General features: G+C 43.4%; 1 protein-coding gene across 3 annotated transcripts; it reads right to left on the bottom strand.

Annotated features, from left to right (window-relative positions):
- Positions 1-15,613: 15,613 nt before the first annotated feature.
- Positions 15,614-53,190, bottom strand: ldhd (lactate dehydrogenase D). 3 transcript variants are annotated; one of them, XR_006314169.2, is made up of 12 exons: positions 53,040-53,190; positions 48,194-48,306; positions 42,123-42,264; positions 36,123-36,264; positions 30,936-31,095; positions 29,143-29,342; positions 27,201-27,329; positions 23,550-23,677; positions 23,369-23,459; positions 20,524-20,635; positions 20,052-20,147; positions 16,161-16,291 (listed from the first exon to the last, which is right to left on the bottom strand). XR_006314169.2 is itself a non-coding variant. In XM_043707181.2 (11 exons), the coding sequence occupies exons 1-11, from the start codon at positions 53,133-53,135 to the stop codon at positions 16,126-16,128; spliced, it is 1,479 nt and encodes a 492-aa protein (XP_043563116.1). In that variant the 5' UTR covers positions 53,136-53,190; the 3' UTR covers positions 15,614-16,125. The 3 variants fall into 3 exon arrangements, 2 of the variants coding, with proteins under 2 accessions (XP_043563116.1, XP_043563117.2); XM_043707181.2 differs by lacking the exon at positions 20,052-20,147 and having other exon boundaries at positions 15,614-16,291; XM_043707182.2 differs by lacking the exons at positions 20,052-20,147; positions 20,524-20,635 and having other exon boundaries at positions 15,614-16,291.
- Positions 53,191-67,288: the final 14,098 nt, after the last annotated feature.

Genomic DNA, 67,288 nt, shown 5'->3' with positions numbered 1-67,288 from the left:
GTGAAGGTTAGGCCGTGCCTCACAAACCTTATTGAGTTCTTTGAGAAGTTGACCAAACAGATGGATGAGGGTAAAGCGGTTGATGTGGTGTACATGGATTTCAGTAAGGCATTTCATGAGGTTCCCCATGGTAGGCTATTGCACAAAATATGAAGGCATGGGATTGAGGGTGATTTAATGGTTTGGATCAGAAATTGGCTAGCTAAAAGAAGACAGAGGGTAGTGGTTGATGGGAAATATTCATCAGTTACTAGTGGTATACCGCAAGGATCTGTTTTGGGTCCACTGTTGTTTGCCATTTTTATAAATGACCTGGTTGAGGGCATCGAAGGATGGGTTAGTAATTTTGCAGATGACACTAAGGTCGGTAGAGTTGTGGATAGTGACGAAGGATGTTGTAGGTTACAGAGGGACACAGATAAGTTGCAGAGCTGGGCTGAGAGGTGGCAAATGGAGTTTAATGTGGAAAAGTGTGAGGTGATTCACTTTAGAAGGAGTAACAGGAATGCAGAGTACTGGGCTAATGGTAAGATTCTTGACAGTATAGATGAGCAGAGAGATCTTGGTGTCCAGGCACATAGATCCTTGAAATTTGCCACCCAGGTTGACAGGGTTGTTAAGAAGGCATATGGTTAGCTTTTATTGGTAGAGGGATTGAGTTTTAGAACCATGAAGTTGTGCTGCAGCTGTACAAAACTGTGGTGTGGCCTCCATGGAGTATTGTGTACAGTTCTGGTCACCGCATTATAGGAAGAATGTGGAAGCTTTGGATAGGGTCCAGAGGAGATTTATGAGGATGTTGCCTGGTATGGAGGGAAAGTCTTGCGAGGAAAGGCTGAGGGACTTGAGGCTGTTTTCATTAGAGAGAAGAAGGTTGAGAGGTGACTTAACTGAGACATATAAGATAATCAGAGAATTAAATAGGTTGGACAGTGAGAGCCTTTTTCCACGGATGGCAATGGCTAGCATGAGGGGACAAAGCTTTAAATTGAGGGATGATAGATATAGGACAGATGTCAGAGTTAGTTATTTTTACTCAGAGAGCAGTAGAGTCATGGAATGCACTGCCTGCAACAGAAGTAGACTCGCCAACTTTAAGGGCATTTCAATGGTCATTGGATAGGCATATGGATGAGAATGGAAGAGTGTAGGATAGATAGGTTTCAGATTGGTTCCACAGGCTGGTACAACGTCGCGGGCCGAAGGGCCTGTACTGCACTGTAATGTTCTATGTTCTAATGTTCTATGTTGTATGTAATTACATTGAAGGTTCTGTATAAAGATAAATTGTTGTTGAAAAATCCTAATATTTCTTTTTAACAACATAGAATCCTGCAATAAATGTGACAAGGTTGGATTTTGCTTGAGATTTTATCAGCACTAAGCATTGTAGTGTCCCTAGTTTATTTGTAAAGCAATGATCTGTTGAATGTCCTAGGTTGGGGAAATTGACTTAAGTTTTTGATAGCGAAGGTTGTTTTACATGTTAAAAACCATTTATTGTGTGATTGAGATCATTGTTAAAAATCCTGTGGCATTCTTAGAGAAGAACAGGGAGCCTTCTGCCAATGTGCATCTCAAAATTAATAGCAATTACAAACAACCTGATGGCTCATTCGACTTCTCACTGATGTGGGAAATTTTATGGCCTGTTAATCTACATAATAAGTGGCCGTGTTCCAAGAATAACTAATTGCTCACAGCAGTCTGAGACATTTCGACGTGAAGGGTAATGTATGTAAATACAGCAACAAAATGTTTAATTAGGTAATCTAACAATATCCCTATTAAGCAAAAAGACTGGAAAATTGGCAAGTTTGTCTGACTTGCCATGCATTAAAGGGCTAGTCATCTAGTATTTCTGAATTACAGTGATGGTGGTTCAGTGAGTGTGGTTGCAGTGATATTCTATTTTTAAAGTAAGTACTTTTATTGCTCTTGCTCTTATCTATCCAAGCACGATGTGTATTTAGAGTATTCAAATAATTCACTGATCTATGTAGGTCATTTACTGCCCAAAAGAAACCTTTACCATTTTGTCAAAACTGAAAATATCCCACTTATGTCAAAAAGTGTAGCTGCTGATGGGCCTTAAAACGTGAATCACCAGGCAAATGGTTTAAAGCTACTTAGAGGTTTTTGCAAGTTAGAAAGAGATGGTGAGGATGATCCTACGATTGAAAAGCAGAAATTCGCCAAATTCGGACGAAGGCCCACAGTGCATTTGCTGGTTCTTGTGAAATTTGGAATGGAGTTAAATTGGGTTGGATTTATTGTCACATGTACTCACACGAGTACAGTGAAAAGTTTGCAAGTTGCCACTTACGGTGCCATCTTAGATACAAAGTTAACTAGATACAAAGTCTTAGTGACAAAGCAGAAAACTGAAGATAACAAAGTTTAAAAAGTTAAACGTTATAGTCCTTCTTACTAAAAAGAAACCCAGTTAACAGTTCAACACCACAGGCCATAAGGCCCTGGCCATGTTGGGCTCACACTTCTCACTTAGTGTACTCATCCATTCTTTCCACAGAACCCAAGATTATGGGATTAATCTGTTGTGTAGTGCAATGCAGATGGCTGCACAGATTTCTTCTGATGCATTCAAGAGATGTGGGCATTGTTGGTTAGGCCACAGCTGAAAATGTGTTGCTGGAAAAGCGCAGCAGGTCAGGCAGCATCCAGGGAACAGGAGAATCGATGTTTCGGGCATAAGCCCTTCTTCAGGAATGGGCCAGAGTTTACCTCACTGACAGAGAGTTGAAGAGCATTGACCTTCTTCCAGATGGCTGAGACTACACTGACCCGGATGGTAATCTCAGACCAGGCTGGCTTAATCTGGTTGGGGGGAGGGCACTGGGTGAGGAGGACAACCTGCCTATGTGCCCATCTCCTGTCCAGCATGGCCTCCAGAGCCCTGCTTGCAAAGCAAGGTGGCAAATCTCCTGTGTGTGTCACTTCCTGGGCAAATGTCAGAAACCATGCAGAACAAGTGTATGCACTCAAGGCAGGTGTATGGATTTAGGCCAGTATCTGCCAATGTCTTATTGAATGGCAGAATAGGTTGGAGGGGCTGAATGGTTTGCTCCTGCTCTCATGTTCTGATGTAACAGCTCTGGGACGACAGTGCTTTCCTGGATGCACAACAGGCTTTTGAAAATGGTACCGGCCTAGGGAGGCCAATCCATTCTGGGATGTGCTGGCAGTGGCATGTTGTTCTGGGTCTAGAAAGAGGTAGAATGGGGCTACAATCAGAAGAGAAGGGCGCAATGGAGTGGGATTGGTAGTTAATGTGGCAAGTTTGGTAAGACACAGTGAGAAAACTCACTACACCTTGTGGAGAGAAACCCTCTATTAAACTGTCATAATCAGTGTAAGATTCTGCCTATTAACACCACAGACACTACCAGACCTGCTGAGTTTCTCCAGCACACTCTGTCTTTTTATTTCAGATTCCCAGTATCTGCAGTATTTCGCTTTGCCTCCATTGCAAGCAGGATTATCTATACAACATATCTCATCGCTTCTTCCTGCTGAACCATTGCAGAAGAGATGAGGGATTGGCATTACTGAAAGATCCACAAAGTAAACACACAGACGTCTCAAAAGCAGAGCGACATTGCACAGGAGGGAAACTTTTGTAGGTCCATCAATTTTAATTGTTGAAAAGTTGGAAGTCTCTGGAGAATTCCATCAGAGGCTGCAGAGAGGCAGGACTTGTGTGAGAATGTTGTATCAGTTCGGAAAAGAAATGTGTTACAAAAAAATGTTATGCAGCAAAATATTTTCATTGAATTCAAGAGGCTGCTGAAGGAGTTGGCACTGAGCTACCACACATAGACATGCCATATTCATCCAGAACCAGTCAAAGATAAATGAACTGGGGATCCTGGAGGCATTGCAGAAATTGGTTCTCAAGCAATGTTGTATTTTTATGGCCATCTGCATTTGCCATCATCCCCAACACTTTCTGTGAATGTGTATCCAGAAAGCTGCTTAGCAAAACTAGTCTAACTAGCCCAGAGCACAGCCACCAACTACCTAAGGTTCAGCAGTGGTGTAGTGTAGAGCAGAGCATGGAGAATTGACCTCTTTGTCAGAGAAGGTTTTAAAAAAAGGCTGAACATCGATAAACTTAACTGAAGCAGATGTCCATTTTATTTCAATATTAGCTGGGTAAATTTTGGACTATCCTTACAATGCAGATAGGAACCCAAGGAGCCCTCGTAAAACTGGAATCAATTGGTATTGGGGGCAAACTCTCTGCTAGTCAGCGTTATACCTGACATATAGGAAGATGGTTGTAGTTGTTGGGGGTCAGTCATCTCAGCTCCAGGACATTTCTGTAGGAGTTCCTCAGGATAGTGTCCTAGGCCCAACCATCTTCAACTGCTTCATCAATAAGGTCAGAAGTGGGGATGGCCGCCGATGATTGCACGATGTTCAGCACCGTTCACGACTCCTCAAATACTGAAATAGTCTGTGTCCAAGATCTGGACAATATCCAGGCTTGGGCTGACAAGTAGCAAGTAACATTCGTGCCATACAAATGTCAGGCAATGAACATCACCAATAAGAGCAGGTCAGAAGCTTGGATACTGCAGCGAGTAACTCACCTCCTGACACCCTAAAGCCTGTCCACCATCAACAAAGCACAAGTCGGGCGTGTGATGGAATACTCCCCACTTGCCTGGATAGGTGCAGCCCCAACAACACTCAAGAAGCTTGACACCATCTAGAATGAAGCAGCCTGCTTGATTGGCACCACATCCACATGCAACCACGCCCTTCTCCACCAATGCTCAGTAGCAGCAGTGTGTACTATCTACAAGATGCACTGCCGAAATTCACCAAATATCCCCAGACTGCACCTTCCAAACCCACGACCACTTCCATCTAGAAGGACAAGGGTAGGAGATATATGGGAACACCACCAACTTCAAGTTCCCCTCCAAGTCGCTCATCATTCTGACTTGGAAATATATAGAGTCATGGAGATATACAGCATGGAAACAGACCCTTCGGTCCAACCCCTCCATGCCGACCAGATATCCCAACCCAATCTAGTCCCACCAGCCGGCACCCGGCCCATATCCCTCCAAACCCTTCCTATTCATATACCCATTCAAATGCCTTTTAAATGTTGCAATTGTACCAGCCTCCACCACATCCTCTGGCAGCTCATTCCATACATGTAACACCCGCTGCGTGAAAAAGTAGCCCCTTAGGTCTCTTTTATATCTTTCCCCTCTCACCCTAAACCTATGCCCTCTAGTTCTGGATTCCCCGACCCCAGGAAAAAGACTTTGTGTATTTATCCCATCCATGCCCCTCATGATTTTATAAACCTCTATAGCGTCACCTCTCAGCCTCCAACACTCCAGGGAAAACAGCCCCAGCCTGTTCAGCCTCTCCCTATAGCTCAAATCCACCAACCCTGGCAACATCCTTGTAAATCTTTTCTGAACACTTTCAAGGTTCACAATATCTTTCCAATAGGAAGGAGACCAGAATTGCACACAGTATTCTAACAGTGGCCTAACCAATGTCCTGTACAGCCACAACATGACATCCCAGCTCCTGTACTCAATACTCTGACCAATAAAAGAAAGCATACCAAACACCTTCTTCACTATCCTATCTACCTGTGACTCCACTTTCAAGGAGCTATGAACTTGCACTCCAAGGTCTCTTTGTTCAGAAACACTCCGTAGGACCTTACCATTAAGTGTATAAGTCCTGCTAAGATTTGCTTTCCCAAAATGCAGCACCTCGCATTTATCTGAATTAAACTCCATCTGCCACTTCTCAGTCCATTGGCCCATCTGGTCCAGATCCGGTTGTAATCTTGGTATCATCTGCAAACTTACTAACTGTACCTGTTATGCTCGCATCCAAATCATTTATGTAAATGACAAAAAGTAGAGGACCCAGCACCGATCCTTGTGGCACTCCACTGGTTACAGGCCTCCAGTCTGAAAAACAGCCCTCCACCACCACCCTCTCTCTTCTATCTTTGAGCCAGTTCTGTATCCAAATGGCTAGTTCTCCCTGTATTCCATGAGATCTAAACTTGCTAATCAGTCTCCCATGGGGAACCTTGTTGAACGCCTTACTGAAGTCCATATAGATCACATCTACCACTCTGCCTTCATCAATCCTCTTTATTACTTCTTCAAAAACCTCAATCAAGTTTGTGAGACATGATTTCCCACACACAAAGCCATGTTGACTATCCGTAATCAGTCCTTACTTTTCCAAATACATGTACATCCTGTCCCTCAGGATTCCCTCCAACAACTTGCCCACCACCGATGTCAGGCTCACTGGTCTATCGTTCCCTGGCTTGTCTTTACCGCCCTTCTTAAAGAGTGGCACCACGTTTGCCAACCTCCATACTTCTGGCACCTCACCTGTGACTATCGATGATACAAATATCTCAGCAAGAGGCCCAGCAATCACTTCTCTAGCTTCCCACAGAGTTCTCGGGTACACTTGGTCAGGTCCTGGGGATTTATCCACCTTTGTGCGTTTCAAGACATCCAGCACTTCCTCCTCTGTAATCTGGACATTTTGCAAGATGTCACCATCTATTTCGCTACTTTCTATATCTTCCATATCCTTTTCCACAGTAAATTCTGATGCAAAATATTCATTTAGTATCTCCCCCATTTTCTGCAGCTCCACACAAAGGCCGCCTTGCTGATCTTTGAGGAGCCCTATTCTCTCCCTAGTTACCCTTTTGTCCTTAATGTATTTGTAATAACCCTTTGGATTCTCCTTAATTCTATTTGCCTAAGTTATTTCATGTCCTCTTTTTGCCCTCCTGATTTCCATCTTAAGTATACGTTCTTTATACTCTTCCAAGGATTCACTCGATCTATCCTGTCTATACCTGACATATGCGTCCTTCTTTTTCTTAACCAAACCCTCAATTTCTTTCATCATCCAGCATTCCCTGTACCTACCAGCCTTCCCTTTCACCCTGACAGGAATATACTTTCTGTGGATCCTCGTTATCGCCGTTTCTCCGCTGTCGCTGGGTCAAAATCCTGGAGTCCCCTCCCTAATGGCATTGTGAGTCAACCCAAAGCAGGTGGACTGCAGCGGTTCAAGAAGACAGCTCACCCCCACCTTCTCAAGGGCAGCTAGGGATGGGCAATAAATGCTGGCCAGCCAGCAACACCCACATCCCACAAATGAATAAGTTTTAAAATGTATAAAAGGAAATAGGAACTGGAGTAGGCCATTCGGCCCTTCGAGCCTGCTCTACCATTAACTATGATCAAACTGATCATCCAACCGTGATCATCCAACAATCCCCTGTTCCCATGCATTTGGTATGCTTTCCTTTGCTGGTCAGAGCATTGAGTATAGCAGTTGGGAGTCATGTTGCAGCTGTACAAGATGTTGGTTAGGCCACTGTTGGAATATTGCATGCAATTCTGGTCTCCTTCCTATCAAAAGAATGTTGTGAAACTTGAAAGGGTTCAGAAAAGATTTACAAGGATGTTGCCAGGGTTGGAGGGTTTGAGCTATATAGAAGGTTGAATAGGCTGTTTTCCCTGGAGCATCAGAGGCTGAGGGGTGACCTCATAGAGGTTTATAATATCATGAGGGGCATAGTTAGGATAAACAGACAAGCTCTTGTCTCTGGGAGGGGAGAGTCCAGAACTAGAAGGCATAGGTTTAGGGTGAGGTGGGAAAAATATAAAAGTGAACTTTTACACAGAGGATGTTGCGTGAATGGAATGAGCTGCCAGAGGAAGTGGTGGAGGCTGGTACAATTACAACATTTAAAAGGCATCTGGATGGGTATATGAATAGGAAGGGTTTGGAGGAATATAGGCTGGGTGCTAGCAGGTGGGACTAGATTGGGTTTGGATATATGGTCGGTGCTGTTTCCGCGCTGTACATCTCTATGACTCTATTTATTTTGTCTTTGTCAGTTTTCCTTCCCTTCTCTTCTCCTCTCCTGTGCTGTTGCCACCATTTACATCACCTTCTTTGTACCATGCTCCACGATTCCTCCCTCCAGCCTTACAGATAGTTCCTTCTCTTTCTATTCGCACATCTTCCAGGGTTGGCTGACTTGAGTGTTTGGTTAATGAAACAAACCAGTCTCTAACTCCTTCCAGTTCTGACCGAGAGGTCAGTCAGCTGAAAAGATTCATTTCGTCTCCAAAGCTGCTGTCTGGCCCGCTAAGCTTTTCCAACACTTTTCTCGTTGCTTTTTATCTAATCTGTGGGAACAATGATAATTTGGGACCGTACATGTTGCCATATTCATGCTATGAGCTGAGAGACTTGCTAAGAGCCCAAGCAACATTTTGCATAAATCTCCTGCTATGAATTCTTGTGCAGCAAATCCATTTGAAGCTAAGACAGCTAAGATGGGTGAAAGAGGGAGCCAAGGTAGAGAAACTCAACATAAACATTATTGGATCAAATACCAAGGAGTCCTGCATTATTCCAGTTTAACTGTACTCTGGACTATGCTTCCATTGAATCCTGTAGTTGTAAGCACATTTATCTCTCATTTGCAGCCTTTGGGACTTCAGATAAATGCTACAAAAGCATTAATGCTGATGGATGAGTCACAGCAACCTGTGTGGAGATAGCTGATATATAGAAATACAATTTCTCAACCTGAGCAAACTACCTGGGCCATCATGATAAGACTGCTGGGTCAGCAGTGGATAAAAATCTTCACCCAACATGATCTGAGGACACTTTCCCAGGCAGGTCTTTATGACATGATCAGACTGGGTGGATTTTAATGCCATTTTCAAACATTAATCCTCTCAGAACCATTACCTAATTACAATAGGACTGAAAATGTTGAATGTGCAAAAGTATGTAAAAACAAAATGTGACTACATGCCCCACCTCCAGATTAAATAAAATTTCTATGTGGCTTTTAAGAGAGCTTGTTGTTGTACTGAAGTCATGAAATTATTCCAATTGTAAATAATGGCTCTTCACCAACATGATGTCATGTTGTCCAGCAAGGTTACTTCTGCTGTGGCCATTATTCTCACTTTTCTCATCGTTGTGTAAGGATCAGTGACTCGCATTGTCCATATTCTGCAGATTCATCTTTCAGCTGTCACAAATTAGGCCGAGGACATCTCTTCAACCATGGCTGTCATCAGCATGAGAAGCTTGTAGGTTCAGGTGTCTCTCCAAAGACTGGAGTACATAACCTCGGCTGACTTCAGTGTGCAATACTGAGGGAATGTTGCATTGTTGGATTTGCCGTTATTTATCTGAGATGTTAACTGAGGGTCTGTCTTCAAGGGCATGTATAATATAGTGGGATCTTCACCAGCAGCTGGAAATGGTGATGGAAGGTACTGGGTAAGGGAACTGAGACAGGCAGCGTCCAAGGAGCAGGAGAATCGACGTTTCGGGCATGAGCCCTTCTTCGCTTTTCCAGCAACACATTTTCAGCTCTGATCTCCAGCATCTGCAGTCCTCACTTTCTCCTAAGGGAGCTGAGACCTCCACCAGCAGGTGGCAATAGTGAGGAGGGGAGTGGGGATTTACAGCTGGAGCAGTCACATGGACTTTCACTGGAAATAAGGTGTCTTTGGTGGAAGGAAGGGTGATAGACAAAGGATTCCTCAACCGAATGGTTCATTCTGTGCACGTATGGTAAATATCTTTAATTTCTCTTCATGTTTGTAATGACCTGATGCTAGTGGAATAAAGATTCTCTGTTTCATAATCTTTGGCTGTCTTTGTCTTTAAATTTCATGTTATGAAAAGATCCCCTGGCATGTGTTTTAGGATCATTGTCCTCAAATCCAACCAGATTCCTCGTTCTCCATGAGTTACTTGGAATGAGGCTGTAATGAGGTTTTCTTTAAACTCTTTAGTTATAACTTGTACATCAAGACCACACAATGAGCAAAATGACCATTCCATTCTCCCTCTACCCAGACCCTGTACTCATGTTATCATTTACTCACAGTCTAATGAATGCTAACTTGTCTTTCTACATCTCTCCCAAGTATAGTCTCAAAATACTATTAAACTAGTATTAAATGATTTGCATTCCTCTTAAATCCTAATGTCACATGATGAGCATGTCTTGTGTCTGTCTGGCTCTTTCTTCTTGATCTACCTGTCAGTATCTTTGGTTGGGTTGATGGTTGAAGCTCAGACCTGAGTGACACAGCTTGGGGTGATTGAGAGGAAGTTAGTCTCATCATCCCATTCTCTATGTCACTGGAATGAATCTTTCCTCAGCTTCTAATAGGATCAGAGCTTTTTGGTTTGACATAGTGTCTTGAGGAGATCCAAAGGTGGTTGCTGTGTTGTTGCCTGGTAACTGGACCTTTGGCCTGCTACTCACCTATCCACTCCTTTTGACTGGTAATGAATGTCGATAAAGTCTTTACTCAATATCAGCAATTATACCATCTAAGCTGTTGCTCCCTTTAGATTTCCTCCTTTCCCTTCACTCAGTTTGGATCTTCAGAGGTGATGTTGGGTCTCAGCCTATACATTCAGTTCTGCCTACTGGAAGTTCCTCTTTGCATTGAATTCCTTTTGCTCCACATTGAAGGCGCTTTAAACTGAAACAGTTCTTCCTATTCTTCATTGGTTTTGCCTGGCTTTCTCATGGGTGCTGACTCCCAGATACATGCTGGATCAACTCCTCATGAAACACACACCGGAAGTATGCTCTCTGAATTGACTTCTGCAGCTCTGCCTGCTTCACATGGTGAATGACCGATCCTTAAGTTATGTAGAAACCAGGAGGAGTAGGCCCTTCAACCTTCCGAGCCTGCTCCATCATTCATGGCTGACCTCTATCCAAATGTTGTATTCCCACTTTCTCCCCATTAATTTGTGATCCTTCAAAATCCATCTTTTTCTTCTTCAATATATTCTGTGACTTGGCCTTTACTATATTCAGTGGTCAAGATTTCCACAGATTCCTTTGAATGAAGGATTTTTTCATTATCTCAGTTCTATATGGTCCAACCTGTATCCTCAGACTGTGTCTCCTGGCTCTAGATTCCCCAACTAGGGAAAACATCCTTCCTGCATCTAGTCAGTTTAACCCAGTTAGAATTTTATACATTTCAATCTCCTGTCATCTTTCATAACTCTGGTGAATACAGGATCCTTCAACCCATTCTCTCCTGATCCCCATTATCAATGTATTTGAACCTCCATTGCACTCCCTCTATGGCATGTATATCTTTTTGTAGACAGGACACCAACACTGCATGCAATACTCTAGCTGTAGTCTCACCAATTTTAAGTCTTTAGTTTGCAAGAAATCTGATATCACCTCATTGTGCACAGCAACAACTATACAATGATGAATTGAGACATCTTTCAATCTCTGTAGCCATAACTGTTGTTAACCAGTACAAATAATTTATAAATGAATTGGTGAATTCCTCATGCTCTGCCTCTATGAATCTCACTTCTTCAATTATCACATTGTCCTTAGGACTGAAACAGGAATTAAGGGCATCCAGAATTTCACCATAAGATGCCAACAGCAAGTTGATTGCTATATTTCTTAGATTAAAACAGTGACTACACTTCAACATACAAATTGGCTTTTCTCACTTTGTAACATCTGGAGTTAATGTGGTTGCTATTAAAATGGAATTCTTTCTTTTGTGTTTCTATTCTGTTATCTTTGTTGCTCTATTTAGTCATTCTTATATTTCATTGCAATCCTTACTAATTATGATAATCATGAGGGGCATGGATAGGATAAATAGACAAAGTATTTTCCCTGCTGTTCATAATATACATTAATGATTTGAATGAGGGAATCAAGTCGAATATGTCCACGTTTACTGATGACTCATAAATGGGTGAGAATGTAAGTGATGAGGAGGATGTAGAGAGGTTTCAGGGCAACTGGACAGATTGAGCGATTGGGTAACTGCATGACAGATGCAACATAACATGAATAAATGTAAAATTGTCCACTTTGGCAGGAAAAACAGAATGGCAGTGAATAATGTGAATAGTGACAGACTGGGGAAAGTTGATATACAAAGGAACCTGGGTGTTTTCGTATACCAGTTACAGAAAGTAAACATGAAGGAGCACCAAACTGGAAGATAAATGATACTTTGGCCTTCATTGCAGGACAGTTTGAGTACAGGGGCAAGCAAGTCTCCCTGCAGCTGGGTAGGTCATTGGTGGGAAATCACCTGGACTATTCTGTACAGTTTTCATCTCCTTACCCAAGAACAAATGTACTTCCTGCAGAGATAGTGCAGCGAGGGTTCATCAGACTGATTCCTGGGATGGCAGATTGTTGCATGAGGAGAGATTGGGTGGACTGGGCCTGTACTCAGTGGAGTTGAGAAGGATAAGAAATGGTCTTATTGTAAGACATCAACCTCTCAGAAGTCTGGACAGATTGAATACAGGGATGATATTTCCTTTGGCCAGGGAATTCCAACCAAGGAAGTACCGTCTCAGATAAATGGTGGACCATTTCGGACTAAGATGAGAACTTTCTGAACGCATTAAATTCCCTACCCCAGAGGGATGTGGAGGTCAGGTCACTGAATATATTTTAAAAAACAAAAGATATCTAGAAGCTAAAGATGTCAAGGGTGATAAAGAGAGTGTGGGTGTATGGCATTGAGATAGAGAATCAACCATGTTTGAATGGTAAAGGGTTTCTGATGGGCTGAATGGCCTTCTCTTGCACCTATTTCTGTTTCTTTGGAAGACCATCCAGTTCTCACTCTTCAAGTTATCTCGGGCCATGATTTTGGAAAACCATGTACTTAACTAATCCCCTGGAATATTCTAGACAAGACGTACTGGCTAAGATTCATTCCGCAATGTTTCTATGTAGTGGAGGGATTGGCTCCACACATGGCCTTGCCAGCAGATGCCACAGAAACAAAACGCAACTCCATTAGAGTGGGCTGCATCTGTGGTTCTTTCAAAACTACCATTGCTGTTTACAAAGTATTGTTACCGCTGTTCCTTCTTTCTGTTTTCCCTTGGCAGGATCAAACTAGGAAATAACACAAAGTCAGTTTATGAAAAGTGGATGAAAAATGTGGCTCTGATTCACCGGGTAAACTAGATTGAGGTTTTGAAACGAGTCCTAGCCAATTGGATTTGAGAACTTCAAGCCATGTTGTTCAAATACTTTTCATGTTCCCTCCCTTAAAAATTTTAATCCTTCTCGATACAAATTGTTGGGAAAGTGTTTACTTTGGTCCAGACCATTGCACAATCTCCAGTTACAAAATTCCCATCCAGCCTAGTTCCTCAACACATGTTCTTGTTTGTGCCTTTTATTTCTTCTTGCACCGATGATTAGTTGTGGAATTAATTAGCCCTCCTACACTCTAGATTGAGTTGGTCTCTGGTCTTAATGGTAATGGTAAGAAGAGGATATGCCAAGCCCGACGTTACAGATTGTGATTGAACACAAGTCTGTTGCTACTAATGGCCAACAACACCTCAAGGCTGCCCAGTTTTGAGTTTCCACAAGTTTTTAAGTTTTGTTTCATTTAATGTGGTGATAGTGCCACACAATACAATGGGGTGGGCGGGAGGTTGGTGGTGGAGGCGCATGCGGTGGCATCTTTAATGTGGTGACTGGAACTTTGTTTCCACAAGGACAGTGCACTATTACTGATACTACAATGTACAGTTGTTACAGGTAAACCGGTGAAGAGAAGGACAGCTATGTTGTTGGTTCCATTTGCCACAGAGCCCGTCTAACAGGTATGTCCTTCAGGACTAGGCCGACCTGGTCAGGAGGTGATGTTATTGAGCCACTCTTGGTTGACATTGAATTCCCCCACCCAGAATACATTTTTCATCCTGTCACCCTCAGTTCTTTGTCCAAGTGTTCCTCGGTATGGAAGGTTTGAGTTATAAAGAAAGGCTGGGACTCTTTTCATTGGAGCATGGGAGGTTGAGAGGCGACCTGATAGAAGTTTATAAAATTATGAGGGGTATAAAGGATGTTAATGGTAGTTGCCTGTTCCTAGGATAGGGGAGTTCAAGACCATGGGACACATTTTTAAAGTGAGAGGAGAGAAATTTAGAAAAAACATGAGGCAAATTCTTTACAAAGAGGGTGGTTGACGTGTGGAATGTACTTCCTGAGGAAGTGGTGGATGCGAGTACAATTACAACATTTAAAAGACATTTAGGTAAGTACATGGAGTCATAAAATACCTACAATGTGGGAGCAAGCCATTCGGCCCATCAAGTTCACACTGATCCTTTTGAGAGCATCGCATCCAGACCCATCTTATCCCTGTAACCCTGCATTCCCATGGCTAATCCACCTAGCTTCCACATCCCTGGATATTACAGGGCAATTTAGCATGGCCAATCTACCTAACCTGTACATCTTTGGATTGTGGGAGGAAACCGGAGCACATGAGGAAACCCACACAGACACGGGGAGAACATGCAAACTCCACACACACAGTTGCCCGAGGCTGGAATAATACCTGGGTTCCTGGCGCTGTGAGGCAGCAGTGCCACATGAATAGGAAAGGTTTGGAAGGACATGGGCCAGGAGCAGGCAGGAAGGGACTAGTTTCGATTGGGATTATGGTCGGTGTGGATTGATTGGATGGTAAGGTCTCTTTCCATGCTGAATGACTCTATGGAAGAGTGCTGATGAGTTTGGGGAATGCTGTGGCAGTAGCGGTGGGTTTCCTGGGGCTCTAGATTACTAGTCCAGTGACATTAACACTACCTCCCTGTTGAGACGGGAGTGGAAGAAGATTCAATTCTATTTAGCCAATAATGTGCAGCATAATATTCTCAAAAGGATCAGTATTCCCGACATAACATTTTTCCCCATATTGTAGTCTGGTATTTCTTGCAGATTGTAAGGACTGGAAGTCAGAGTCGATAAAATGTGGAGCTGGAAAAGCACAGCAGGTCAGGCAGCATTGGAGGAGCAGGAAAATCAACATTGGGACCTTTCATCATGCCTGGGGAGGGAGCTTGGGAAAACCTAGGTGCTATGGTGATAGGTGGAGGCAGGTAAGGGATTATTGTGATTGGTCAGTGGGAAGGATGGAGTAGATAAGTGAGAAGAAAGATGGACAGCTTAGGAGGCGGGGGGAGGGGGAGGGCTGAACATGGGTTGAGGCTGGGGGTGGGGAGATTTTGAAGCTGGTAAACTGTATGTTAAGGCCATTTGGCTGTAAGCTCCCGAGGCAGATTATAAGATGTTGTTCCTCCAGCTGACATGTGGCTGCATTTTGATGGTGGAGGAGGCCCAGGATGGACATGTCGCCAAGGGAGTGGGAGGGGGAGTTGAAATGGCTGGTAAGTGGAAGGTGGTGGTGATTGGAGCGTGCGGAGCGCAGATGCTCTGCGAACCAGTCCCCAAGTCTGCGTTTGGTCTCTCCAATGTAGAGGAGACCACATCAGGAGCAGCAGATGCAGTAGATCAGGTTGGAAGAGAAGCAGGGGAATCTCTGCCGGATTTTGAAGGTCCTAACCAAAGTTGACTCTGCTGCTCCTTCGATACCGCCTGACCTGCTCTGCCTTTCTAGCTCCACACTTCATCGCCTTCGATATTTCTTGTTTGCATTTGCATTTGAAGAAAAGAAAGGAAGGTCCCATGTGGTGGGTAAGTAACGTTTTTATTATTCACAAATATTTAGAACATTATTAACATTACATGATAGATTAAAAATAAGCTTCCTCATTAAAGGCAGTTTTAAACTAAAAGAATCAAACAGTAACATTTGACGATTAAGCTGCTGATGACTCACTTTGGTTTGCAAAATGTTGATTAGAGCCTGGCTGGCCAGGCCTGTATTCCTTCTGAGATGCTCCATGCTACATTTTGATTCTTTTTTTTTGTATCCAAAGTATCCAATTTCTAATAAACCAAATAATTTGTAATAAATCAATTGAGGAATTACTCAAATGCTAACCCGGAGTAACTTTTAATTATCAACCATTGAACCTTCTTTAGAATCCAGTGGCCTGTAGTGTGACATCTGTAAGACTTCCCCATGTATTCCCTTCTTCAGAAGAATTTCATCGTCTGTGCATCAATCCCAATGACACTGAAATTTGCTGACTGGAGGGAAGTGGAGATCTTTGGATGGGGAAAGGGCATCCCTTGTTTTACAACACTTTGCCAGGATTCATGATGTTTTTGGGATCCAGTGCAGCTTTAATTTCCCTCATCACTTCCATACCAGCCGCACCAATTTCTTCAACCAGGAGATGCCTCTTGCCCAAGCCTATCCCGTGCTCCCCAGTACAGGTGCCATGCATGGCCAATGCTCTTCTATGAGAGAAAGCGAGAAAGAGAGAAAGCAAGAGCCCAATTAGCAAGGTAACCTGTTGCATTAAAATGTTTTTGAATATCTTATGTTCTGTAATTACAGCACTAACTCACACTGAGCTATGAGAACCTTTAGTCGGTCAACTCTATCAGTTCTTAACCGAGGACTGCAGACGTTGGAGATCAGAATCGAAGAATGTGGTGGTGGAAACACACAACAGGTCAGGCAGCGTCTGAAGAGCAGGAAAATCGATGTTTCGGGCATAAGCCCTTCATCAGGAATGAGGCTTGTGGGCCAAGGGGGCTGGAGGATAAATGGGAGGAGGGAGAGGGCTTGGGGGGAAGGTAGCTGGGAATGCAATAGGTAGATGAAGGTGGGGGTGGTGGGGGTGGGGAGGGAAGTGATAGATCGGAGAGGAGGGTGGAGCATATAGGTGGGAAGGAGATGGACAAGTAGGACCTACCTGTCCCTTGAATGATCCTATTAATCTCCCAGCCTCCTTGGCCCACAAGCCTCATTCCTGAGGAAGGGCTGAAACGTTGCCTCTCTTGCCTAACCTGCTGTGCTTTTCCAGCACCGCACTCTTCGACTCAGTTCATGGACTAAATAACATGGGAGAAATCAACACTCACTCAGATTCTATATTAAATAATGAATATGCAATGATTATCGATTCAAGTACACACTCTTGCTACCCTTCTGACTGGCATTGTAGTGAGAGTTAACCCTCCAGAGAGTTTTGTTCATGAATTTCTAGATATTGCCTTGGGATTCCTATTTGGTTTTAGGGTTAATCCATGTTGCTTCATTCTGAAAAATGCTCTTTCTTCATTTCTCTTTCAGTCAGACAAGCTGAACCTTGACAACAGAATACAATTAAACTGTTGAAAATACCTTCTATGCTCAGTAATAAGCAATTCCTTTCCCCTGAAAATACGCAGTATTACAGAATCTCCGAATCATTACAGCACTCGAGGAGGCCATTCAGCCTACAGTCTGCACACTAGCTCTCTGATTGAGCTATTCACTTAGTATCATTCCCCTTCCCATTCCCCAAAACCCTGCACATCCTTCCTTTTGGAATGACAGTCTAGTTCCCTCTGGAATTCCCTCTAGTTGAATCTGACTCCACTATACCCTCAGGCAGTACGTTCCAGACCCTAAACACTTGCTGCATGAGGAGGTTTTGTTTTCTCTCGCATGTCACTTTTACTTCCTTAGCTAATTACTTCAAATCTGTGCCCCTCAGTGTTGATCAGTTCGTGAATGGAAAGTTTCTCCTAATTCATTCTGTCCATGCCAGACCCCTCATGACACCTGTATCATTTTTCCCTTGTCTCAGAAAAACACTCCCAACTTTTCCAATCCATTTTTATTGCTGTAGATCTCCATCCCTGGAATCATTCACACACCTTTCCTCGTGAATCTATTTTCAACAGATAACCTTGTATTATCCTCGATCTACACTAAAATAGTGACCTTTACAGAACCATTTTACTGTATAAACAACAATTCAGGAGCTTTCCAGGTTTCTGTATGAGCCAGCTCAGTTGGCTGGACAGCTGGTTTGTGATGCACAGGGATGCCAACAGTGTGGGTTCAATTCCCACACCAGCTAAGGTTACCATGAGGGACTCTCCTCCCTGACCTCTCCCCTCACCTGAGCCTCCGGTTAAACCATCATCAGTCATCCCTCTCTCTAATGAGAGGGAAGCCCAACAATGCGTTAACATTAAGGTGACTGTACCTTCTCTTTAACTTATTCGGTTCTCTGTAATGTTTATGTAGGGGTCAAGTGCACTCCCAATACTGAGTCACTAAATGAGCTGAATGGGAAGGTAAGAAAGGATTGAGAATGATGTTCTGCCTACCAATGCTCATCAACATAAGGCACTCTAAGAAGCTTTAAACAGTCATGGGTTCCCTGTGACAGATGAACTTAACTGAGCCACAGATCTTCTCACAAAAATGGTAAAGTCATCCCCCCTCAGGAATCTTTCAAAGGACTGCTCTAAATGTACACTGTATCTATATTTCCGAGTACCACCAAATATACAGAGATTGCAATCGTATCCGTTAATGCTGCGAATAGATAGATAGGTAGATAGATCTGCTCTTCAGAATGACACGTTCCACCCTATACAGTGAGAAAGGCAAGGAGCTACTGCCGAGCAAGCAGCAGGATTAGCAATTCTGAGGCCACAACAGCATGGCGTCACCTACTCTCCACTGGGCCCCAATCCTTTAACCTTTCGTTTTGCTAACATGTGAACATTTGCAGGTGAGACACCATTCGCCCACTCCAGCTTTCAGGAATTAGCAAACTCTGGTGACTTTGTAGTTAAAGCCAACTTCTTGTATCGAGCACTTTGGGTTGTGGGGGGAGACCTGAAAATGCAGGCAGTCCAACAAGCTGCATCACTGGCGTGTGTAAGCCTCCTAATCCAAGCCCCCAAGGCACGTCATCTTGTCAAATTCAACTTAAAGATCATCTGGGATTGTTTTTACAAACCACTACCTTCTATCATATATCCACTGCAGAGCTGGAATAATCCATCTTGACATTAAGATCACAGCTCAGCAGATCTTCAAACACTTTGAAAAGTGCCATTTTCTTCTCTTCAGGGAAATCAAGTAATGCCAGAACAGAGATGAGATGCCTTACTGTGTACCGACTTAACAATTACCTTCTTTCCACATTCACCAGAGAATCCGATTGGATTTTCTCCTTTAATCAAGGAGCATGTTGCTATAGTAATGGCTCGACATTAACAGAAATAAACTGAACAGACGCTAGTTTTGACATCAATGAAACCGAGGTCTCTCGGAAGATTTAAAATATTGAATATAAATAAATTCTTTGGGAATGTACAACATCCATCTGCGGATGAAGTCAGCAAAGAACTGCGCAGCCTAAGGGAGGGTTACTGGAGTGTGAGAAATTGAATAATGTCTATAAGTGGGCTCAATAGTGACAGATGAAATGTAATAGGTAAATTAGTGGCTTCAATAAACTGAGGGGGGGGGGGGGGGGTTGGAAGGGGAACTCGGTGTTGTAGTCTCTCCAACTAATTAAAGGGGAATTTGAAAGCAATCTGGGCTAATTGGGTATCAGTCAACAAAGCAAAGAGGTTGTTGACTGATATTGCTGAGTGAATGTAGCATAAACACTTCAGCATTCCAATTCCCATGAATACAATGCCCCAGTTTGGACAGTGCAGAGAACCTTCAGGTGTGTCCAGATCAGCATAATAGTTCGAGAGCTCTCCCTTCGAGCAGCTCTGCAGTGCAACCTGTTGGCCTGGCTTATCCCAAGGACATTTGGGACTATACAGCCAAAGCCTGCCCAGCGACAGGTTCACCCTCCTTGGCTGCAACTTCTACATGGTTTGGGAATGGAGGTTGGAGTGTCCAGGCACTCCTGGAGCATCCTGAGAGGAAACCTCTGGTGGTTGTGTGTGTGTGTGTGTGTGTGTGTGTGTGTGTGTCTATGTGTGTGTGTGTGTCTCTGTGCGTGCGTCTGCATGTCTGTGTCTATGTGTGTGTCTCTGTGCATGTGCCTGTGTGTCTGTCTGTGTGTGTGTCCTACTCTGTCTGGGTGCCTGCAGGCACTACCCTGCTTCTGTGAGAGGAAGAGGCACCGGGAGTGAGGTTGAGCTCCCTTGTCCCCCTCTTGCTGCTGGTGCTGAGGGACAGTGCTTAAAGTCATGGACCTCTGAGAGTTCTGCTGGACCTGGCTCTCCATAGCAACCACCAACCTACCTATGGAGACAGCTAGGCGTTGCTAACATCGACGGGCTCCTTCAACGTCCGGTGCAGTTTACCGAGTGTCTCTGACCAAGCTGTTGCTGTCACTATCTGTGCATTGGTACAAAGTCAGACATTATGGGATTGTCCTGTGCCTAGGCCTGAGCAGCCCCCTGGTCTCTAGCAAGCTCTGGGTGCCCAGTGACCTAGGCCATTTCCTCCTCAGCGAGCTGGAGGGACGTGCCAGTGATGCGCTGACCAGAACTTGCTCCTGAATCAAATCAAAACCGAGTACCCACTGAGGTGAGAGGCTCTGGGTATGCAGCCAGGGATGTGTGACTGGCCAAGATGGGTGTCATGCAACCTGCACGCAATAATCAACGAGGTGAGCAGTAGAAAACTGTATGAGAAAAGTCGTTGTGAGCCCACAACAAGAAACCCTCCCTGCAATTCCCCGGCGATAAAATTCAGCCTAAAATTACTGTACCTGGCCAGTCTATTGGTGAACTCTTTATTCCTCGTCAATTCATCCTCATCTTGTGGGTCCACCATCATCAAACAGTGGAAGTTACCATCTCCTACGTGGCCTACAATAGGTCCTTGGGTTAAAGATGATAGTTGGTCACATGTTTCACATCAGATTCTCTTGTTTTTGTCAATGGTTTCATTGTAAGTTTAAAAGCATTACTCATTAAAGAGGGAACCATATTTAATCTTATCCAATAAGCTGAGGGATAAATGTTACAGAAAGGTGCTCTGCTTAAGCCATCAAATAAAAGCTAAATCCAAAACAAACATACAGAATGCTGGAGAAACTCAGCAGATCAACCAGCTGGAGAGAAGAAACAGAGGTAATGTTCCGAGTTTTGTACGACTCTTCTTGAGTTCTTCACAGATGCTGCCAAACCTTCTGCGTTTCTCCAGCATTCTCTGTTTGTTTCTGTTTAAACGTTGCCTGTCAGATCGCTGAGGATTTTTCTTCCTTTTTAAAAGACTGGCATTAGGAAGGATCTTATTAGATTGGAGAGCATGAAGAAAGATTTACAAGGCTGCTGCTGGGACTGCAGGGTTGAGTTATCAGGAGAGACTGGATAGACAGGGACTTCTGTCATTGTACCATAGCAAGTTGAGGGGTGAACTTATAGAAATATATAATATCATGAAGGGCATCGATAGGTGAATATCAAAGGTTTTTTCCTTAGGCTAGGGAAGTTTGAAAGTAGAAGACATAGTTTTAAGGTGAGAGGAGAAGATTTAGAAGGGACCTGAGGGGCAACTTTTCCAAACTGAGAGTGGTTCGTATGTGCAATAAACTGTCAGAGGAAATGGTAGGCGCAGGTACAGTTGCAATATTTAAAAGACATTTGGACAGGTACATGAACAGGAAAGACTTAGAGGGATATGGGTCAAACACAGGCAAGTGAGACTAGTTTAGTTTGGAATCTCGTTTGGCACAGACGAATTGAACCGAAAGGTCTGTGCTGTATGACTCTAATATCAGCCCCTCAAACATGCCCCTGCATTTAATTAGATCACGACCATTGTGTACATGAAGCCTGTTCACACTTTCTTTGCTCCTTTATCTATTAAATGGTGAACTAACAAAGATACTATCCATCTCAAAAGTTTCAATGATCCCAACAATGGCACCTTTATTGGAAGAGTTCCAGATTACAATGGTGCAACATATGGAAATGTATATCCTGATTTCACTCATGAACGACCATGGTTCTAAATTTAAAACTAATGTTCTTCTTCTGGATTCCCACACTAGAGGAAATAGTTCTTCCCTTTCTGCTCTAGCAAATCACCTTTACATTTAAAAGATAGGGATTTGATCAATCTTCAATCTTCTGTGATTAAAATGGATAGGGAAGTTTCTCTTTTAATCCTCTTTCCTCATGTGATTGACAGGGCCTGGTCACAAGCTACCATCAATACACAGTAAAAATAACTTCTAGAAGAGCTCATGTTCCATAGCGTTGTAACTCTGACCTCTGATCTATCTGCCCCTGCCGGAGGAACCATCTTCACTCAATCCCTTCCGGTTAATGAACAAGGAACCAGAGTAGATCAATCAGTGCCTCGAGTCTGCCCTGCCATTTAATATGGCTAATCTGATTTTAACCTCAACTCCACATTCCTGAATCTCCCCAATAACCTTTCATCCCCTTGGTCATCAAGAATCGATCTACCTCCACCTTAAAACTATTTAAAGATTCTGCATCCATTGCATTTTGAGGAAGGAAGGGAATTACAGACACTCACAACCATCTGAGAGAAAAACTGCTTCCTCATCTCGGTCATAAATAGGTGACACTTATTTTTATACCATGACCCCTCGTTCTCGATTCTCCCACAAGAGGGAACATCCTTTCAACATTCCAGGCACTAGCCAAGTGAATCTTCCCTGATCTGTTTCTAAAGCAATGACATCTTTTCTTAAAATAAGGAGACCAAAACTGTGCATAGTATACTAGGAAAGACCTCACCAGTGCTCTGTGCAACTGTAGCAACATCCATACTTCTATATTCCATTACCCTTGCAATAAGTGACAACATTACTTTTGCCTTCCTAATCGCTTGCTGTACCTGCACACTAACATTTTGTGATTCATGTACCAGAACACCCAGATGCTTTGGTGAATCCATTCAGCCGAACGCTTTGCGGGTTTCCTCGTCATACTTGCTCCCGTACCTGAAGCGGTCAGATGGTCTGTATTTCAACACCAGCACCATTCCATGAGTTTCCACATGGATTTGGGCTGAAGCCTGACCGGACTTAGCAACAATCTGAAAATAGGCAGAGTGTTCGAAAGGGACCACTGAGAGCATTTAGTCAATTTACACAACAGACCATCTATTGAAAGCAATGTATATGGACCCTGGAGGTAAAATATAACCCTGCCTGATGTAGAGTTGATGGTAGTTGTCTTTTCCCTAAGCTGAGGGATTTTAAATCTAGGGGAGAGGAGAAAGATTTAAAAAAGATATGAGAGGCATAATTTTTTTACACAGAGGGTGTTGTGTGTGTGGAATGAACATCCGGAGGAAGTGGTGGGTGTGGCTCCAATTACAGCAATTCAAAAGATATTTGGATGGATGTATGAATAGGAAAGGTTTGGAGGGACATAAGTCAGGAGCAGGCAGATGGGACTACTTTAGTTTGGGATTATGTTCAGCATGGACTGGTTGGAGCGAAGGGTCCGTTTCCGTGCTATATGACTCTATAACAGTATGTACCGACTGTGACCCACACTGATCCCAACTAAGGAAGCGAAGGGAGGCAGCAGATGTCAAGTTTTTGGAATGGCACATCCTATCCAGCTAACCTGTAAGCTTTGACCTCACCAAATCTTCTTTTGTGGTCACGATGATTTCTGGTAGCTTTGAAATTGGGACACAGACATCTGTGGAATAACCCTTGAGGAACAAAGCAGATTTTGTTTGTTAGTCGAACAGGTTTGAGGATATGGTTTGAAGTGCCTGAGACGAAAGCCAGCGCTGCCTTACCTCAGAGCCCGGGCGCATGGCACGAGCGGCGTACCACACACTGTGCCGCGCCTGCCAGAGTTTGTTCCTCGTTTCTTGATCTTTTGCCCAAACGAAATCAGAGCCACTGTTCACCTTCACTATCTCCTCTGTGAGGCAACCAGACACAAATGTGACAGGGCAGCCATTCTACACAGGCACAACTGCCAGGGTAGAGCAAGGGATCTGTTTGGCTTTATCTATCACCAGCAGGAAAAGTAAAATCTTGAATATGATCCAAACACTGATTCACAGCTTTAAATGGATTTACATCCTGTTGTTAGTGTGAATCTGAAATGGTCTCCAGTGCAAATTTGCCTCAGAAGGCTTCAAATCTCTGAAATATCAGGCCAGGGGATTTGTACTCTACAATAAAAGCCTTTTTGTTTCTGATTTCCAACATTTAATATTTTTTTTCTGTTTAGTGACTAGTGCTTGTTCTCTTTTGGCTGGGACTAAATTGAGAGGTCTCTTGCAGCTGAGTTGCCCTAAGGCAAGATGCGTGGCCTCCCTGCTATCAGAAGGTTATTATGAAACTTGAAAGGGTTCAGAAAAGATTTACAAGGATGTTGCCACGTTTGCAAGGTTTGAGCTGTAGGGAGAACCTGAATTAGCTGGGGCTGTTTTCCCTGGAGGGTAGGAGGCTGAGGGGTGACCTTAGTCAAGTTTATAAAATCATGAGGGACATGGATAAAGTGAATAGACAAGGTCTTTTCCCCATGGTAGGAGAGTCCAAAACTAGGGGGCATAGATTTAAAGTGAGAAGGGAAAGATTTCGAAGGGACCTAAGGGGCAACCTTTTCACATAGAGGGTGGTGCATGTATGAAATGAGCTGCCAGAGGAAGTGGTGGAGACAAGTACAATTCCAACATTCAAAAGGCATCTGGGAGGGTATATGAATAGGAAGGGTTTAAAGGGATATGGGCCAATTGCTGGGAAACACGACTAGATTAATTTAGGATATCTGTCTTCATGGACGAGTTAGACCATAGGTTCTGTTTCTGTGCTGTGGATCTCTATGACTTGACAATACAGATGCATAGCCACTAGGGACATGGGCACTGGACCAATGCCAAAGCAACTTTTTATTTTCCTCCATTTCTAAGCAACGACCAGATGGCAGTGCCCCGATTTAATGCCTGCTGTGTTCCCCTGTGCTGCTGCAGTCCAGCTTGCAAGGATAGGAAGTATTTACTTCAGCCAGAGGCTTCACCCCACACCACCGCCTCCCACAGTATGAACACAGAATGTAAATAAACCCACTCATCAGAGATGTCAATTCTGCAGGGCTTCGTATAATGAACGACTAAACATGTGATGAAGCCATCTGCAACGGCGCTCAAACGAAGGAACAATTGTAGAGAGAAAAAAAAATGGATTAAGTCATAATGGCTTCACATCTGCTTCACAACTCATTCACCATTTTCATTTTTATTTTGGATATGCATGCTTAAAAAATTGTGAACTCATCTGCACTGTAAATATCTTGTTTATGTGACAATGAATATAAACAAGCAATTGAAACTAAGCTTAGTAGTTTCCTGTCAATCATCATTAACTAATGCATTCTCCAAAGCAATGCCTCTACCACTTGCCAACCAATTGGCATTCTTCTTTATACAGAATAAATGTTGGTTTCCCTTCCCTCTGGTATTTCTCGAGAATTGTCCTGATCAGTGTAATACAGAAGGCTTCTACAAGATGTGCCTAGTTTTCAGCATCATTCAGAATTACATTATTATCTGAACATAGCAGAGAAAGAACCATACAACTGAGAGTAGAATTGATGGATTGAAATGCAAGCAGAATTTTGACCATAATTTATGGACCTCTAGTGATTCTGGGAGAAATAAACATGGAACTCAGAAAAGCCCAAACACAGAAATTAAAACACAGGTTTTTCTAGAATTGCACACATTTTCTTATAGACTAAGGGAAACAGTTCAGCTCAACATAATAGGAGCAGACCATTCAGCCCTTTGACCCTGTTCTGCCAATCAGTGAGATCATGGCTGATCATCTACTTCAACACCATGTTCCTGTGCTGTCCCTTGATCAAATCCCAAAAGAAAACAATTTTGACAGAATTAAGTTCTGTTTTCTGGAACAATTGCTTAAATTTTACACTGCGGCAGAGGTCCTCATTCCTGAGGAGATGTCAGTGGTGGGCCCCATCCCCCTCCTCGTTTGGTTCACGTGCCAGCTAGTAGACCACCTATTGCCCAAGGTTGGCTTTGAACCCCTAGGAATAGGACAAGCATCACCTTGCAACCAATGACTAATCTCTTGTCCCAGCACCGCTGTCGGAGGTGGTGGCCACTCCTGGAACTGCAAGTGTCCAACAGGAGGAGGCACTGTGGAGCCTAGAGCTAAATGGAAGTCTGGGGACTATCGGTCAAGGCTGACAGGCCAGAGGTTGTGGGGAGGCTCAGAATTGGCAGGATGGAAGGAAGGGATTGGGGAAAACCAGATGGGGTGGGGGCAGTGGAAGGATTACCTTGGGGAAGGGAGGCACTCGGATTGGGAGAGGGTATCTGGAAATGAGGCAATCACCCCCAAGCATCTGGTGGGTTTCAGTTGTCTGCCTGGTTTCAGTTGTCGACCTGGTTTGACTTGACACTGGCCTCCCACTATAGGTAAGACCCCAGTGATGCTGGTGAAAGGAGGCCTATCAACTGACTACTTAAGGGCCTCAACTGAAAAACGTTCAGATTCCAAAGCAGCAACAATGGACACACCCTCTAGAACAATCATTGATAGCCTTACACTTGGGTATTGCTAAAACAAAAACACATGTTGTTGAAGGTTTCTGTCTTGCACTCCTCAGCACGATTCTCAAGAATACCAATTTAAGGGAAAACCAGTATTTACACTGATGAGAAGACAGTGCTGATTGGTTGCCATGTGAACTCTGATTGGTACAGACATTACCATGGAGAATGCACCAGTGAATAATGGCGGACAGTTAACTGCCAAGTTTGATTTAAATTTTAAACAAAGGAATGTTGAATCTGATTGGTCAAGGTGCTGACAATGACAAGGGAATGGCCATCACTAACCTTATGGGATAATTACTACCCTGTTCAGGTCAATTCTTGCTGTATGTAATGCAGACTGATGAAGGGACTCGAGGCCTTGAAAATTCCCCAGATTACACCAGATATAAGTTATCTCAAATGTTTGAGCAACAGATGGAGCTAGCTGTTTCACACTGCTACTAACAGGATGCTGCAGTCAAACCAAATGTCTATCATTTGTGTGATAGACATCCTGCCTATCACACAAATGAGTAATGTGGTATATGTGCATTGATGAGTGCAAAACAGAAAAATGTCTGTATTAAAGTAATTTATAATTATTTCCCCTTCATGTTACAACATATATATATTACATATCAATATATATAAACACCTACTATATATATCTATAAATATATTTATTTAATGGTGCCTCTTATTGTGGCTGATATATTTTTTTCTGGACCTGTCAATTTATTAATGTGACAAAACAATGAAGGTAAATCATCCTGGTCAGAGTCAGGACCTGTTCTGTAAAAATAAACCACTGCATAAATGGAGTGAGTGTGAGAAAGGACTAAGAGCAGCAGGTCCCAGGTAAAACTGTGAACCCACCTGTGGCCTGAACCTGTTCCTCCACGCTCCTCTCAGTGCCGTGGAATTCCAGGAACAATGTTGATGCAACAGTATAGCGGAGATTGCTGTATTTGTTACAGGCATCGACCATCACATCGTCCAGGAACTCTGAGAAACACAAGCGTGGATGTTCAAAATGCTACATCGATGTAAGTTATTTCTGTTGCCTAATTGTGTTTTACTGATTTACATGCCAGACTCAACCCAGCATACGCAACAATCATTTTCAAACAAAATTCATCATGTAAAGATACTTACTCCTAACTATGCCTGGATTTATTTCCTGCTGATATATTTGTTCCATTTTTATACAGAGGAAAGTGATGCTGCTGCTTTGTCTTAAAGATAATTTGATATTGAAATAAAAAAGACATGGATTTCATTGAAATAAATAACACTTCATTTAAAGGGTAAATTGACATTGAACCAACTTGGTAAATTAGACAATACAGAGAGAGAGAGAGAGACACTGGAACAGAAGGTGACCCCAGTGCATATTAAAGTATGGGAAGCTCAGGCCTCCTCATCATGTTTATGGTGAACCAATATGAACTATCAATGGCTACTATCTTGAAAAACAAAGGTGGTAAATCACTGAGGGGTGAGTAAATGGAGAATGGTATCACCAGTTTGTGGAGTCCATCATACAGGGCTAACTAATATCTCGGACTCAACAGCTAAAGGCATCTAATCACATTCAATCCAAAATCCAATTTCTCAATACACAAAGTATAACAACAGCATTCCTCAGAAGCTGCTGAAATTGCCACTCATTCTGCACCTACATACAGGTCATACCACATATTAATACCATTTACAAGTTCACTGATGACACCACCATTGTCGGTCAAATCTCAGATGGCAACGAGACAGACTACAGACGGGAGGTGGAATACCTGGAAAAATGGTACACTGAGAACAACCTAACTTTCAATGCTGGTATGACGGGATGTTACTCATCCCCCCCCCCCCACACACGTTAATAGCACAGAGGTGGAACAGTGGAGAGTGTCAAGCTCCTGGGAATGGTCATCCATAACAAGCTTTCTTGGACTCTTCATGTGGACGCACTGGTTACAACGGCCCAACAATGTCTCTTCTTTCTCAGGCAGCTGAGGAAATTTGGCATGACGGCGAATACCCGTGCCAACTTTTATAGGTGTGCCATCGAGAGCATTCTGTCTGGACGTATCACTACCTGGTATGGCAACTGTACCATTCAAGATTGGAGACGGTTACAGAGAGTGGTGAACTCAGCCCGGACAATCACAAAGGCCAACCTCCCATCTATAGAATCCATCTACCGGGCCCCCTGTCAAGGAAAGACCGCCAGCATTCTCAAAGATCCATCCCACCCTGGCAATGTTTTTCTACAACCTCTACCATCGGGGAGAAGGTACAGAAGCCCGAACACACGCACCAGCCGGTTTCAAAACAGTTTCTACCCTACTGTTGTTAGAATACTGAGTGGACTCACAAACTCTTAACATTTGCCTGTGTCTGTGTTTTTGTTTTTGCTGCTGTTTACCTCTTATTTACTTACCTATGCTGCTTAACTCTGTGATCTGCCTGTACTGCTTGCAAGACAAAGCTTTTCACTGTGCCTCAGTACATGTGACAATAAATTCAATTCAATTTAACACAACTCATACAAAACTGTGTACCAGTCACACATTACCCACGTACAAAGTGACATTCCATCCATGTTTGGACCATAATGCACCCACATTTGGATTGTGCTGCACCCAAGTAGGATCCAAGATAAAATACAACACAATTCATTTGTGCTTTTATCCAGCCAAATCATCTGTTGTTTGCATTTCTGATAGCACAACCATCTCATCAGTTTGCATCTCCTGTTTCTCACTCTCTTTTATTGGTGCTTTAGGTATAAAGAGTTGATATTAAAGGGTTGCCTTACCTATCCTCGCTATGGGGATGCAACTCTGTAGTATCTGCACTGTGCAGTCCAAGGCTGCTTGCACTGTTGGAAAGGAGCAGACCGCGGAGACCATGCTTTCTGGGATGCCATAGAGACGTAGTGTCGTCTTGGTGATTATTCCCAGAGTCCCTTCAGAGCCGACAAAGAGATTGGTCAGGTTGTAACCAGCTGATGTCTTCCTGCAGCAGAGAGCATTATTGTGGTTTAGCTGTGTCATGTTCCCCCAAGCTGGACAAACATTTCCACAGACTGCTTTAGGGAGGTCAGGTGTCTGAATCCTATGGGGTACATACATGCTTCAACAAGAGGAATTTGCTTCATTCTTACATCAGCCACCAACTGAAACCAAGCACGTTAACATCTAGACTTCACCCGGCCTGCTTTAGGGCATCGCATTTGCGATGTCAGTAGATGTTTGGAAGTGCAGCCTCTCTTAAAAATAAAGGTGCCCACAGAAAGGTCATATAGACCGGAAGGAATTAATTGACTGGCTCAGTTAGTTCAATTACTGCTTGAGGGATAACATCAAGACAATGGGGGGTATGAGAGGAATGCATCCAAAGAGGAAATGTAGCCCACCACTGGAGGGTCAGTCTTGATTAGGTGTTCACATGGGGCTTGAACCTGTGACCTTCTGACTCAAGAGGTGAGCAAGAGCTCAGCCCAACCAGGGCTGATGTTTAAGAGATGCTTAGAAACAAAGACCTTCAGTATGGAGGACTATTAAGCAGTTATAGAGTCTTAGAGATGAACAGCATGGAATTAGACCCTACGGTTCAACTTACCCATGCCAACCAGATATCCTAAATTTGCCAGCATTTGGCCCATATCCCTGTCAACCCTTTCTATTCATATACCCAACCAGATGCCTTTTCAATGTTGTAATTGTACCAGCTTCCACCACATTCTCTGGAAGCTCATTTTATACAGGCCCCACCTGTCCCTTTTAAATCTTTCCCCTCTCATTCTAAACCTATGCTGGACTCATCAACCCGGGGGAAAAGACCTTGGCTAGTCACGCTATCCATGCCCCTAACAATTTTATAAACCTCTATAAAGTCACCCTCGGCCTCCGATGCTCCAGGGAAAACAGCCCCAGCCTTTTCAACCTCTCCCTGTAGCTCAACCCCTCCAATCCTGGCAACATCCTTGTAAACCTTTTCTGAATCCTTCCAAATTTCACAACATCCTCCCGATAGGAAGGAGACCAGAACTGAATGCAGTATTCCAGAAGTGACCTAACCAATGTCCTGTGCAGCTGTAGCATGACCTCCCAACTCCTGTACTCGATTCCACTACCAATAAAGGAAAGCATGCCAAACACCTTCTTCACTATCCTGTCTATCTTCGACTCCATTTTCAAGGAGCTATGAACCTGCACTCCAAAGTCTCTCTGTTCAGCAACACTCCCTAGGACTTTACCATTAAGTGTATAAGTCCTGCCCTGATTTTTGCCTTTCCAAAATGCAGACCTCACATTTATCTAAAATAAATTCCATCTGCCACTCCTCGGTCCATTGGCCCATCTGATCAAGATCCCATTGCACTCTGAGGTAATCTTCTTTGCTGTCCATCAATTTTGGTGTAATCTGCAAATTTATTAACCATAACTGTTGGAATAAAATGAACCTGATTCATATCTCTCCTGGCAATTTTCAAAGCTCTCCAAAGCTGACCGCAGAACTCTTATTTAATAATATGTCACAGAATTTACACATATTACAGAAATTCTGACAAGAACTGCTGTTTGAGGGGTTGACTGCTTTTGGTACCTAAACCTTCGTTCCTTTCCTGCTGTGTGGATTATTCTCCCATCAGCCAGCACCACCTCCAGGTTGATCACGTTCTCCCTCATTGTCCCATAGCGCACTGCGTTTGTACCCGAGGCACTGGTAGCTGCCATTCCACACAGGGAGGCGTCCGCACCTGGATCTGTAAAACAGGCAAGAGTTTACTTCAGAATCACCTGAGGAACTGTTACCTCCACCCGACCATTTTCATGTCACCCCTCCTTTTGTACGGAGCTCCAGTATTCAGACTAACAGCCCAGTCAGGAAGTGCACCTAGTCCTATTGATCCATCACCACCTCTGCACCCTTTGGCTCAGTAGCGCTGTCAAGGTTGACAATTTAGTGGCACTCAATCTTCAAGATTGTACCACTCCTGCCCTCTCTCTCCAGTCTCCACCAGCTCTATAGCCCCTGCAGATCTCTGGGTTCTTCCAATTCTGGCCTTGGGTGCATTTCTGACATTTGTTACTGCACCACTGACACTGTGCCTCTAGTCAGCCAGACCATATCTTCCCAATTCATTGGCTAAACCCATCCTCCTCTCTGACTCTCGTCTCTCCTTTATGACTCTCACTACAACCTACCCCTCTGACCATTTCGTTTGTTATAAGTCTGAATGTGATCCAATGGAAAATTCTGTTTGACATCACTCTTGGCAAGAGGTTTGGAAAGATTTTACTACTTTGCTAAAGGCATCACATAAATGCAAGTTATTGCTAGTTCCGATTAAGCAAGTTCTGCCTTAGAGTCTACAGTCAGCAAGTTAGAATTCAACGCAATGGATGCACGGTCTGCCCCAGGTTGATTATTCCCATAGTTGTAATTTCATTAATTGTAAATTTTAGGTATCACAATTACACATTAAAGCAATATGAGGTGACTCAGGTTGATTCCAGGTGGGCCCTTTTAAGCGTTGCTGATAGATTCAGCTACAGCACTGAACAAATGCAGACATTCTTGGTTTTTATATGAAACTGCATTTGGCCTAATAGACATTTTCATTAAAGCATCAAGTGAAACGCTTTCTTAGCCAGAAGACTGTGCTGAATGCTTGCTCTCAATTTATTTATTTCCTAAACAATTTGTAAATTATAATTCACTTGTTACTTTCAGAATTGAAACACAATGACCTTTCAATAATTTGCTTCCTGTTTCCGATTATGGTATTTCAAACTGTTGCACTATTTCCCAGTCTGCATTGAGTTTGACCTCTGCTTGACATTCTGTAAGCAGTCCTGAACTAAGGGTTATTTATCTGCCTGAGATTAAACAGCTGGCACAGTAGAATGCTCTTTATACTTGTATTTCTTAAAGACTTTCAAGTTTGCAGATAATTCAATACCAGTTGAAATTGATTCCATGATCAGGAAGATTTACTATCTTCCTTTTTCTTGAATTAACCTCAGCTGGCAACAATTTATGTACTATTTTGACAAATAAGATAATCTAATGTAAACTCTTAGACATTAAGCAGACCGAAGCATGTGTTGTATAAATACTGAAGACTGCAGTGTATTCAGTGATAGGACATATGTCTCACAAACTGGGTAATTTAGTAGTGTTTCCAAGAAACTCTGTCTTTGTAAACAAATGTCTTGGCTTTTAGGGTTGAGTAAGACTTGCTTTTTTGACTGTACTAATTTCTGACTATATTCATTGAGCTTTACACATTGTAAGAAGGATAATAATATGTTTTATAATGAAATAAAGATTTAGTTGATATAAAGCCTCAGGACATCCCATAGTACTTACCAGACACTAAAGAGTAGCACCCTCCCCCTTGTCACATCAGAAATAAAGCAGTCAACTTGTGCACAGCAAGTTCCCACAGGCAGGATTGTTTTAATGGGCAGGATATTTTCTTCTTTGAAACAGTGCTATGGGATCCCTTTTATTCATGTGAGATGGGAAATCAGACCTCAGTTTAACATCTCACCTGAATCCGACATTAAGCATCTCGGTCTGCTTAATGTCTAAGAGTTTACATTAGATTATCTTATTTGTCAAAATTCCAGCTCTCACTAAATTGGAATGTCAGCCCAGATTTTATTCTCAGAAAGGGGGATCCAGAATGCTACTAATTAAACCAGGGCTTACACCAGGAAAGAACAATGATGTTACATCATATAACACAACAATATTAATCTGATACTTATATATTTTGAAATCTATTAAAGACTGATCAATGGCTGTGTCCTCTTTATATTTCCTTTGAGTTGTTAAGCTGTTTCTTTTTGTGCAAAGCAAAGGATGTCTGACCCATTTTGGAATGCCTTTATGATGATTAGTAAGACTCCTGTATCAGCACTCATTGTAGAACACGACATGCCTTTTTCCCCACTGTACTATGTAGGGAAAAAAATTTTTTGAATTCATACCACACCTTTCCCAACCTCATAATGTCCCAAAGTATGGTGAAATGCATTGACCATTACAATGGACGACAATACTGCAGTAGACTTTGACACAGACACATAAATTTGGTGTAACATTGAATGTGGAAGTAATATCCCCAGCAGCAGTGTACTGAAGTGTTAATGAAGGTTTCATGCTCATATCTTGAGGTAAGTTCTCAAATTACAGCCTTCTGATTCAGAGATGAGATTGCTACCACTGAGATACAGCACTTTATGTGTATAAAGGCTAGTAGTTGCAGACACACTAGTTTCTGATAGACATATGTTAGTTACAGAGGAATGTCACGGTTTCCATTTTAGCGAGACTATATCATATACTATATATAATGTACATTATATATCATCTCTGCTATATTGTATATTGTAGCACAGGCCACAGATGGTTCTGCCACAGATAGAGATGGAAAGAGAAAGCTACATGTATAAGCTAAGCATTTATAGACATATTGAAGCACTGGAATAAAAAGCAAATAGTTATGCAACAGTGTGGAGAATTTGCTAAAGTATTCTGAATTCAAAGTGATAAACCAGTGAGCCATTGGACACTGGATGGATTATTTTACTGATGATTACAACTTGGAGCAGGATAGAATGGCGACGGTAGAGTTGTGCAGAAGGTGAACTCCATGCTGGAAGTATAGGCAAAGTTGAGGATTTCAGTGTGTGGATGTCCTGTTGTTAATGCACCTCATCCATCAGATAAGTAGTTAGTGTAAAACTGGGTGTCATCAGCTAACTCAGGCCCATGGGAAACATTATCAAAGGGTAACAAGTGAACAAGGGATAGAGCAAGGGACCCAGAGATATAACCAGGTGGAGTGGAAAAAGAAGCCATTCTGCATCTTTTGGAATGGGTCAGTGTGACCCAGGTGGAGGCAGGTAGTGCACAGACATGGTGGAAACTATGAGTTCAGATTGCCAGTTAGGAATTTCACTTAAAACAATGTATACATCACTTCCTGCAGATGGCATCAGACTGTCCAAACATCAACAAAGATGGATGTGCAGCTTAGTCAAGATTTTCACTAGTTAGTCCTGAAATAACTCCAGAGAAGCTGATATCCTGTCATCAAATCACCCTTTATGAACAGTCCTTGACTTTAGCACTGCCTCATTCGGAGTCAACTGTCAGAGTGGTGGTATCTCTGACACTCCTGTTTATCTTTTCTCTTTACTTTTTTTTTCATACTCTGCCACCTAACTGCGGTAGTGCTTATTTTTCTCCAGCACAGTATTGTGTGTGTGCGCAAGTGTGAGACACAGTGAAAGACACAAGGCGTACAAATCTTTATTCAATTTCCACCACAGGAAGCAAGGAAACACCCAAGTGGCCAGTGACAAGCAGTGCCCTTCACATCAAAGGGCAATGCTGTATGATCAAACAGTGAAGGGGAGGGCAGGGACTAAATCAAAATAGAATTGGACAGGGAAAAAATACACTCCACTCCTTGCGGCGCCCACCTCTCCCTGAACAGCTCAAGGGTGTTGGTGTACACCGCGTGCTCCTTCTCCAGAGACACCCGGGCTCTGACATAACCACAGAAAAGGGGCAGGCTGTCGGCCCTAACGACCCCCTCCATGACACTCCTGTTTATAGTTGTCAGTGGGGACTCCATGATTTGACCAGGTTAACAGCCCCAATCATGGAACTCCTATTCAATGAGGTCCAGCTAGTTGACTTTGTTACAATCAGTCCAAGTCTGTTCCCCCACTACTATAGGATTAAAAATATTTATCTACCCTTCCTCAGCAGTTAAGTCACCTTTTCTACACATTTCCCAAATGACAAAAAAGCCAGACAACAAATACATTAATTGCCTCAACACTGGTTGTGCCTTTGGGGTCATCTGAAACAGGGATGATTCTCTTTACAATGTGAAATGTCTGACAAAAAGTATTTGAATTATTTCTCCTTATTTCAGTGTTACTGCTCAGTTTATCTCTAAGTCCCACTGCATTAAACATTAATTTCTCAGACAGGACTCCAAGGGTTTTGGGCTGGTGTTGGTCTTGCAAGCCTTCCAATCCTCCATCCCTTTCTGTAACTCAGCTCACCCACAGTCTCAGTGAAATGGCACTATAACACACCCCCATGACTAACACACATACTTAATTATCTCTCAGAAATGGGTTTTTCCATGTACCTGCAACAACAACAACTTGCTTTATACAGCACCCATAATGCAATAAAATATGTCAGGACACTTCACACAGGAATTAAGAAAGCGAACCAAAAACCAAAAAACAGGTCTTAAGTGTGTAAATAGGAAAGAGAGAGAGAGAGAGAGAGGGGGGGGTGTAGGTTGGAAAGAAACAGAGAAGTTCAAGAAAGGAATTCCAAAGCTTTAGGCCAAGGCTACTAAAGACATGGCCACCAGTGGTGACAGATTGGAAGTGGGGGATGCAAAAGATGGTAGAATGGAGGAATGTGAGATCTGAACTGTTGTAGGATCCGACAAAATTACAGAGACAGGGAGAGGTCACGGAGGGATCTAAATGAAGGAGTGGGAGCTTCAATTTAAATTGTTTAAGCCATCGCAGGTCATCAAAGGATGGATGATGGATCAACAGGATTTGGTGCATAAGGTAATAGAAATGGTGGAAGATGTGAGGCTGAATGGAAGGGAATGGGCAAGTTCCTCAGTTTTCCCTGAAGGGTGTTGGTCACAACCACACCAGACAGTAAGGTCAGATGTCAAAAGCTGATTGAACTTAAGGGTGGGTCCCTTAGACCAAACAACATGAAACTTACCAACTGGAAACCACAAACCACTGTCCCGAAGGTAGTTACTGAGGCCTTTTCTTGTGACTCCCGGTTCAACTGTCACGTCAAAGTCTACCGTATTGAGCTCCACAATTCTATCCATCTTCATGAGGTTGAAGCATATGCCTCCCTGATGAGGAAACAAACAGCCACTAGGGTTCAGTCAGAAAGGAGTGACCAGATTAACTCCATTAAACTTGAGATAGCCTGGCGTCATCGCTGCAGTCAGAGCTATTTTAAGCAGCAAATGTAAATCCCTGGAGAAAAGCAACAGACCTCCTCATTCACCGAGTTTAAGTCCGCCACATGGTTTCTAAAGGGACCAGTCTTGGGTTAATGGGCAACATTGTTTGTGAGTCTCAATTAGAACATAAGGGGTTTGTATTGAGAGCCCAGTGGTTGGGTCGGTTGTGCAGGGGCCCAGAATTTTTCTGATTGTGTTTAGCCAGGACCACTCTCACCGGGTTAGGTAAAAGCCTGCCATTCACTGGATGTCACAAAAAACAGAGATGGATTGGGAATGGTTTCCATTTAGTAGCACCCAATGTTTACAAAATGCAATGAACAAACACACAGGATGAGCAACCACAAAGCCCTTCTAACATTGGAGAAACCAATCTGGGTTAAATTCCGAACTGATGCCCAAATCTGGTTACCAACCTGTCTTTGCCAATGCATGCCGATTCTGAATAGAAATGGACATTCTGTATTGGTCAATCCATTACCCAGTCAGTGTGAGTCCCAGGTTTCATTTCTAAGAAACACGGTTAAGTTGTTTAGTTTCCCTTTATGACACTGACACTAGCTTGATATTTCCGGATTTTATGACGTGAATTCTCATTTTAAAACTGGGATTTGAGCTGACATGTTGGTCAGGTCACTGGATTACAAACGCAATGGAAAATACACCAGGTTCTGAAAATCCAAAATATAGGGAGAGGCTTCGAATTACCCTGTAGGTGAGGTAGCTGGAAAAACACAGTACTTATTCTCAACATTGACCTACCTTTCGACAGCACTTCTCCATGCAAGTGCACTTTTGGGGGAGAAACAGAGGAGCAGAATATTTCTAAATGCAGGGAGATTAAAAACTGTTGATGTCAGAGATTTAAGTGTCCTTAGTCATGAGTGACTGAAAACGAACACGCAGGTATAGCAAGCAATAAGGAAGGCAAATGCTATGTTGGCCTTTATCACAAAAGATTTTGAATATTACAGTAAAGATGGCTTACTTCAATTATACAGAACCTTGGTAAACCCCACCTTGAGTACTGTGTGCAATCTTGGTTTAGGTTCCCATACCTAAGAAAAGATAGACTTGTCACGGTGGGAGTTTAGCAGGGATTCACCAAACTGATTTGTGCATTTGTCCTATTGAGGAGACTACCCTTGAATTCTCTGTCAACTGAAAATTCTTGTAGATTGACCACCCTCAGAAAAGACGTTCCTCTTCAACACAGTCCTAATTCACTCCCCCTAATTCTAAGACTGACGAAGGGCTTTTGCCAGCTGCTCAGATGCTGCCTGACCTGCTGTGCTTTCCCAGCGCCACAGTTTTCAACTCTGATCTCCAGCATCTGCAGGCCTCACTTTCTCCTAATTCTAAGACTGTATTTTCTAGTTCTGGACCTCCCCCAGTCAAAGGGAAACATTAATTTCTGAAACATCTATCAATCTCTGTTTTGAATATTGTGACTGAGATATCTAAATATCTCGGCACAGTGGTTAGCACTGCTGCCTCACAGTGCCAGGGACCCGGGTTCAATTCCCGCCTCAGGTGACTGACTGTGTGGAGTTTGCACGTTCTCCCCATGTCTGCGTGGGTTTCCTCCGGGTGCTCCGGTTTCCTCCCACAGTCCAAAGATGTGCAGGTTAGGTGAATTAGCCATGCTAAATTGCCCGTAGTGTTAGGTAAGGGGTAAATGTAGGGGTATGGGTGGGTTGCGCTTTGGCGGGTCGGTGTGGACTTGTTGGGCCGAAGGGCCTGTTTCCACACTGTAAAGTAATCTAATCTAATCTAATCTAATCTAATAAATATAAATATCTCTAGGAATATGAGGATAAGGTGATGAGGTCGATGATTAGCTACGATCTAGCAGACTGAAAGGGCTGAATGGCCTATTCTTGTTTCTACGTTTCTAAATCATTCTTTCACTTCAAACATTACTGATAAAGTACCCTGTTTGTGACTTAGCTGTTTTAATTAAATTTTATCCCTCAAACGTGTTTTTAAATGACTTATTCCAGGAAGGATTATTGGGCTGGTTTCAATGAATCCCTACAATGTGGAAGCAGGCCATTTGGTCCATCGAGTGCACACTGACCTTCTGAAAGGCATCCCACCCAGACCCACTCCCTACCCTATCCCTGTAACCTAACATTTCTCATGGCCAATCCACCAAATCTTCACATCTTTGGAGGAAACTAGCACACTCAGAGGAAACTGGGTGGGATGACATTTCTCTTGTCCAAACTGAAGCTCTGTAAAAGCAGGCAAGCCCTGAATGATCGGTGGACATCGTCTGTAAATTAGACACCAGGAAGTTTTGGAAGCTGTTACAATGAAGGAGTCTGTTTAAGATTATAGCATGTGTATGACTTCATTTGTATGAAACTTCTTGTTATTTTTCTGTTTATAAAAACTGAAGACTGCATGGAGAAAAAAGGAGTTGGGATGTCATGTTACATCTGTAGGACATTGGTGAGGCCACTTATAGAATACTGTGTACAATTCTGGTTACCCTTCTATAGGAAGGATGATGTTAAACGTGAGAGGGTGCAGGAAAGATTTACAAGGAGGGAGAGGTTAAGTAGGCTGGGGCTATTTTTTCTGGAGCGACTGAGGCAGGGAGGTGACCTTGTAGAGGTTTGTAAATTCATGAGGGCCATGGATAGGGTGAATAGCCAAGGTATTTTTCCCTGGATATGGGAGGGCATAGGTTTAACGTGAGAGGGAAAAAAGGTTTTTGGCTGTATAATTCTACAGCTTGGAATCGCTCCCTATCTGAACTCTGTTTTTGTGGCTGTGGATTTCTATAATGTGCAGACGATCAGAAATCAAGGAGTTGTTTACAAGAAAAGCTTATTGGTTGTTAGCTAACTGGGCAGGTTGGAACTGGAAACAAGTTATAAGACACAGAGAGAAAGAAAGAAATAGAGTGTGTGTGCTGTTACTCTCCTCAGCAGACGCTGCCTGTTCTCTGCAGTAAAATTCTTAGTTTAAACTTGAAAAAAACCAGTTGCATTTCCAACCACAGTTGCTAAGAGCTGTGACTTTTGAACTGATAAATCAGAGACATTGTACATTATACAAATCAGTGGAAGCTTCCAGAGAAAGACAACTAAACAGCAAAGGCATGGCAAGCCAAAAGCAGAATCGTCTCAAGGTTGGAATCAGGAAGCAAAGACCACTGAAATGATATTCAATGTTTTCTGCAGCTCCACCAAGAATCGATTTCGTTATTTGTTTGTCTGGGTGTGTGTGTGTAAGGAGGAGTTTACAAGGGGATTGGAGTTTTAGTTAAGTGTTAAATGGCAATGGTTTATTCCCATTTGCCTACAGCTATAGTTTAATAAATAGTCTTTGGTGTTTGGTATAGAGACTTGGACCATGCTAACTACCAAACTTGGTCTGAATGTCAGGTAAATTGGGATACTGTGCGTACCTCAAAAAACGTTTAACACTTGGTAAAATTTGTCTCTGGAAATAGAGGGGGCTTGATTGACAGGGTGCTACTCCAGCATAACATATTCTATTTTCAGTCAGTAGAGTCTACGTGGATAAGAGGATACATTTTATCCAGTAATTTATAGAGAAACTACACAAAGAAAGTAAGAACATTTTCTTATTTATTGAATTTAATCTAGTCAATATGAAGAACGGCAGGGATCTATTTGGACATAAATTCTATAAAGAGGGGAAAACACTGAGTGAGTTGCTATGGTTACACAGCATTCGCTAGTGCTGAGGGCAGGAAGAGAGCTGATTGCTTTGCTTCCAACTTCCACCGACAACAGGGGAAGAAGTTGATAACTTGATAATATGGATCCAGGAGATTTGGGTTTTCAGGTACACAAATCACTAAGCTGCAAGCACAAGTACAAAAAGTAATAATAAAAAAAAATGGAAAGTTGACCTCTATCTCATGGAGGTTGGAACATAAAAGTATGGCTATGATCCCATAGTTATAGAGAGCCTTAGTCAGATGTGTTTGGCGTACAGACTTGTTTTGGTCATTAAACCTGTGGAAACAGATGTTGGCCTTCAACATACTGTGTCAATTCACTGGAATGACATCAGCGTTTGTCGAGCTAAACTATGAGAAAATGTTGTATAAACTCTCTAGCAGGCTGACGGGGTGACCGAGTGAAGATGTAGTGGGACATCCAGAGCAAGTGACAACATTCAATTTTAACAATTGATCTGGATCATTCAGCAGTGAAATTAGGAACAATGTTTTCTGCTTGAAGTGGAAAACTGGAGCTTCCTCCTGAAAGCTGTAAAGAAGAGGGGTGCACCCCTTACAATGATGAGAATTTCTTTTTCTCCATAGAAGGTCATGAGTCTTTGAAACCCTCTTCCTCAAAAGATGGTGGAGGCAGAGCCTTTGAATATTATTAAGGCAGAGGCAGATAGATTTCTGATAAGCCAGATGGTGTAAGGTTAGCAGGATAGGCAGGAATGTAGAGTGACCACACGAGCTATGATCCAATTGAGCTAGGCTCAAGGGGCTGAGTGGCCAACTCCTGCTCCTAATTTGAGTGTAGTGGATTTTACAGCCAACACTTCTGTCACATATTAAACACAGCAGCCAACATTGATATGGAATGACAATCTTACACAGGACAATCAGGTAGGAGTGCAGGCTTTCCTCTCTGCAGAACAATGATCAACTAGGTGTGTTTTTAGCAATAATCTGGTAGTCAAGTGGCCACTTCTACAGATGATAGTTTTCTTTACATATTACATAGTACTGAACTGAATTCCAACTCTCAAACAGGTAAGTAGACAGGGTGGTGAAGAAGGCATTTGGCATGCTTGCCTCCATTGGTCAGAACATTGAGTATAGGAGTTGAGATGTCATGTTGCAGCTGTACAGGACATTGGTGAGACCAGTTATAGAACACTGTGTACAATTATGGTTGTCCTTCTATAGGAAGGATGCCGTTCAACTTGAGAGGGTGCAGTAAAGATTTACAAGGATGGTTTGAACTCCAGGGAGAAGCTGATTAGGCTGGGGCTATTTTCTCTGGGGCATCAAAGGCAGAGGGTGACCTTATAGAGTTTTGTAAAATCATTAGGGGCATGAAAAGGGTGAATAGCGAAGGTATATTTCCCAGGGGAGGCCATAGGTTTAAGGTGAGAGGAAACTTTTGCATGCCGAGGGTGGTACGTGTATGGAATGAGCTGCCAGAGGAAGTGCTGGAGGCTGGTACAATTCCAACATTTAAAAGACATCTGGATGGGTATATGAATAGAAAGGGTTTAAAGGGATATGGGCCAAATGCTGGCAAACGGGACTAGGTCAGATTGGGATGCCTGGTCGGCATGAAGAGTTGGACCGAAAGGTCTGTGTCCATGCTGTATATCTCTATGACTACTGGAAGGGAGGACGAGAGGGGATCTTAAGCAGAGCCTGAATTTAATACTAAGTGCCATTTTTATAAAGCAGTTGAAGTTAACACTAGGAGTAGATGCCCAGAGGATTGTTAAAGGGGCAGACTGTCACTGTGCCTGGCAGTTGACTAGCTGAATGGCAGTGATTGTTGTGTATCGGTGAGTCCTTTCTATCAGCCATATTAACTCTCAATATCCACCTGCAGCTACAGGTTAGAAGTGAACTTTTATAAGGTACCTGATAAAAACTCTATCTTAATATTTACCAATTCAAATAAAAGCACATCAAGCCTTTGAGAGCTCCTATGTACCTGTAAAAGGGGAAGGAAAAGTCTCTGTTTATTTTATAAAGAACACAAATTGCCCCCTACCTTCACTGCGAGCACTCCTCCTTCCATCCCTGTGCTTGTACCAAAAGGGATAATGGGGATATTATTCTCGAAACAGATTCGAGCCATTCTGCTGACCTGCTCCACATTCTGTGGCCACACAACTGCATCTGGAGGTTTGCAACTTCACACAAATTGGAACAATGTGGATTATTCATAGGTTTTTGAGATCAATCTTCCAAATATTTAGCACTTGAATCAACGTTATGCAGCCAATCCAATGAACTGGCAGATATTCAAAGTAAAAAGGACACATATGAATATTGCTTTGGGAAACACAAGCAGATAACATTTCCCTAGCCTGTGATAAACCCCAGGATTGATATTACAGAACCAGCTGCCTAAGCCTCAAGTTCTGAAATTCCCTTTGTAAGCCTCCTCTCTATTTCTCCTTTTCACTGTTACATAGGTTTAAAATTATTCCAATGTTTCATTTGTTTGACTGGGACTCCTTAAGATGGTTTCACCAATGTTAAAGGTACTTCATTAAAATGCAAGTTGTTGCTGCTGTAAATAACTCTTAATCCATAAGAAAGATGACTTGGAAACTTCAACAGGCGAGACAGAGTAGATGCGGGCAGGGTGTTTCTGATGGTGGGTGTGTCCAGAACCAGAAGTCAGTCTGTGGATTCAGGGTAGACCTTTTAGGACAGAGATGAGGAGACATGTCTTCACTCAAAGAGTGGTGGGGCTGTGGAATTCATTACACAGGAAGTGGTTGATGCCAAAACATTGAATGTATTCAAGAGGTGGCTAGAGATAGCACTTGGGGCAAATGGGATCAAAGGTTATGGGGAGAAAGCAGGATTCGGCTACTGAGTTGAATGACCAGCCATGATCATGATGAATGGTACAGCAGGTTTGAGGGGCCGAATGGCCTCCTCCTTCTCCTACCTTCTATGTTTCTGTGGAAATAGCAACTGGGCCTCATTGCTTCCACTCAGAAGGCACTAAGCAACGACAATGAGATCCAATTTCATGAACTAACAGTCTCCCAGAAACGATCAACTTCAAAACGGAAAAAGGCCATTTTGCAGGTATTCTGGGTGTCATTTGAAAACTGATGTTTGTGGATGAAGGTGAAGGGAAGGACTTACAATTACTTAGTGCCAATAATGATCAGAGAGTGTCCCAAAGAAATTTGTGTGAAGTAGAGTCCTCCACACAGAACTGAGATACCGTGTTAGGGAATTAGAGCTGGAGCTGGATGAACTACGGATCATTCGGGAGGCTGAGGGGGTAATTGAGAGGAGTTACCGGGAGTTGGTCATTCTTAAGGCTCAGGACAAGGATAGCTGGGTTAGGGGGAGGAAAGGGGACAGACAGACAGTGCAGAGATCCCCTGTGGACATTCCCCTCAGCAATAAGTATACCGTTTTGGATACTGCTGGGGGGGATGACCTACCAGAGGAAAGCCATAGCAGTCAGTTCTCTGGCACTGAGCCTGACACTGTGGCAAAGAAGGGAAGGGGGCAGAATAGAAAAGTACTCGTGGTAGGGGAATCGACAGGAGATTTTGTGGTGAGGATCGGGATTCCCGGAAGGTATGTTGCCTCCCTGGTGCCAGGGTCCGGGACGTCTCCGATCGGGTGTATAAGGTTCTAAAAGGGGAGGGCGAACAGCCAGAAATTGTGTTACATATTGGCACTAATGATATAGCCAGGAAAAGGATCGAGGATATAAAAAGTGATTTCAGGGAGTTAGGATGGAAGCTGCAAAGCAGGACGAACAGAGTAGTGTTCTCTAGTTTACTACCGGTGCCACGAGATAGCGAGGTGAGGAACAGGGAGTGGGCGCAGCTTAACACGTGGCTGCGCAGCTGGTGTAGGAGGGAGGGCTTCAGATATGTAGAGAATCGGGATGCCTTCTGGGGAAGGTGGGACCTGTACAAGAAGGAAGGGTTGCATCTGAACTGGAAGGGGACCAATGTCCTGGGTGGAAGGTTTGCTCGAGTAGTTCGAGAGGGTTTAAACTAGTATGGCAGGGGGGTGGGAACCTGAGCTGTATACCGGAGGTGAGAGTTGATGCAGATGAGGCAATAGCAAGAGGTAGACCAGCTAGTGCGAAGGATTTTCCTGGGAAGGAACCAAGGGATCAGTTAAAGTGTGTTTGCTTTAACGCAAGGAGTATCAGGAATAAAAGTGATGAACTTAGAGCATGGATCAGTACCTGGTGCTATGATGTTGTGGCCATAACAGAGACATGGGTTTCTCAGGGGCAGGAATGGTTGCTGGATGTTCCAGGGTTTAGAGCATTTAAAAAGAATAGGGAGGGGGGAAAAAGAGGAGGGGGTGTAGCACTACTAATCAGAGAGGGTATCACAGCTACAGAAGCTTCCATTGTCGAGGAAAATCTGCCTACCGAGTCAGTATGGGTGGAAATTAGGAACAGCAAGGGAGCAGTCACCGTGTTAGGGGTTTACTACGGCCCCCCAATAGCAGCAGGGAGATGGAAGAAAGCATAGGTCGGCAGATTTTGGAAAAGTGTGGACGTAGTAGGGTTGTTGTAATGGGTGACTTTAACTTTCCCAATATTGATTGGAACCTCTTTCGAGCAGAAGATTTGAATGGAGCTGTTTTTGTAAGGTGTGTTCAGCAGGGTTTCCGAACTCAGTATGTTGACAGACCGACGAGGGGAGAGGCCATTCTAGACTTGGTGCTTGGAAACGAGCCGGGGCAGGTATCAGATCTTGTGGTGGGAGAGCATTTTGGTGATAGTGACCACAACTGCCTCACATTCTACATAGCTATGGAGAAGGAGAGGATTAGGCAAAATGGGAGGATATTTAATTGGGGAAAAGGAAACTATGATGCGATTAGACATAGGTTAGGAAGCATGGACTGGGAGTAATTGTTCCATGGTAGAGGCACTATAGACATGTGGAGACTGTTTAAAGAACAGTTGTTGCGAGTGATGAATAAATATGTCCCTCTGAGACAGGCAAGAAGTGGTAAGATAAAGGAACCTTGGATGACGAGAGCGGTGGAGCTACTCGTCAAAAGGAAGAAGGCAGCTTACATAAGGTGGAGAGAGCTAGGGTCAAGCTCAGCTCTACAGGATTACAGGCAGGTAAGGAAGGAGCTCAAAAATGGTCTGAGGAGAGCCAGGAGGGGGCACAAGAAAGGTTTGGCAGAACGGATTAGGGAGAACACAAAGGCATTTTACACTTATGTGAGGAATAAGAGAATGGTCAAAGAAAGAGTAGGGCCGATCAGGGATAGCATAGGGAGCTTTTGTGTGGAGTCTGGGGAGGTAGGGGAAGCCCTAAATGAGCTTTTTGCTTCTGTCTTTACAAAAGGAACAAACTTTGTAGTGAATGAAACCTTTGAAGAGCAGGTGTGCATGCTGGAATGGATAGAGATAGAGGAAGCTGATGTGCTGAACATTTTGTCAAACATGAAGATTGACAAGTCGCCAGGCCGGACCAGATTTGTCCTCGGCTGCTTTGGGAAACGAGAAATGTGATTGCTTCGCCACTTGCGAAGATCTTTGCATCCTCGCTCTCCACTGGAGTCGTACCTGAGGACTGGAGAGAGGCAAATGTAATTCCTCTCTTCAAGAAAGGAAATAGGGAAATCCCTGGCAATTACAGACCAGTAAGTCTCACGTCTGTCGTCTGCAAGATGTTAGAAAGGATTCTGAGGGATAGGATGTATGACCATCTGGAAGACCATAATGCTGTCAACACAGCTTTGTGAGGGTCAGGTCATGCCTCACAAATCTTATTGAGTTCTTTGAGCATGTTACTAGACAAGTTGATGAGGGTCGAGCTGTGGATGCGATGTATATGGACTTCAGCAAAGCATTTGATAAGGTTCCCCATGGTAGGCTCATTCAGAAGGTCAGGAGGAATGGGATACAGGGGAACGTAGCTGCCTGGATACAGAATTGGCTGGCCAACAGAAGACAGCGAGTGGTAGTAGAAGGAAAATATTCTGCCTGGAAGTCAGTGGTGAGTGGTGTTCCACAGGGCTCTGTCCTTGGGCCTCTACTGTTTGTAATTTTTATTAATGACTTGGATGAGGGGATTGAAGGATGGGTCAGCAAGTTTCTAGATGACACAAAGGCTAGAGGTGTCGTTGACAGTATAGAGGACTGTTGGAGGCTGCAGCGAGACATTGACAGGATGCAGAGATGGGCTGAGAGGTGGCCGATGGAGTTCAACCTGGATAAATGCGAGGTGATGCATTTTGGAAGGTCGAATTTGAAAGCTGAGTACAGGATTAAGGATAGGATTCTTGGCAGTGTGGAGGAACAGAGGGATCTTGGTGTGCAGGTACATAGATCCCTTAAAATGGCCACCCAAATGGACAGGGTTGTTAAGAAAGCATATGGTGTTTTGGCTTTCATTAACAGGGGGATTGAGTTTAAGAGTCGTGAGATCTTGTTGCAGCTCTATAAAACTTTGGTTAGACCGCACTTGGAATACTGCGCCCAGTTCTGGTCGCCTTATTATAGGAAAGATGTGGATGCTTTGGAGAGGGTTCAGAGGAGGTTTACCATGATGCTGCCTGGACTGGAGGGCTTACCTTATGAAGAGAGGTTGAATGAGCTCGGACTTTTTTCATTGGAGAAAAGGAGAAGGAGAGGGGACCGAATTGAGGTATACAAGATAATGAGAGGCATAGATAGAGTTGATAGCCAGAGACTATTTCCCAAGGCAGAAATGGCTAACACGAGAGGTCATAGTTTTAAGCTGTTTGGAGGAAAGTATAGAGGGGATGTCAGAGGCAGGTTATTTACACAGAGAGTTGTGAGAACATGTGTCAGCAGCAGTTGTGAAAGCAAGATCATTGGGGACTTTTAAGAGACTGCTGGACATGCATATGGTCACAGAAATTTGAGGGTGCATACATGAGGATCAATGGTCGGCACAACATCGCGGGCTGAAGAGCCTGTTCTGTGCTGTAGTGTTCTATGTTCTATGAGCAGACCATCTGTATTAATGATATTGGTTGAGAGATTAAATATGGCTTAGAGAATCCAGTGTGGTCACCTGCATTAATTAAGTCTATCCAAGTTGATTCTTGCATTGCCAGTGGATAGCCTTACCACATGTCTGGTTCAAGATAAAAACAGCCTTTTTCTCTGTCAGTGTGAGCTGGGGTTTGAACAGAGGAGGGTCTATCTGCCTCACTCAAAGAACAATCCAAAGCTCAGGCTCTCATGAGCTTGATACCTTCACAGCCTGTGTGTTAAATGATTGACCCCTCAAGCCAGGCTTCATCACCTTCATGACCAGGGCAAACCCTTCTGCCTATGTCACTCGATGAACATAAACATACAGGCTGGAGACTCAGTCTACCTGACCTGTGTCAGTATTAGAGCATTATTAGTATTATTGCTATAGTCAGTATTATTGCATGTTTGGCAATGGAATAGCCATAATGGATCCAGAGACCCCATCAGAGGGAATCTAACTTCCCCTGTTAAGACTGCAAAATGCTCCCAACACAGAGGGCCATTCAGCCATTAACCCCTGTGCTGTCTCTTTCACTGAGCTAGTCCCGTTTCCCTGCTCTTTAATTTTTCCCTGATAATATTTATCCAACTTCTTTTGAAAGTTATTCTTGAATCTTTTCTCACCAACTTTTCAAGATGTGCAACCACATCTCAACAACACGCTGCTTAAAATAAAAGTCATAAAATCACCTCTGGTCCAGAACATAACTGAGAACCAACCTCTCAGTACAGTAACATTTTTGTTAAAGTGATAGGAAGATGTATGTTGAAATAATTCATTTGGTTACAATCTACATGAACCCCATAGGTTTAAGACAAACAGTACCTTTTGAAATCAAAATATATGTTGTGATTCACTGTGTATAATTCTGAGTTGACTCTGAGCTAGGAAGGGATTATCGTCTTCCTGGGATGTGCAGTGATGGACAGTGCTTACATGAGCTGATACAAGCAACCAACAGCAAGCATTATAGTGCAATGAAGCAAGGTCCAAACAAACAGCAGCCTTTCAATTTATAAGTTGTGTGAACTTGAATGTAGGGTGCCTCTAAAACCACATTATTCTCCAACATGAAAACCAAAGCTCTTACCTTTGATATGATTCATCTTTTCTATGCTGCTCCCGGACAGCAGTTGCTGTGGAAACGTTTTCAGCTCCTGCTGCTGCTTTCAGTGCCTCAATAATATCACGATGCAATCTTCTCTGAGGAGTGAAAAGAAAACATTTAGACAAATAGAATCATAGAGATGTACAGCCTAGAAACAGAGCCTTCGGTCCAACTCGTCCACACCGACCATACATCCTAACCTAATCTAGTCCCATTTGTCAGCACACAGCCCATATCCCTCTAAACCCTTCCTATTCATACACCCATCCAGATGCCTTTTAAATGTTGTAATTGTACCAGATTCCACCACTTCCTCTGGCAGCTCATTCCATACATGCACCATCCTCTGTGTGAAAATGTTGCCCCTCAGGTCCCTTTTAAATTTTTTTCCCTTTCACCCAAAACCTATGCCCTCGAGTTCAGGCCTCTCCCACCCCAGGGAAAAGACCTTGTCCACTCATCCTATTCATGCCCCTCATAATTTTGTAAACCTCTATAAGGTCACCTCAGCCTCTGACGCTCCAGGGAAAACAGCCCCAGCCTGTTCAGCCTCAAATCCACAAACCCTGGCAACATCCTTGTAAATCTTTTCTGAACCCTTTCAAGTTTCACAACATCTTTCCGATAGGAGGGAAACCAGAATTGCACGCAATATTCCAACAGTGGCCTAACCAATGTCCTGTACAGCCACAACATGACCTCCCAACTCCTATACTCAATACAGGTAGACAACCTTTATCTGAAATCCCGAAATCCAAACAGCTCCAAAGTCCGAAGCTTTTTCTTGTGAAGTATTTTCTCATTAGCAAGGTTGCTTGGTGTGCAAACAGGTAATCCAAGTTGACACCCGCTCAATGCATGTCACTCAGATGACAAGTGTGTGGGGGTGTGGCAGCACTGGCAGGCCTCAATTCTGTCTCAAGACCTGTTTTACTCAGTGAATCTGCTCCTCTGGTAAGACTTTTTAAAAATTTCACCATCAAACTGTCACTTATTCTGAAAGTCAAAAAATTCTGAATTCCGAAAATGAGCTGGTCCTGAGCATTTCGGATAAAGGATTGTGCACCTGTACTCTGACCAATAAAGGAAAGCATACCAAATGCCTTCTTCACTATCCTATCTACCTACGACTCCACTTTCAAGTAACTATGAACCTGCACTGCAAGATCTCTTTGTTCAGCAACACTCCCCAGGTCCTTACCATTAAGTGGATAAGTCCTGCTCTGATTTGCCTTCCCAAGATGCAGCACCTCACATGCATCCAGATTATGCAATCACTTTCAAAAATCACCAGTCACTACTGTTCATTTTTTCTTTCCATTTCCCAGTGTCACAGTTGGGAAATGTAATGTGCAACTGGAACGAATTTGATCCACAGATTGTCTTTGTTGATTGACAGGCAGCTGTAGGAGTGCCATAAATGAACCCTGCGCATCAAAGCGAAGAGGGAAAAACAGCCCAGTAACAGCTTTCACTCCTGTCGCCACACAGTAACTCACAAAGTATCCATCAGGGTAAGCTGTGATGCCCTCCCAAGCCAACAAGCCTGTTGGGCATCGCTGTTTTGAAATCACATGGCAAATTTCAGCCTTTTAAAGGTGTAGAAAGTCACAGACCTGCAGTACCTTTAGCACAACAATTCGTGTTGAAGCTGAAATAATACAAGAGCAGCTGTCAATTGAATAGTTTTCCCATTTCCAACTCCATACAATCTTTAAGCAACATAATAAAAATACACCCTCCCTCTTCCACTGTCTTGTCAATGTTCCCAGGTAATCACTGGAAAGGTGTCACATAAACATGTGCTGAATCTATAGCTCAGAAACTATAAGAATAAAGACTCTCTCCCAATTTACTGACTCACTGCTAAGGTGACTTCAAGATGAAAGGACATTCAGTTCTGAAGGACAATGGGATACCACTACATAAATGAACTTGGGTCAATTAATCAGAACAAGTAAATAGAGTTCAAACAGAGTTAAAAATCACAACACCGGGTTATAGTCCAATAGGTTTATTTGGAAGCACTAAGTTTCGGAGCACTGATCTTTCATCAGGTGGTTGTAGAGTATAAGATCTTAAGTCACAGAATTTATAGCAAAAGTTTACAGTGTGATGTAACTGAAATTATGTATTGAAAAAGACCTGGAGTTCAAACAGGATGGTTTTGCCTGATAGGCAGGAATCATTTGAAGATACAGAAGTGGGTGGCACAGTGATTAGCACTGCTGCCTCACAGTACCAGAGACCTGGTTCAATTCCCGCCTCAGGCGACTGACTGTGTGGAGTTTGCACATTCTCCCCATATCTGCGTGCGTTTCCTCCCACAGTCCAAAGATATGCAGGTCAGGTGAATTGGCCATGCTAAATTTAGCATGGCCAATTCACCTGACCTGCATATCTTTGGACTGTGGGAGGAAACCCACGCAGATATGGGGAGAATGTACAAACTCCACACAGTCAGTCGCCTGAGGCGGGAATTGAACCAGGTCTCTGGTACTGTGAGGGGTGAAGGGGTAAATGTAGAGGTATGGGTGGGTTGCATGTCGGTGTGGATTTGTTGGGCCGAAGGGCCTGTTTCCACACTGTAAGTAATCTAATGAACTGTTTTTTTTTTAAAATCCACGGATACCACATTTACTAAGTAAGTAATCTAATTAGTAGATGTGGTATCTGTGGATTTAAAAAAAAACAGTTCATCAGATAGTGTGTGGTAAAGATAATGACACATGTAATTAACTGGAATATGGCCATGTAGAGAGAGAGAGAGAGAGAAAGAAGCTTGAAAGGCAAGTTCCTTTAACGGGGGTGACATCACGAGTGGTGTTTCTCATCGTCTGTGTGACCCATTTTACTTTCATAAAGATAAATAACTCGTCAGGAAGTGAGGCAACAATGTCAGCTTTGCAAAAGTGACAATTGTGTACAGCAAACTATAAGAAATACTGTAGGAACAGTATAGATAGGCTAAAAGATTCTATGGCAAATGCAGCTGAAGGGATTAATATTATGAGGATGTCAAACCTTTAAAATTGATATGATATCAAACACAGTAAATAAGACCACCAGTTAGAAAAAATAGGATCCTTAGTTAATGTTCTGGATACATTATATTCAAAAGCTGAAGAGTGGTACTAAATGCAGTGTTGAAGGATCAGGTGCAGTCATGAAGTTGTTATAATTAACAAGAATAATCTGCGTTCCTCTTCACTGGAGCTAAGAGTGCTAAATACTTATTGTATAGCCCACCTACTAAATGTTGTCAAAATTGGAAAGGTCCCACAGCCTTCATTGTCATGCTTGACAAAGCAAGTACCCACTGATTCAAATTACTCTGACAGGGTTAGGTGGGGGGGGAGCTGTGTGGAGGAAGATGGTAGGGAGAGGTCAACAGCTCCCAATTAAATAAAATTAATCACAATATTAAAGAACCGTGGCACACAGGACCCGTGGAGAACCTGTGAATCTGTGACAAGGACTGCTGGGCAATGATTCAACCTCAGCACGATGGCATTGCTGAGAGAGACCAGCAAACAACAGAGATTGGCTTATGGTGGAATCAAAAGAACAAAATGTCAGAAAACAGCAACAGAGGAAATTGTAGCTCAGAAAGAATGAAGCGGAAGTGATACACATCAAAGAACTGAAAATAGATAAAAGTGAGCAAGAAATGCTGGAAAATAAACAAAAATAAACATACTTGGACACTGTAATGCATTTAAGGAAATGAAAGAAGTGAAGGTGACGAATATCTTAGTAACATATGGCAACCATGGGCTTTTGAAGATGCAAAATATTGCCATTAAATGCTGTGTTTATTATTTTGTTGGATGCATCCCAGTCCGCTCCTAGTCTATAATTTACTTAATAAATGCTTTCATGAACTGCTTATTTATGTTTCTACTATGCTGAAGTGACCACAGTGAACCTGTTTATTGTGAGGTAGTCAACCATGCTTTGGGGATGAGGGCAAGTCACTGCCGGTGAATCAAGGGATAACTACTTACACGCAGCGTAACGTTGGGGGAGGGCAGTATTTATGAGTTGCAAATACGAGATTGCAAACCGACTTGCAGCAGGCAACTGTGTTTACCCTAAAGAACCTAAAAATAGCCGAGATGAGATACCGAAGCACAGTTTCACGTTGAGACAGTGGGTGCCAGTATCGACACAAACTGACTCGGAAAACAAGCCCAACTCCATTTTGTTCCAACATTTATTCCTCCTGCCCTGTCCTCAGTCTGTTTTGTATAGTGTTTACCCGAGGGATGTGCTTACAGGTCGATGCCCACTAATCCTGTAATTAATTTGGCAGCACCGACCCATTAATATTAGCGCAGCGGAAAGCAAGCAAACATTTGATTAGATTCCCTACAGTGTGGGAACAGGCCCTTCGGCCCAACAAGTCCACACCGACCCCTCCGAAAAGTAACCCACCCTGATCCATTCCCCTACTCTATATTTACCCCTGACTCCTGCACCTAACACTATGGGTAATTTAACATGGCCAATTCACCTGAGCTGCACATCTTTGGACTAAAACCTGTGATTTTAATTATGTAAAAGGTTAGTTTTCACTTAGAGTCAAGTGAAACAATTAAGGGCGCATTCATTATAAACAGTATGTTCAAAATCTCCAGGATTTAAGCAGATTAGAAATGCTTTTGTTTAAACTGGGGGCCTCCATGTGCAGTGCTCAGACCCGGAAGAATGTAGCAACTTTGCCAAATTGTTACATTGGGTGGGGTCCGGAGACACTTGTCGCTAGCCCGCGGCTGGGCAGCGATCCTTTCCCCCCTCCCCCCACCTCTCTCTCTCTCTCTTATACCTGGGCTTGAAGCTGGTGGTTTCTCCAGCCACGGAGGCCTCTGAGAGCCGGCATGTAGCAGCAGCGCTGCCAGTACAGAGCGCGGAGGATAGCCATAGCATCAAGTCCCAGTGCCACAGCGAGACACTGTATGCAGTACACACACACACACACACTCACTGCAGGTAAGTCAAGCTGCAGCGCCTCCAGAGGCACCGCCTCCAGCAGCAGCTTGTCCTGACTTCCACTTCCCCTGGTTTAATGGGCCAACGACCCCCACTGTCTGAGAGGTATCTGCAGCGCAGGTTAAGTTAGGGCACAGCTCATGCCTATAGTGCCAATCTCCATGCCCCTTTCCTATCCAAATAACCAGCCAATGCCCCTCTTGAATGCCTCAATCGAAACTGCCTCCATCACAATGTCGATGTCTCCACCTCCTGATGCTGCCTGGCTTGTTGTGCTCTTCCAGCCTCCTGCCTGGGGACTACTTTGGATTCCAGTCTTTGTGTCTCCACCACAAGTCCAGGCAGCGTGTTCCACACTCTAACCACTGGCTGTGTGAAAAGGTTTTTTTTTCTCACATCACCCTTGCTTCCTTTAAGCATCCCTTTAAATCTATCCTCTCTCCTTTTTCTTTTACGAGCCACTCTATCCAGCCTGCTCATGATTTTGAAAACCTCTTATCGATCTCAGCCGCCTTCTCTCCAAAGAGAGCAGTCTCAATCTGTTCCATCACCCCTCATCACTGAAATGCTTCATTCCTGGAATCATTCTGGCAAATCGCTTCCGCACTCTCGACAATGCATTCACACCTTTTCCTCCAATGTTCACCCATAACTGCACACAGTAGTCCTGCTGAGATCCAACATGACTTTGAGGAGACCTGATCCACAGTGATGTCGACATGCCTCTGACCAATGTCAGGGGTTATGAAGGACATTTGGTGAGTAACCACCACTGCAGCTTGTAAACCTGCAGGTGCTCCTGGTGGAGGGACTGAATGTTGAAGGTGGTGGATGGGGTGCTGATCAAATGGACTACTTTGCCCTGGGTGGTGTCTCACTTCTTGAGTGTTGTTGGAGCTGCATATTCAGTTATCAGACCAGACCACCTCCTCCCCCCAAAATATTTTAAGAAAGTAGCCTAGACCTTAATGTTTTCTTGTTTTAAAGACGAATGTAAAGTGTTGTGTTCCAACTGGTCAAACTAGAAGATCAGATCTCAGATCAAAAATAAGGTTTATTTTCCTGACAAATGTTCCCTCTCCACACGTGGATGAGTGACGATGTCCACTTGGCAGCTGCCCAAAGTGGCGTGAGATCACTCCGTGTCAAAGCAAATACCCAAATTCTTTCAGTCCATGCTCCATTTCCAAAGGGGCCTCTAAGCCAGGAGTTGTCAGGACTTCCCAGTAATGGATATATAGCCTTGAGCACGACCCCTTACCAATGAGGAAAGTTGAGATAACGCCATTACATCAGGGGGGGCGGCACGGTGGCACAGTGGTTAGCACTGCTGCCTCACAGCGCCAGAGACCCGGGTTCAATTCCCGCCTCAGGCGACTGACTGTGTGGAGTTTGCACGTTCTCCCCGTGTCTGCGTGGGTTTCCTCCGGGTGCTCCGGTTTCCTCCCACCATCCAAAGATGTGCAGGGTCAGGTTAATTGGCCATACTAAATTGCCTGTAGTGTTAGGTAAGGGGTAAAATGTAGGGGTATGGGTGGGTTTCGCTTCGGCGGGTCGGTGTGGACTTGTTGGGCCGAAGGGCCTGTTTCCACACTGTAATCTAATCTAATCTAATCTAATCTAAAAATGCCGGAAGTACTCAGCAGGCCAGGCAGCACCTGTGATGAGAGAAAGAGTTTTAACGTTTCAAATGGAAAGCCTTCCACCATTGTGATTCTGATAAAATATCACGCAACCGTAAACATGAACAGATTCTCTCCACAACTGATGCCTGACCTGTTGAATACTTTTTATTTCGTTTTATATCCAACATTCGCTGTGTTTTGCTTTTGCATTAGGCTTGGATATATAGCCTTGAGCACGACCCCTTACCAATGAGGAAAGTTGAGATAACGCCATTACATCAGAGGTTGTTTCAGTTTGAACTAACTGGAACCAGCTGCTCTTTCTAATTAGAGAGATTAGTAAGATCCTGCCAACCGCAAAAGGTTATAGAAATGTCTGAAATGCTCTTTTCCCACAGAGTCAAACACTGGAGAGATTTCAAATGGGTCCAAATGTGCCGCTAACTCTTTCACTGAATTTACACTGCTGTGTTTGCTGCAAGATTGGATGTGCTTCATCCTAGGTGCCTTACTTTTGAAGATAACCCCTTCCAAGATCATTTTTTCATTGCCAGGTTTCTGCAATGGGCTGACAACTGACGAGTCTGCCATCCCTCAGTGGATATATTACTCTTGCCTCTAAAGTCAGAGGCTGAATTCATGTTCATGTAACACTCCAGTGACATAAGCTTGAAGACAAGGCTGATGCTTTATGGTAGTGCTGAGTGAGTGCTGTACTGTCAGCAAATGCTACCTATTGGACATTGAATCCAGGACCATCAGAGATGCTATAAACCAGAAATGCAAGTTCAAATCCCACTGCAGCACTTGAGGGATTTAAATTCAATGAATTAAATAATCCTGGAATGCGATGCCGACATCAGCAATGGTAGTCATGAAACTTGTAGACTGTTGTTAAAAATCTGACGGATTCATGAATATCCTCCAAGGAAGGAAAACCATCTTCCTTGCCCGGGTCTTGCCTTTGCGTGACTGCAATGCACAGCATTATGGGCTGACTCCTTATGACCCTTTCGATTGGCTGAGCAAACCCAACCATTTATATTAAAGATGGTGTCTTCCTCACAACATCTCAAGGGCTATTGTGGATAAGCAGTAAATATGAGCTGTGCCAATGGAACCCATGTCTTTCGCATGCAAATTAAAAACAAACTGCGGCCCATCAGATTATCTCCTTATTTAGTTTGTAAGTTTGCTCACTGAGCTGGCACATTTGTTTTCAGATGTTTAGTCACCATGCTAGGTAACATCATCTCCGGTGAAGTGCTGGTGATCTATCCCACTTTCTATTTCTGTGTCTTGGTCTCTTCAGGTGGGTGATATATCATTTCTGTTTCTTTTTCTCAGAGGTTGGTAAATGGGATCCAAATCGATGTGTTTATTGAAGGAGTTCCAAATTGAATGCCAGGCCTCTAGGAATTCCTGTGCGTGCCAAGTTTAGCCTGTCCCAGGATGGATGTGTTGTCCCAGTTGAAGTAGCATCCTTCTTCGTCTGTGTGCAAGGTTATTAGTGATAGTGGGTCATGTCTTTTGGTGGCTAGTTGGTGTTCATGTATCCTGGTGGCTAGTTTCTTGCCTGTCTGTCTGATGTAGTGGTTGTTGCAGTCCTTGCAGGGTATTTTGTAAATGACATTCATTTTGCTGGTGGTTGATACAGGATGGTTCATCAGTCGCTGTTTGTGTGTTGGTAGGTTTGTGGGCTACCATGATGGATCTATACCAACGACCAGCAAAACAAATGCCATTTACAAAATACCCTGCAAGGACTGTAACAAACACTACATAAGACAGACAGGCAGGAAACTAGCCACCTGGATACACAAACACCAACTAGCCACCAAAAGACGTGACTCACTATCACTAATATCCCTACACACAGACAAAGAAGGACACCACTTCGACTGGGACAACACATCCATCCTGGGACAGGCTAAGCAGAGACACGCACGGGAATTCCTAAAGGCCTGGTATTCAAACCGGAACTCCATGGAAAGTGGGACATACAGCAAGCAAACTTACAACCCGAACCTCAACCGGAGCTACTAATCTTCTCCACAGTCGCAAATATCTCTTCATTGTTTATAGGAGCTTTCCCAAGGAAGGCTCACTACTAGATTTGCATTACCACAACAGCTGTGCTTCAAAAACTATTTATTTATTGGAAATTACACTTGAGATGGAATATTTATCCATTTATCTGGAGTCTCAGTTTCTGGGTTAAGAGTGGGAATGTGCACAGTTTTGCCTCTGCTGGGGTAGGTCTCTTCCCTCGTTGTGTGGCCGTGGTCAGACCTTCACTGGGAGTAAGAATGATGTGAAAGTGACACACAGCAAATTAGCAAAGAGAATTGAATGTTGATAAATGTAAGCAGGAACACCCTTTCCCAGTACCTCCTACTTCCCCAGTATCCTCCTCCTTTCCCACTATGCCCCTCCTTTCCCAGTATCCCCCTCCTTTCTCAGCACCACCCACATTTCCCAGTACCCCTCTTCCTTTCCCAGCTCCTCCCTCCTTTCCCAGTTACCTCCCCCTTTCCCAGTTACCTCTTGCCTATTTAACTAACCCAACCTCAGTAACTAATCTGATATTGATTACAGCAGGATTAGTGATGCTTATAAAACAACGCAATTCTCTCTGACATTGGTCCAAAGGTCAAGAGAGTCTTGTCTCATATAGTAAATGATCTTTTGGTTAAGTCACCATGGGTTTTGTTCATATCAGATAATACATGAGTGAAGATAATGGTGTTTTTACTGTAACTATAACTGGTGAAATGCAGGTAGCAATAAATAAGTCAGCAGTAACACCCCAAATGTTTTGTGATCATTTGATGAACAGTCTCCTATATCTTCAGGTGCCTTAAAGTTGTTTGGGTAATGAGTGGTCATCTACATAAACTGTAAAGGTCACACCGTTTTATCATTTCTGGTCTTCCATTTAGTAATATTTCTACCTACTGACTGATTCCAGATTGTGGCCAGTTTTAGGTGGTATTTTGTACTGTTTGGCTGCTACATGGGTTTATTGTACCTTCTGTATGAAAGCCCATTTTAAACTGTGACAAATATCATAGACAATCTATAAGGTGAACATAAATAAATATTAGAATTCAGCATATGTTTGAATGTGGTCTTTAACTCTATTTCTGATGTGCTATAATGAGATCAAACTTGGTAAGGTTTGCATTTTAATTTTTTAATCAACCTGTTCAGCGATGTTATCACACACCTCTGGGACTTGAACCTAGGTGTCCTGGTCCAGGGGTGGGGACAATACCACTGAGCTACAAGAGTGCCCTATCTGGTGCACAAATAGCTATTTTCAAATCTTCATATATTTCCTGTGGAGAGTAAGTGGGATGTGGGAAGAATGACAGGAACTGAAAGCTCCTTTTGAGCCGTAACCATTTCTACATCAGCTCATAAAGTGGTTTGTTCTGTGTGTTTTGGGGGGGATTTGGCTAATAGGCTCTCATGAGAAACACACCACTGGGGACATCCATGCCCAACAGATATTGTCATCATAGACCTCAGGGACTGAACTCCTGTTCGTAGTTACTCAGCCATGCCTCTGACTCTCAGGCAGGAATGAACTCGCTAAGCTAAAGACTCTATATGGAGTTCAAATAAGGTTGAGGAATAATCCTTACAGAATCTCCCCTGGGATTTTGGATTGCTGTTGTGTTCGGATGTGGTCTTTTACTCTACTTCTGATGTGCTTTTGTTTCTATAAAGATAGGATTGGAATGGAAATCCTGCCAGCTCTATCTAGCTAATCATTGTGGCACCTGATGATGGCATGGTCCATTTTACTTCTTAGTGGTTGCAATGTTGTTGAATCAGATCTTTCTTACTCAGGAATTAGTTCCAAATCACATGTTCTCCTTGGAGTGTTCAGTGTTATTTTAATACTACAAAATTACACCTCTTATCAGAAAGTTTAAAATACAAGTCCAGGTTCAGGGTTGCTCTGATTTTATGCATTCACTGTGACAACAGAGTTTATTTAAAATTTGTTCATGGGATGTGGGTGTCGCTGGTTAGACCAGCATTTATTGCCTGTCCTTAGTTGCCTTTGAGAAGGCGCTGGTGAGCTGGCCTCTGGAACCACTGCAGTCCGTGTGCTGTAGGTAGACCCACAATGCCCTGAGGGAGAGAATTCCAGGATGTTGACCCAGTGACAGTGAAGAAATAGTGATATATTTCCAAGTCAGGATGGTGAGTGGATTGGAGGGGAACTCGCAGTGGGTGGTGTTCCCATGTATCTGCTGCCCTTGCCCTTCTCAATGTGGAGGTCACGGGTTTGGCAGGTGCTGCCTGATGAGTTACTTTGTGCAAGAGTTCAGAATAGTTTTGATACAAGTTGAATTGTAACATGATTTTTAAAAAAAGCACAATCACTGTGTTGTATTTTGTAACCAGAAAATTCAAGAGAAGGGGAGTTATACTGTATTCTGAAGTAAAACCGAATAACTGATAACTTCATATTACAAGGCACAGGTGAAGAAATCGCTCGTACTTTAAAATTATTTCCTCCAGGAATTTCATATTTTAGGGTAATTTTAATACCCGGACTGCAAACTGCACCCTCTCAAATTTTTGATTTTTTTTTAAACTTTATATCAGCACTGGAAATCAACACTTTCCAGTCTCTCACTGTATAAACAATACACTGCACTTTCATTCCTCCTATCAAAGGGGATAACCTCACCACAACTTATCCACAGTAAGTTTTGCTCCTGCCCACATACTTAACCTACCCAAAATCCCAAGACTTATTTCCTCCAGGTTTTGTACCATCTAGAAACTGGGAGATATTACAATTGGCGCCCACATCCAAATCATTAGCATCGTCATTGGTGGAAGCTCGTAGATGAGGGTGACTCTCTTTTGGTGTCAGAGTGAGTCCGTAGGTGGCCGTACAGACTGATGCAGCTATCGCAGGCTCTGTTACACTTCAGCTAGAGTGGTGGTCATGGGAAGGGGTGGGCAGGGGTGTTGGTGTGACAGTGTGCTCTTTTCACTGGTTGTGCCTGGCCTCCACCCTTTCCCAATAGCAAGTCTCAAGGTGCTAGGCGCCTTTCCGGATGCTCCTCCTCCACTGGGGACGGGTCTTGGGCCAGAGATTCCCAGATGTCAGTGGGAATGCTGCATTTCCCCCCAGTGAGGCCATCCCTGAAGCTCCACCTCTGTCACCCTGGGCTTCGCCCTCCGTTTCGGGAGCTGGCTTGGGAAGTTTCATGTAGGTCATGCGGATGACATGCCCAGCCCATTGCAGCCGATCAAGGGGGAGTCAGTACCTTGATGCTGGGGATGTTGGCCTACTCGAGGACGCTGGTGTCGGTGTGTCTTTCTCCCCAGCAGATTGGCAGGATCCTGCGCAGGCAGCATTCGTGGGTCTGCTCCGGCACCTTGCAGTGTCTGCTGTAGAGAGTCCACATGTCAGATCCTCATGGGAGGATGGGAAACACCACAGCAAACCATGTGCTCGGTGTCGGATCTGATGTTGTTGTCCTCGAACACCCTTTTCCTCAGGTGGCTGGAGGTGGTGCAGGATCCCTTCATCAATAGCTGCTTTGGCCAATCGGACGCCTCTGAGATATGGGAAGTAGTCGATGTTCATGGACGTAGATTGTGAACACAGTACTGATCCTTGCAATAGCTCACTGGTCACAGCCTGCCAAGCTGAGAAAGGTCAATTTATCCGTACTTTCTGCCTGTTAAACATTACTCCACCTCGGCCAGTGTATTATCCCCCAGTGTTTTAATATTGTTTATTAACCTCTTCTGTGGTATGTTATCAAATCCTTACAGCAAACCTGTGGCAGATATTTCTGCAACTTGGCCATGTGTGACGTGGAGTAGTGAAGCTATAGCCTCTGGTTTCAGGCTAGTGACCAGTTCCAGGAAAAACAAGGAAAGTGCAACAGTGGCAGCCACATGTGCTGCCTGTATCATATGTCTCCAACCATGGGAAGTTATCTAACTCAATCACTCTTAACAACCTTGCACAGTCATAGAACTACACATTCATTAGTGGCTGGGCTTGAGATATTCATTTCATGTGGTGAGAAAGAGAGAGAGAGAGAGGAGATACATATCCACATTCTCTCTCTTTTTCAAGCTCGCCATTGCCAGCTCACAGTACATCAAATGGGAAACACCACAGGGGTTAGATTGTTACAAATGGGAGACAAGCCACACCTTGAACTGTGGCAAGAAAAGAGCAGTTTTCTCCCTGAGCGTTCCAGTTTTCCAGGTGTGGTCTGAATAGTGTCAGAAAATAGTCCCCCCCCACAATCCTGTGGAATGTTTAACCTATTTCCTTCTGAAGCCAGGAAAGATCACGAGGAAACCAGAAAGCCAATGTATACAAGGTGAGGGCTTGCCCTGTGATCTCTGGGTTAGCTGCGTATAACTTAATGATGTGGTCAATAATTACATCCTCCAGCTCAACGCAAGCAAGAGCACACCCGTGGGAGAGGTCTGTGATGCTGAAACCCAAGAAAACTATCTGCAGCAAGGTTTCCACGACATTAAGTTACAGTGCCATTCAATTTTCAAAACTCACCCCATGACACATTTGTGCAACAGTTTAGCAAGACAAGGGTCCCAGAGGATACATGCAATTGACAATAGACAATAGACAAAGGTGCAGGTGTAGGCCATTCTGCCCTTCAAGCCTGCACCACCATTCAATATGATTATGGCTGATCATCCTTAATCAGTATCCTGTTCCTGCCTTATCTTCATAACCCTTGATGCCACTATCCTTGAGAGCTCTATCCAACTCTTTTTCTTAAATGAATCCAGAGACTGGGCCTCCACTGCCCTCTGGGGCAGAGCATTCCACACAGCCACTAGTCTCTGGGTGAAGAAGTTTCTCCTCATCTCTGTCCTAAATGGTCTCCCCCGTATTTTTAAGCTGGGTCCTCTGGTTCGGCACTCACCCATCAGCGGAAACGTGTTTCCTGCCTCCAGAGTGTCCAATCCTTTAATAATCTTATATGTCTCAATCATATCCTCTCTCAGTCTTCTAAACTCAAGGGTATACAAGCCCAGTCGCTCCAGTCTTTCAATGTAAGGTAATCCCACCATTCCAGGAATTGACCTTGTGAACTTACGCTGCACTCCCTTAATAGCCAGAATGTCTTTCCTCAAATTTGGAGACCAGAACTGCACACAGTACTCCAGGTGTGGTCTCACCAGGGCCCTGTACAGCTGCAGAAGAACCTCTTTGCTTCCATACTCAATCCCTCTTGTTATGAAGGCCAGCATGCTATTAGCCTTCTTCACTACCTGCTGTACCTGCATGCTTACCTTCATTGACTGGTGTACAAGAACACCCAGATCTCTCTGTACTGCCCCTTTACCTAAATTGATTCCATTTAGGTAGTAACCTACCTTCCTGTTCTTGCCACCAAAGTGGATAACCATACATTTATCCACATTAAACTGCATCTGCCATGCATCTGACCACTCACCTAACTTGTCCAGGTCACCCTGTAATCTCCTAACATCCTCATCACATTTCACCCTGCCACCCAGCTTAGTATCATCAGCAAATTTGCTAATGTTATTAATAATACTATCTTCTATATCATTAACATATATTGTATAAAGCTGCGGTCCCAGTACTGATCCCTGCGGTACCCCACTGGTCACTGCCTGCCATTCTGAAATGGAGCCGTTTATCACTACTCTTTGTTTCCTGTCAGCCAACCAACTTTCAATCCAAGTTAGTACTTTGCCCCCAATACCATGTGCCCTAATTTTGCTCACTAACCTCCTATGTGGGACTTTATCAAAAGCTTTCTGAAAGTCCAGGTACACCACATCTACTGGAACTCCCTCGTCCATCTTCAGAGTTACATCCTCAAAAAATTGCAGAAGATTAGTCAAGCATGATTTCCCCATCATAAATCCATGCTGACTCTGACCTATCCTGTTACTACTAACCAGATGTGTTGTAATTTCATCCTTTAAAATAGATTCCAGCATCTTTCCCACCACTGAGGTCAGACTAACTGGTCTATAATTTCCTGCTTTCTCTCTCCCACCTTTCTTAAAAAGTGGTATAACATTAGCCACCCTTCAATCCACAGGAACTGATCCCGAATCTATCGAACTCTGGAAAATAATCACCAATGCATCCACAATTTCTTGAGCCACCTCCTTCAGTACCCTGGGATGTAGACCATCAGGCCCCAGGGACTTATCAACCTTCAGACCTAACAGTCTCTCCAACACCAATTCCTGGCAAATATAAATTCCCTTCAGTTCAGGTCCTTCAGCCACTGTTACCTCAGGGAGATTGCTTGTGTCTTCCCCAGTGAACACAGATCTGAAGTACCAATTCAATTCTTCTGCCATTTCTTTGTTCCCCGTAACATATTCCCCTGCTTCTGTCTTCAATTGACAAAACAAACAGAGGACAATGTATTTTTGCACCCGAAATGTTAACTCCAATTTCTCTTCACAGGTGCAGCCAGGCCTGCTGAGCTTTTCCAGCGATTTCTGTTTTGTTTCTGATTTACAGCACCATGTAGTTCTTTTGGTTTTATTTCTGTATCTTTGCAGTGTTTTGTGATCTGGAAGGCACTGCTCAACAGAGAGGTAGAAATAGATTTAATGGTAACACTCAGAAGGGAGTTAGGTAAGTACTTGAAGAGGAGATTTTTTCAGAATTATAGTGGGAAAGGACACTGGAGAGCGACTATAATTGGATGTAAACAACTGGCATAGACACAATGGACTTGTATTTGTGCTGTATCATTCTCTGATTCCATGTCCATCACCAGCACATAAACAGGTTTAAATGTAAGCACCCTTTCAAGAAAGTAGACTGAAAAATGTTTAATCATTGTAACAACAATTTCTAACTGGAAGATTGAGTACTTCAATCTTGATTGAGCACTGAATCCCAGTTGGTGGGTTACAGGCTATAACACTTAATATTTTCTCTCCAGGAATTCACCATGGATTGATGGCCCAAGCCAATCTATTCTCTCGTGACATGCTTACACATCTCATCCAGCGGGGCGCACTTTATGCTAATCTGGGGTGGGGGCAGGGGGTAATTGTAAAGGAAACGTTCTCTCCAAAGCTGCAGTTATACTGCTGTTACTACTCATCCTAGAATAGTTAATTCATTCCAGATCAGAGATCAGTCCTGTGATCCTCCCTGATCTGTTTTGAGCTGGTACCACAGCACCGAGTTCATTTACTCACTAAACCATCAGAGTAATTAGTTCCTTACTGCACACATGCGAAATTTGATTAGACACTTGAAGCATGATGAACCACTTGCTTGCAGCAAGTCAGGACCCATCAAAGTGCAAAGTGTATTGGGCAAGAAGAGAAAAAATCGTTCTGAAGAAGCCACTAAACCATGTGTCCGATAGGACATTTAAAACTGTGATGGTCACAGCCAGACAAATTCAGCAAATGAAGCCTGAGCATTAGCAAGGACCATTCTTTATAACCACGTGGTTTTGTGTGTTCCTGAACAGGTCAGGAGAATTGGAACTGACAGAATAGTCAAGCGAAATGGGCATTAGGTAATGTTTCTTCGTACATCGACCAAAATTCAAACCTAAGAATCACAAGGAAGTGGCATAGATCCAGTCTAAACTAGGGTTGGGACACTCATCAGTTTAAGTCTAGATTGTTTGGAAACTTCCCAAATGCAAAATTGGCAAGTAAGATAGTGAATGACACCAACTTGGCATTAAATGCATAACCTTACTCAAGCAGTAGGGTTGGAATTGAATTCAATTGAATTGAAATGCAGTGTAAAGTTTACAAGTCGTCACTTGTGGTGACATCTAGGGTACAAGATACCTAGGTACAAATGCTTCATTAAGCAGGATAGGAAATGAGAATATATATAGGGTTGCAAGTTGGAGTGAGGGTACTGAAATTCGGTGTATTAGGAAACTTTGGTGGGGATGGGGTCAAGGTGTTGGAAAGAAGGGCTCTTCCTTTGCACTTTGCCTCCTACACTGCTTAATGCCAATATTCAGCAGCCAAGATTTAAAAAAGACCCATGCCCCTGATCTATCCCACTGAACTAAATGAGCTATTTAAAATAGCTCCTGGATGGGAGGGAATGCAACATTCAAGAGTCCTAAAAGGAATTGTACAAGGTGCAGGAATATGCCTTGTTGTTGGCAAGAACAACATTTATTATCCATGTGAAGGTGAGCTGCCTTCATAGACTCTTTGGAGTGTGGGAGAAGGCTATTCAGATCACCCCCACCCCTCTGAAGGGCACCCGACCCAGACTGCTTCCCCATAATCCTGCATTTCTCATGGCTAATCCACCCAGCCTGCACATCTTTGAACTGGAAATACACACAGGAACTGGGAGAATGCGCAAACTCCACACGGACAATCACCTGAGGATAGGATCAAACCCAGGTTCCTAGCACTGCAAGGCAGCAGTGCTAACCTCTGAGCCACCATACCACCCTTCTTGAGCTGCTGCAGTCCATGTGTTGTAGGTATGCCCAGTGTGCTAATCTGTTCCAGAATGTTTTCACAGAAATAAAAAAGGAATAGTAATATAGTTCAAACTTGGATAATGTGAGACTTCTAGGGGTACTTGTGGATGATAGTATTGCCATGCATTTATTGCCCTTGATTTTTTTATTTCACAAATATACTTTATTCATAAAAATATTTTTTTATATTATTAATGTATTTTTAATCTTTTTTTATAGGAGTTTGACTCCAACAAACCAAAGGCATCTCTTACTTGAAAAAGACTACATTTATATGCATTTGAGGCACTGGGAAGGTCCGATAACTGAATGGGTACCGATTCATCTTCCGGGGGAAGACCTCAGACAGTGGTCTTTCCCCACTGCATCATGGCAGCAGCTGACCCAAGTTTTAGTGTGTCCCTCAGCACGTAGTCCTGGACCTTGGAATGTGCCAGTCTGCAACACTTGGCTGAGGTCGACTCCTTGCTCTGGAAGGCCAACAAATTTCAGACAGACCCAAGGCTGTCTTTCACTGAGTTGATGGTCTTCCAAGCACAGTTGATTTTTGTTGCAGTGTGTGTGTCCCGGGGAACAGACCGTAGAGCACAGAGTTCCACATCATGGAGCTGCTCGGGATGAACCTCAACAAAAACCACTGAAGGGTCTGTTTCCGTGCTGTACATCTCTGTGACTGTGACTGTGACTCTCTCCAGGCTTCCTTTGCATAGGCACATTCCAGAAGGACATAGTGACTCCTTTGGTACACAAACACCAAGTGTCACTACGTACTGAGGTTTTACCTGTGCCCGGTATTGCGAAGGATGGAAGTGGCCTCATTGCTGCGGAATGCCCCAAATAGTTGGGCTGTCCATTATCACCTGTATCTTGTGGAGAAATTTGTGAAGGAAACACCTTTGGCCACAAGTCCATCAGGAAATGGTCAGTGCGTAGTGTCCTTGAGACCCTTCGGGCAAAGAAGAGGGTGGATCTTGTCACATGGTTCACTGAGTAGACTGTCAAAGTCATTTAGGAGAAAGTGAGGATTGCAGATGCTGGAGATCAGAGTTGAGAGTGTATTGCTGGAAAAGCACAGCAGGTCAGGCAGCATCTGTGAAGCTGGAAAATCGATGTTTCGGGAGCCCTTCATCAAACGTCGATTTACCTGCTCCTTGAATGCTGCCTGACTGGCTGTGCTTTTCCTGCAACACACTCTCATCAACTGTTAAAGTCAGGCAGAATGGCGGCATCACCAGAACTGTTCAACAAGCACCAAGACATCATTTGGCTGGTGGTGATCTGTGAGATCCTTAATGTACAGCCGGACTCTCTTTGCCACCCCACATTGCCCTTGAAGTGACTGTGTTGGGGGGGGGGGGGGGGGAAAGTGGGGTGAGACTGTCACAACATCTGGTGTCTCTAACTTTTTTTATGAATATTATTCACAAAAAAATCTCTTTGTATATGTACATTATCACAATGCTGTACAGTTGCATATCAAGTAAATAAAGAAAACATTGGACTTTGACTCTTTCCAAAAAACCAAAGACCTTTCTTACACATGCAGTACTAACATTTACATATTTGAGGCACTAGGAGGTTCCAGGTGGTAGAGCCGGGTAGCACGTTTGAGAGTCGGGTAGGACCTTATGTTGAAATGTCTCAGGCACTTCATGCCTTTGAAGTACACTGACTGCCCTTATTATCCTATCTGTACCTCACCCAAAACACGGCAATTTAGCAGCATGACTCCCATAACTGTGCAGACTGTCTACTGAACCAGCACAGTTGGTGCTTAATTTGTGAGGTGTGTCAGTTGTAGAATTAATTTTATATTTTAATTTTTCGTGGGCTCCCTACAGCTGATAGAAACAACTTTAAACGATTAGCATTTGTTCTCTTTGAGGCTTTCAATCAGTTCAACATGTAGTATTGTTGTGTTGCCTTAGTCTTACCAGGCTCTGGGGCTGCTCTCT

The sequence above is a fragment of the Chiloscyllium plagiosum genome, unplaced genomic scaffold, assembly GCF_037043375.1.
Source record: "Chiloscyllium plagiosum isolate Xiang-an unplaced genomic scaffold, Cpla_swu_hap1 HiC_scaffold_17, whole genome shotgun sequence".
NCBI classification, from domain to species: Eukaryota; Metazoa; Chordata; class Chondrichthyes; order Orectolobiformes; family Hemiscylliidae; genus Chiloscyllium; species Chiloscyllium plagiosum.
Note: the sequence above shows the minus strand (reverse complement) of the source record. Positions and strands in the feature narration are given on the sequence as shown.

What these genes read in the sequence shown, in the direction of transcription:
- ldhd (XM_043707181.2), bottom strand. Translation starts at nt 53,135, where the DNA reads ATGGCTATCCTCCGCGCTCTGTACTGGCAGCGCTGCTGCTACATGCCG. An exon ending in GGAAAGGAACGAAGGTTTAG is followed by an intron (nt 29,343 to 30,935) that starts GTACCAAAAGCA and finishes TCTCTGCTGCAG; the next exon opens with GAAGACATCAGCTGGTTACA. An exon ending in TTCACCAATAGACTGGCCAG is followed by an intron (nt 16,292 to 20,523) that starts GTACAGTAATTT and finishes TTTCTCTCATAG; the next exon opens with AAGAGCATTGGCCATGCATG.